The sequence below is a fragment of the Oryx dammah genome, unplaced genomic scaffold, assembly GCF_014754425.2.
Source record: "Oryx dammah isolate SB20612 unplaced genomic scaffold, SCBI_Odam_1.1 HiC_scaffold_18, whole genome shotgun sequence".
Taxonomy (NCBI): domain Eukaryota; kingdom Metazoa; phylum Chordata; class Mammalia; order Artiodactyla; family Bovidae; genus Oryx; species Oryx dammah.
This window is the reverse complement of record NW_024070202.1, coordinates 104,276,400-104,348,488: the sequence shown is the minus strand read 5'-3', so window position 1 is coordinate 104,348,488 and position 72,089 is coordinate 104,276,400. Positions and strand designations below refer to the sequence as shown.

Genomic DNA, 72,089 nt, shown 5'->3' with positions numbered 1-72,089 from the left:
TAGGATTTCAGAAACTGATCCTGCCATTTATCTGTCCCCAGTGCTCACAGTGACTTACCAGGAAGATACAGATGAAACTGAAAAGAAAGAAGACAAGAGGACCTGATTGTAGACACAGATGCGAATTCAAGCATAAGTGATCTTTGCTACATCCTCTACTCAAATCCTACCCTCAAGAAGGAAAAAATTAAAATCTTGTCTAACACGAAAAATAACAATTGTGGGTGACATGTGTCTATTCATTGACATGTGTTATCCAAAACTGTATTGTGTTGCTGTTACTCCTTAGCAAAGCTTTTGCTCAAGAAATCTCCCTTGTTAAATTATGAAGCCTCTGTTGCAATATTAAACTGCCCTGAGAGTCACACTGGTTCTTTTTTTCTATCACAATTTTCTGACTAATCCTTTATTTGGATTCCCACACACTGTTCCAGCAATTAGAATAAGCTTTTGATGGATACTTTTCTGGGAACCTAATTTGTATGAGTTATTTCCCAAGTACCATGCATCGGGTGGATGTATTTTACAAATGATTATCTTTCCTGCCCTCCAGGAACTTATGGTTTAATAAAACAAACAAATAAATACACAGTGATCAGAAACATCTTCCTGTGGGCACAGTCATGTCAGCAGGGCAAGAAACGGATTTCAGAAAGCATATGAATCCAAAGGACTTTGTCCTCAAATCAGATATAGATTTGATTTTTTTCCTTTTAAATTATGTGGTATTATTGTAAAATGTACAAACAGCATTTTCTAATGTAATGAACATTGACTTAATAAATGATTGAGTTATTTAGGACTCTAGGGTAAATCTCTAATTTTCACATAATATTGACATATTTTACATAGTCTTTTTCCTGATTTCCCTTTCCCCCTGCCCAAAACATATCTCCAGAATTTTAATCTAAGATGCTTCCCAAAAAACCAAAGGTCTAAGATAGGTTTTGAGACTGCTAATAAACACCGTGAGGTAAATATCTTTCTCTAAGATGTCTTAAATTTAAACGAAAAATATCAATTTATTTTTTTATTTTTTAACTTCCTGCTAAAATCTGCACATCTAGGAAGATCATTCTGCACGCTATTAGAATTGCTTGTGAATTCTCCTAACATAAGACGCACTTATTTCCACAGTGTGTCCATCACTGCTGAGAAAAAGCAGATCTGGCTATCAAAGATTATGTTTTGAGATTAAAAATGAAGATAGTGACCTTAAGTCTTTCAAGATTTGTAAGTATGGCATGCTATCTATCTCAGTAAAACCTAACAAGAATGTCAAATGGATAGAAATGGCCATGGTAAGCAGGTGCTTGCAGCTGACAGTGATTGCTGTATTTTGGGTGATGGGAAACAGTGTTTCCATTAGTTCAAGTGAAATACAATGCCCTGCCAACTCGAGGTATCAGTGTATTCAATCCCCCTGCTGTGCCCTGTCCATTTTCTGTTGCTTCAATTCAAAAATCTGTCCATACAAAGTCAAAATGTTGTACATTCTTCCCCTATTCCTTTCCCTGTCGCTGTGTTTCCAGCTTCACCGGAAGAACATGTCGCTATGGTAACCAATCCCTCTGGTGCACAGACCAAGTCAACCTTTCTAGTCCGATTGCCAAGCAGAGCAACACGGAGTCAAAGCTCTCAATGGAACTACCAGAAGTCATGAATTCCAGCCCCCTTTTTCTCAGTGGGGTTAACCAATATCAGGCAGAAGGATACCAGTCTCGTTCCACAAGCTGTTCAAGAAAGAAAATTCAAGAATGTCCTTCAGCAAGTCCTACCAGTGTTTATCAGTCGTTATTAACATGAATCCTTCCTCACATTTCAGCTAACTTCCTATCATTCCAATTTTAATGAAAGCAGAAAATGACACAGAAAGTAACATTTTCCTGAATCTGAGAATTTGAAAACTGTTACAAAGTCAACCATTGTCAAAATCTATTTTGCTTCCTCTTCTTTCCCAAACCCAAGATGCTCTCTTCTGCAAATCTCTAATATCCTATACAGTTTGACAAAGTTGTAGAGCTCCAAGTGGGTCACCGTACTTTACTAAGAGTCTAACCATGAAGCAGATGTGATGCTTGTAATAGTAACACATTCTTAACAAAATCATCTAAAATCCCTACAGAAGGTGCAGAACAAATACTAAGATGGATTCTCTTTCTGAACCTACCCACCTCAATCTGAGTGGCCACTCAAACTATACCCACTGTTTGTCTTTCTTAAACAACTGACTTTTTTTTTTCAAATTAATAGTTTTTTTTTCTGATCCACTTCAACATTTTAACAAATCAAAGAACATCAGTTTTCACATATAAGATTTTAAAATAGCAGCAACCCTGCACTGTAATTATTGACATTAGGAAAAACTACCTCATATGGTAGCCACAAAGACTTTTCAGACAACAACATTGTTTTCACCTTGGTATTACCATTTAACAGATGAAGAAAATGAAGGGGGTGGGAGGAACTCGTGAAATTGCACCACAACTTCCAGGGTGCAGCTATCATTAATGCATATTCCAGCATGCATATTCCCTTCTTCAAAGCAATATTAATATACATCCAAACAATATTTCAGTGGGCTAATGGAGCAGGATGCTACCCAAAGTATAAATCATGCAAGATCTACAAACTGCATCAGATGAGCAGACTTTAAAAAATTTTTGTGATCATATTAAAGTATCAAGTAAATTTTTATCATTAGCAAATGCAGTTCGTTTTCTGCATTCATATACTCTGGATATTTTTTCTACAAATCTTCTGAAAATAGTATTTTTTTTTCTCTTAAGTACTCACTCTGGTGTTACTGGTTGGGGGGGGGGGCGGAAACTACTTTCGTGTGCTTATTAGATCCTGCTAATATTCAGTGGTGTGCAGGAGACATTTTTGTCAACCATTCAAAAAGACAAATCAAGAACTGTGGTGTGCTCCTACAGGTCAACAGGCTTTGGGCTGAAATAGGGCCGGGGCTGTGATTTATTGATGTTTCTATGACTAGTGCCTGCATTATGCCGAGCAGAGTATAGCACTTCAACATTTCTGGCATGAATAAGGCCTATGTTTCCCCAGTTGCCTTTGATGAATCAGTTCAACACGTAAAACAAAGATTAAAACTAGGAGTCTGTCTACCCCGACATAACCCTCTTAAAGGGTTTCGTTCTTCTGTTAACCGCACAAGATTACAGATCCCCTTCCTTTTCAGAGACCACTTAAGTATCTTCCTGGGTAAAACCCCTGGACCATGAGATTCTGTCGGAATCCCATCAGGCAAACGCAAGACCAAAGGCTGAGTAGGGAGAGGTAAGCCTCATTACGAGCTGTTGGGAGGCAAGATGTGGCCACTTCAAGGCTCAGCCGAGCCTGGATAACCTGACCTCCTGATGCCAAGAGATCTGAGAGGCTGCGGCCGGGCGAAGGCAGGAGAGGGCAGCCGGGCCTAGAGGCGCGCGGCTCTCCGCAGCGCCGCGCCACGCCTCGCCGCTAAGCGCTTACCTTTCCGAATCAGGGCCGCGATCTCGGGGTCGAAGCCTTGTCGGTGGCACTTCCTCCAGAGGCCCATGTTGGTGGAGTTGTACTGCCGGCTGCACTCGTCGGCGGGGCTCATGGCGAAGAGTTGCCGGCGATTGCGGGCCCGGAGGAGCTTGCCCTCCCAGCGGTCCAGGCGCGAGCGGCTGGCCCGCAGTGGCAAGTTGTTGTTGTTGTTGTAAATGAAGCCGGGGTCGATCCGGCGAGTGTTGAAGGCCTTGCACCTGTCCCTGTGCTTCCTGGCGTCCGTCTCGTACCAGTGGTCTGAGCATATGGCCACGGCCAGCATGCCGAGGGCGCAGAGCGCTAGCGAGAGGCCCGTGTAGAGCAGTAACCTTCCGGCAGCCATGCCTCCGCTTCGCGGCTACACCTTGGGCATGATCCGCCGCAGCCTCCCCTTCCCTCAGCGCGCCCGGAACAAAGCTGCGGGCGGCCGAGCCGAGGAGGGGACGGCAAGGGGACTCCGCAGCGGCGCCCCTCGGCCCCTGCCTGCTGGTGAGCAGCCCAGGGACTGCAGGGGATGGGGGCGGGCAGCGTAAAAAGTTCTGATCGGGAGAGGCTCCGGCGATCCCCTGGGCGTCCTCCCGAGCAGGCGCAGCCTCTGGCGGCGCCGCGCCGGGCCAGGCCGCCTCCCGCCCCCTCCCTGCCGCGCAAGAAGCTGCTTCTCGGAACCCGCCGTGCCCGCAGCACTCAGCCGGGTTTCGGGCGACGCTGCCCTCGGGCCGGAAACTAAACACCAAGTGCCCTCTGCTGCGGTGGGACTCCTGGGCTTTCTTTGTGCAGAGTGGCGGGACCCACTCGCTTGGCTTTCTTGGGGGAGGGGTCTATCAGGAGGAGATGCTAGGCGACGGGATGAATTGAATCACCCTCGATGCGGCCGGCCCGCTCAAGAAACCTCCAGATGCCAGGGTAGGCTGCCCTGAGTCCCGCCTGGGTCTCCCTCTCAGCGACTCTACCCTTCCTGGTCTGCAAGAGAAGAAATCTCTGGGTCGGGTCTTTTACCCCAAAATTTTTTTTAAATTCTGTGTCCTCTGGTCACCAGCTGATCCTTTGCTCCGTCTGGCCAGCGCGGAGCGTTCAGAGGCAGGCTCCCAGTCGGTGCACGGTCTCGCCCGACCTTTCCCCGCGAGCTCCCGGGTCGTCTGCCTCTTGCTTCGCCATTCAGGCGGCCCCTTGGGCCGACGGTGCGGTCAACCAGACGGCGTTACCGGACGAGCCTTGGTCGGGGCTTTGCGGCGACTGGGCGGCAGCCCGCGGGCGCGAGATGCTGGCTGCGCCGAGGAGGGTGCACCCGGCAGGGCGCACAGAGCGGGGCGCGTGGGGCTCGACGCACGGCGCCTTCAACACCATGGACAGGTCGCGCGATCGCGGCGCCCGGCCCGCCCAGCAGCCAGCCCTCAGGGCGTCATGCCGCCCCCACCACTGCCGTCTTCTTCCCGAAGTGTCCACCCGGCCACCTTCAAACCCGCCTCTCCCGCGACGCCTCCGCCTCACTTCATCGGGCTCCCGTGTAGCCCCGGGAACGTGCTGCCCGGGTGCTGCAGGTACCCAGGAAAACAACGGCTCCGGCCCTTCGACGCAATCCGCCCCCTTCTCCCGCCACCTGAACCCCGGCACTCCAGCACTCCGTCTGCTCGGTCCAGCTGGGGTCAGCCGCTCTCAGACTGCACCATTTTCTTCGCAGCCCACCCAGGGGTTGAGATGCCGGCTCACTCGGCAGCACGCAGCGAGTTGCGTCCGGCCTCGGCGTTCCACGATCCGGCTCCAGGAGCGGTGGTCGCCGAGGTGAAAGGGGCGAGGGTGGGGGAGGGAGGCTGGGACTCTCAGCTCCCCGTCCCCGCCTCCTCCTCTAGCCGCGGCGGCTCCGGGACCTCGCGGTCTCGGCCGGTGCCAGGGAGCCAGAGCCCGGGCTGCGCCGGGGAGGCTCGGGAAATCGCATCGCCCGGCTGCGGGGCGCTGGAGGAAGCCGCGGCTTTGCTCTCTTGCTCGGGAGCCGGGCGCTGCAGCCTTGGCTGAAACCCACAGACGAGAACACGGAGCGCGCAGCCAAAAGCTAGTGATGTCATCCGTGCAACGTGAGCCTCATCTCTTATTTTTCTAGCATCCTTAAAGATAAAGTGCACCATTTCCCAGGCACAGGATGTCTAAGGCTTATTCTGTGACCAGGCAAGTCAATGGTGTCTGGCTAGGTATGTGCACAACCACATCCATATTTATGCACATATACATATATGTGATATGTAGCATGTTTACGGGCGTTAGTATAAATGTAAGGATGTTGCCTCCATCTCCGTTTATCTCTTTTCAGCAGTGCAAAATTCCCTTAAATAGACCAGAGTTCTTAAAAGAAAAGACTGCTTATTGCGGAGTGGGCCTTCAGAGGGACTGAGGAAGTTCCCCTGCGTCCCCGGATTCGGTCGCCTATGTCCTGGATTGTATTTGATCTTTGTTTTCCCCCAGAAAGCCACAGGCGCTGCCCTAACCGGCTACAGGCGTTTCCACCCGGGGCCGAGCGCGTCCGAGGGTTTGTCGGCACCAGCCCCGGTCCAGCCCCACGCCAGCGCCAGACACTCCAACATACACCGTCCTCCACCTCCCTCCTCAGCGGGAAAAGAAAATTGAGTGATGCTTTCTAGACGAGAGGGACAGAATTTTCCGGGAGGGTGGGGGAGGGCCTGAGGGTGCTTAATAGATTTTGGAAACGCTTGGGAGGCTCACGCTTTGAGGTGGGGAAGTGGGGTTAAATGACACCTCGGCTCGGGGTTTGTCCTTATCCGGGTGGTGGCTGGATTTAGGCTCTCCGAGGACTCTGGGAGGTGGCGGGGAAAGACCACAGACCTTAAGCGAACAGGCCCCAAGAGAGCTAGCTTCATCCTCCCAACACACACCGCCCGGCTCACGTGAGATGCCGCCGCAGGGCTGGGTGCCTCCCTCCCGGGTCGAAACCTTAGGTTCTCCGCTCTAAGGCTCACCCCTCATTTTCACTCTCATTCCAAAGCCGAAGGCCCGGACTGCCGACTGAAGGGCTGCCCTGGGGAAACAGAGAGGGTCTGGCACTCTGCTTTGCACAACTGGGCCTGCGAGCCAAAATGAGCGCACCTCCACCATATTCTTTTTGTCTTTTTTCCTAGCTTCCTGCATGCTGAGTATCTCGAACGAGGCGTTTCAGTGCCATCTAGTGGGGGAGGGGCGTGCCTCTCTTTTGGTCCCTGATGCTGCAATGGGACTCGCTGAAGCGCCCGCAGAGCCCGAGGATGTCCGCTCAGGTCCTTGGGTGTCCGGCTGTCTGCGCGCTGCAGCATGCCCCCGCCCCCAGCCCGCTCCGGCCACATCCCGGCTGCAGGCTCCCTGGGACGATGATGGGGAACTAGGCTGACTTTGGCCACAATGTCTTCTCACCTTTCTCTCCACTCTCCGCTTACCTGTTCTCCCTCTCTCAACCGTGAAAAAACGGAAACAAGTGTAGACACTTCCTACCCAGGCAGACAATGTCTTAAATTTCTGGACCTATTTTCTCCGGTAAAGCCCAGAGTACTTTTAGGTGAGCTGTATACCTGCCCTTGACAACAGGGAGGAGGCAGCAAGGTGAAATGACATCCACAAGGTCACTCAGGAAGTTGGGGCACGCCAGCAGCAGAGCCTCAGTCTCTATTGAGTCTGCTACCCACTCTCCTGCCTCCGAGGCCCAGCTGAAAGAGGAGCCCCTGGGGCCTCTGCAAGCCCAGGCAGCTGCTTTTTGTAGTAAATGCACCTGTTTCCTGTGTCCTATCCTTCCTCCCTCTGCCATTCTTCCACTCCTCTCTTAATCTTGCTTTTCAACTGTTTCTCCTGGCCTGTGCCTTAGGCCTGCCTCCAGTGACATGCCATGCCCCTCCCAGTGGTCCTCAATGGGACTGTGATGATGCGCTGTCGTCATCTTTTCTGACCACCTTTAACATTGTATTTTGAAACGTCTGTCCTTCATCACATCCCAGAAACCCTATGAAAGGTACTGATTTGAGGCCTCTTTTAAAGTGCAATGCCTTTGGACAGCTCTAAACCATTTGAGGATGATCCTGGTCTTTGCAGTTAAAAAAGACAGTGGTTCTTCCTCTAGACTATATGGCTGTATGATTTTCTTTTCCTAAGTAACTGATGTACATGTTTTCCCACTGTCTTCTTCAAGCTCCTTCTGCCCTATTATGTACAGCTTCACGGTCTCTATTATTTCCAACCTAATCCTTCTCATTTGCACCTACACTGGCCTAGGATCACAGAAGCTCAAAATTGGAAAGGCTTTGGGGCTTCCCTGATAGCTCAGTTGATAAAGAATCCACCGACAATGCTGGAGACACTGGTTCGATTCCTGGGTCGGGAAGATCCGCTGGAGAAGGGAGAGGCTACCCACTCCAGTATTCTTGGGCTTCCCTTGTGGCTCAGCTGGTAAAGAATCTGCCCGCAATGCAGAAGACTTGGGTTTGATCCCTGGGTTGGGAGGATCCCCTGGAGAAGGGAAAGGCTACCCACTCCAGTATTCTGGCCTGGAGAATTCCACAGACTGTATAGTCTTTGCGGTCGCAAAGAGTCAGACACGACTGAGCGATTTTTATTTCCACTGGGCTTCCCTGGCGGTTGAGACAGTAAAGAATCTGCCTGCAATGCAGGAGACCCAGATTCAATCCCTGGGTCAGGAAGATCTCCTGAAGAAGGGAATGAATGGCTACCCATTCCAGTGTTCTTATCTGGAAAATCCCATGCGTAGAGGAGCCTGGTGGGCTTCAGTCCATGGGGTCACAAAGAGTCAGACATGACTAAGCTTAGAGTTATCCACACAATAACACATGAATCTCTTCTAGAACATTTCCCAAAAAGTGACTGACCAGCTTCTGCTAGCATACTTGCAGTGATGGGGAAATCACTGGCTTGGAAAGCACTGTGTTCCACTGCTGGATGGTATGCGTGGTTAAACAGGTCTTCCTTATACTGAGTCTCATCCTAGGTCCCTGGAATCCTGCCCACTGGCCTTGGAGAAGTCCACAGATACCTGACCCCTCCTCCATAGAATGATTCTTCTCATATTTAACGTCAGCCATCACGTTCTCACTATATTCTCTTCCTTCCAGGCTAAACATTCTTTGTTCATTTCCTCCTTGTGCTTGCTCCTACTGGGTTTCTGATACCTCCTCATTGTTTGTGCTTCTTGCAACCAACAGTGATCCTTGATCTAACAGTCATGGCAACCAATGAAAAAGAAAACGTGATCAGCCAGTTTATTACATGACCCATGTAGAGTTCTAATGATCCTCACCTCCTCTTCTGGGAGTTCACATGCCATCCCCTTTGCAATGCTGTCCTAGGATCTTGCCCTGACATTAAGATCACTATGGATTTGCAGTCTGTGAAATCTATGTTTTTGAAATTTGGAATTCCATTTGCACACATGCACACAAGCACATACACATCTACTTTTCAGTTCAGTTCAGTGGCTCAGTCGTGTCTGACTCTTTGTGACCCCATGGACTGCAGCACGCCAGGCCTCCCTGTCCATCACCAACTCCTGGAGCTTACTCAAACTCATGTCCATTGAGCCAGTGATGCCATCCAACCATCTCATTCTCTGTCATCCCCTTCTTCTCTTGCCTTCAGTCTTTCCCAGCATCAGGGTCTTTTCAAATGAGTCAGCTCTTCGCATAAGGTGGCCAAAGTATTGGAGTTTCACCTTCAACATCAGTCCTTCCAATAAACATTCAGGACTAATTTCTTTCAGAATGGACTGGTTGGATCTCCTCTCAGTCCAAGGGACTCTCAAGAGTCTTCTCCATCACCACAGTTCAAAAGCATCAATTCTTCGGCACTCAGCTTTCCTTATAGTCCAACTCTCATATCCATACATGACCACTGGAAAAACCATAGCCTTCTAAGTTCACATTTTTCAGGCTTTCTCAAAGGTCAACATCAGAGATTCAGAGATATCATTAAAGTTAAAATATAAAGATATCATTAAAAGTTCTCTCAGTTTCCTTGGGTACACTTTACACAGAGCAGATAGATACTCTTCTATAATTTCTCACCCTCTGTGAACTATCTTCAGTTATCATATTTGTTCTACCCTACACTCCACCTTCAGTCTGAAAATCACTCTCTTTGACATTGTCAATTGAAAATAAAAGTTGATGAGGTGTGCTTTCTCTTAGCCTTCCATCAGTATTACATCAATGCCCAGAGAAAAGGCCCTCTACATATTCTTATATCCATTTTCCTAAATAACTTTGTGCAACTTGGACATCATCTGAAACCCAAAAGTTATCTTCTACTTTAGCCCTCCTGACAAAGTCCCCCAAGTCTGTGACATGCTAGTTCTTATGCTTGAATAGGTACACTCCTTTTCCTATAAAGACCTTCTTCCTAAATCACTCAGCAGAGTTACATTGGTGTACTGACCTACCTTTGGTCTTTTCTTCCTTATTAGGTTATTTTCTTAGTTTATCCCTGAGTATCTAAGTGCTCTCTTTGCTTTGATTTTTCTTCTTCCTCCACCACAGCAACATATTAGTCTTCTTAAATTCTTCAGTCCTTTACTCCAAACACTGCAGTGATTTCATCTCACCTCTGCAGTAAAGCTCAAACTCTGTACTCCACCCCACAAAGGCTTCAGCCTGTTTTCTAGAGTTGACCATCATATTCCCTTAGACACACTCTCTGTTCTAACTAGGCAGCTCTCTAAACATGTTTTGAAAAGCCCCACATTGGCATTCCTCTTGCCCACAAAATATTTAACTGGTCTGCTTTTTAAGGTTCTTACAGCTACAGGTGCCTCATATCAACAGGTCAAATAAATATCATTTGTTCATCTCACTAGAAGCTGAAAAGATGACCAATTAAACCTAATAAACATTCTCTATATTTAAAAGCTCTTCCTATACTAGAAATGGTTTTAAATGAATAAGATCATCTCCTGTGTAAAGAAATATTCATGATTGGTATCACAACAGGAAATCAGGCAGAGCTTATAAAAAGACAATTTACAGAAGAAGAAATTCAAGTGAAAAATTAACAAATGGGAAAAAAACTCAATGTCACTAGTAATCAGGGAATACGATTTTTTTAAAATACTGCTTTTTACCCATCAGATGGGGAAAAAAATTACATGGCTGTTAATGTCAAGTGTTGGCCAGGGCAAAGGAAACGTGCTCTCATGCACAGCTGGCAGCAACAAAAACTGACACTGCCACACTGGAGGGCAATTTGGAGTACCTGTTAAGATGAAAAATACAGGTTTGTTATGACCCAGAGGATGTGCTTCTAGGTACTTAGCCTGCAGAGCACTTGTACAACAGGCAAAGAGTATCTTTAATGTACTAGCCGTATTAGTTTCCTAGTGTTTCTATGAGAAGTATCACAAACTAGGTGTCTGAAAACATCAGAGATTCATTGTTACACAGTTCTAGAGGCTAGAAGTTCAAAACCAAGGTGTTAATGGGACCAGGATCCCTCTGAAACCTGTAGCGGAGAATCCTTCCTGGCTTCTTCTGACCTCAGTGTCTGCTGGAAATCCTTGACATTTCTCAGCTTATAGAAGCTTTCTCACTCCAATCTCTGCCTGTGTCAGCACATGACCATCGTCTCTCACATCATCCTTTCCTCTGTCTCCAAGTTTCTCTCTTCTTATAAGGACACTAGTCATATTGGATTAAAAGGGTTACCCTGCTCCAGCATAACCTCATCTTAACTAATTACATCTGCAATGACACTGTTTCTAAAAAAGGCCATATTTTGAGGGCATGAGGATAAGGATTCAACACTCATTCCAGGGGGACACTCTTCAACCCATAACCTTACCTTTCATGTAAAAAAAGAAAGTGACATTTAAGAAAATATCCATGTGGTTGCTTATCTGTGCAAAATGAAAGGATAATGGAAGAACCAAGAAGCCAAGCAGGCAACAGGAAGTTGATAGCAGAGTGCCACTACCACCCCTCAACAAAGAGGCTTACCCCTAACAAAGAGCTCAGGGCAAGCATACAAATGGAGGCCCACATACCATATGTCTAAATGCTGGGGCTTCCCAGGTGGCCTAGTGGTAAAGAACCCACCTGCCAATGCAGGAGACACAAGAAACATGGGTTTAATTCCTGGGCTGGGAAGATCTCCTGAAATGGGAAATGGCAACCCACTCCAGTATTCTTGCCTGGAAAATTCCATGGACAGTGGAGCCTGGCAGGTTACAATGACTGGTAACTAAATATGTTCTATCTTTCTACCTGACAAATCTCTTTATGACAATAAAATTTTCAAATATGCATAAAGTCATGATTTTTGTATGAAAAAAGTTTTTTGTACAGCAAAATATCAAATACAACCAAATTAATTACTATTGTACATGCATTGATGGGCCAACAATGTGTAGATAAGTAATAAAATAAAGATGTTAATAATTGATTTGTAATATGTATATCATAAGACTTATTCTTCTTGATTTTTGTTTCAGAAAAATCACTCTTGTTAGCATCAGGATTTTCACATGACATTATATGCTGTTGATGGTAATGCCAAGTGGTTTTGATCACTGGTTTTGATTCAGTGTATTTCCTAGTTTTTTTTTTAATAATTTTAATTTGGAGAAACTTTACTGAGGCACTAGCACATCTATTGAAAGTGTCAATAAAATTCTTAAATCAATGCTTACATTTGGAATTTTATACGGTATGGTCAAGAATTGTAACAATCACATATGACAAATTATTGTTAATGCAAAAAATGCTATATTATGTCTACCATATAAATCATTATCACATACAGCATGATTTTTACCAGCTCTTAGAGTAACTCCTAGATCCACACAATATTTATTAAGTTCTTCTTTCAAATGCCAGAATGAAGAAAACCAAAAATCACAGCAATTGCTTAGTTGATTCAAATCTCTCTACATGACCATAACTTGATCAGTAATGACTGGAAATAGCTACTACAAACATTACTTTGGGATTAATAGTATGTAAATTTTCTTTAAAGTCATAAAAACATTTGCATTTCCTTGTTCTAATTTCCTTTTATTAGAATATCACTTTTGGTTATAAATAGTTTATTTCCATTTTCTTTACAATTTTATAATATTTTTAATCCTTCTGAGAAATTTCCAAACTTAGATATGCTTTTGTTTATATTATAAATGGCAAGCAATAGTTCCTATCAAAAAACTGTGGATAGCACAAATCCAAAATTAATTTCATTATCCACCAAAGACTATACTTTGTTCTGTATTTAAATCTTCTATTATTTCATTTAGCTCTCCTAGTATATCTTATATCCTTTCTAAATTAAATTTAATGGCTTTAACAACATTTAATCGACATCTCCATTACGTGTCTTAAGTGGCTATAAAGTCAAATTTAAATGTATTTCATCTACAGATAGATCTAAGACATATCATAAATAATCTCTGAGTTTCCCTAAAGAACTTCATGACTATTGGCTCAGTTGAGGCCACATCACTAGAAACAAATTCAAATCATGTTCCACACAAGTTATCAAGAATGCTTCTGGATTTTAGGCCAAAATGCAGGTTGGATCTAGAGAAATCTACTTGTAGCTTAAGAGCAATATGACCAGCAGGTTAAGAATCTGTCTGCCCATGCAGCAGACATAGGTTCAATCCCTAGTCCTGGAAGAGCCCACATGCCCCAGAACAACTAAGCCCGTGAACAACTGCTGACCCCTCACGCTGCAACTACTGAAGCCCACACACACTCCCGAGAGCCCGTGACCTGCAGCAAGAGAGCCCACCATGAGCAGCCAGTGCGCTGCAACTAGAGAGTGCCCACTTCTTGCTGCAACTAGAGAAAGGCTGTGCACAGCAAGGAAGAGCCAGCATATTCAAGATAAATAAAAACAAATAAATTTTATTTAATTTTTTCTGTGTTATGTTTACATTTTTATTTATTTATTTTTATTTATTTATTTTTTATTTTACTTTACAATTCTGTATTGGTTTTGCCATACATTGATAAAACAGCAATATGAACTGCAAGAGCATAATATTGTAAAACGTTGTTTAGTTACTGCGTACTGCTGTTCAAAACACTGCCCTAATTCATATATAAGTCTGAACCACGAATTGGAACACAAAGGTAAGCAAGAAAATGGATGCTCATCACTGCTGGGAAATGATACTTCCTTATTCAAAAATCTACCTGGGAGGAAGACTTTGACAAGTTAATCATTTCATCTTTTCTTTTATCAAAGTGCCTCCACCCTCAGATCCTCTCAACAGCTCAAAGCAGTATCTATCACTAACAATATCTGTCACCACAACTTAACCCACACAACTGAACGGCACTCCGATAGATGCAGGTCTTTTGCACTGAGGACGCAGAGCAAAAGGTATAGGAAAGCATCTCTTTGGAGCCTGTTCTGTGTTAACCAGAAAAAATAGATGTTTAAGGTTGTAAGCCATCCTGTGCCAGTACTGATACTGGATCCCAACACATAGAAGCAACCATGAGGTCTTCAACCATTATTGAGTGTGTGTGTGATATGTGGGCCCTCTAAAACAAGGGGTTGAGGGACTTCCCTGGTGGTCCAGCGGTTAAGGATCAGCCTTCTAATGGAGCAGGTGCAGGCTCAATCCTTGGTCAGGGAACTAAGATCCCATATGCCAGGGGGGCAACTAAGCCCATGCACCACAGTTAGAGAAGCCCAAGTACCACAAAAAAATAAATAAATAAAACAAGGGATCTATGGGGCAGTGTCTCTCTTGCTGGGGACACAGGGCAGCCTAGCTGGAGGAACATGAAAGGAAAGATATTTCCTGAGCTTAAGGACCAGATTTTCCAACAGAAGCAGGACCGTGAAGACAGCTGTCCAGCAGAGCCAGAACCATGAAACTGAGGCAGCAGCGGCTGCAGTTATTACCTGCGGAAGAAAACAGGGGATAGACGCTCTGCCCTTCTCCCTACCTTCTGTTCATCAGTCCTTCCTAGGGCCTCCTGTTGGCTGAACCCAGATGGACACCAGTTGACACGGGAGCACTGGGACATGCAACCCACAAATGTCAGCCCCCTGCAACAGAACTGAGCAAGGAAAGTCAAGGAACAAATACGAGGGAAAACAGGCTATGATGGACTGGCACAAGGTGGATATTTCCATAAAATCAAGACCAAGAGAAATATGCACTCTCTACCATCACTATTTAATGGTGGGGGGGGGGCGGGGGTGTGGAACATCAAGAACAGGGCAGGCAACAGAAATAAGACTTACAACGATTGGAAAGAAGAGTGTAAAACTATTATATGTGGAGAGTATGACTGAAAGCTCAAAAGAAAAAACTTTAAAACGGTTAATACTAATTAGAGAGTTCAATAAGGTGGCCTAATATAAGAAAAATACATAGGAATCAATACACTATAAAAGCAATTGTTAGAACAAATACTGGACAACTATCCCATGCATAGTAACAACAACAAACAAACAAAAAACACCCTAGAAATTCCCTGGAAGTCCAGTAGTTAGGACTTTGAACTTCTACTGCAGGGGACATGGATTCAATCCCTTGTCAGGGAACTAAGATCCTACATGCCATGAGAAATAGCTGAAACAAAAAGAAAAAAAAATTTTTTTAAGATAACATTCTTAAGTATAACATTTACAAAGAAAGTGAAGGCTTTATATGAAGAAAACAATTTTATTGCTAGACATGAATGACCCAAAAAAAGATGTAGAAACCTACCATGTTCCTGAATGAAACAGCTCAATACTGTTAAAATGTCCATGCTATATGAAATCATTCATAGATTTAACACAATTCCAATCAAAATCTCAAGAGATTTTATTGGAACCTAGATATTTATTGGAAAATAATTCTAAAGTTCATCTGTAAAAATCTACTAGTGAGAACAGATATTTTTGTGTGATAATTTCTCTTTCAGAAGTAAGTATTTTAGAAAGTCACAATATTTTAAACAGTGTGATACCTACTTCTCAGACCCTGTACTTCCTCCCCAGAAGCCCTGGGATTTTCTTTTTTATAAAGAAAAAGAATAGGAAACCTGATCTAATCATTCACCAAAAATCATGGCACACTTGATTTGTGTGAGATTAGACCTCCTGGAGACAACAATTCCACAAGATCTGGAAATGGGACAAGTAGACACACTTCTCTCAGGCAGCTTTTGACCAATACAAGCACACGCTGATGTCACTGGTCAATGCAATATCCTGATAGTATCCAGGCACTTACCTCCTGACTAAGGAGTCATGACAGTGTCTTATTCTCCTCTCTGACCTGACATCTCAGAGTCCAGATTCTGCAAGTCCTTGATCATTTGCTACTTTATCAGCTTTGGACTGAATGTTTGTATCCCCAGAAAATTCATATGTCAAAGTCCTAACCCGCAATGTGGTAATATTCAGAGATGAGGCCTTGGGAGGTCATAAGGGTGTGGCCCCCATGTTGGGATTATACTCTAGATAGCTTGCTTCTTCTCTCTCTGGCCGTGTGAAGACACACAGAAGGCAGCCATCTGCAAGCCAGGAAGAGAGCCCTCACCTGAACCCAGCCCTGCTGGCACTCTGATCTTAGACCTCCAACCTCCAGAATGGTGAGACATTGAAGCTCCGTTGGTTAAGCCTCCCAAGCTAATGGCATTTTGTTTGGGCAGAGTTTCCATAGCAACTCAAAGGAACTCATAACCCTCAATGTGACTGTATCTTGAGATAAGTTCTTTAGGAAGTAACTAGGTTTAAATAAAGCCATAAGGATGGGGCCCTAACCCAAACGGACTGGAAAAAGGAGGAAGCCCTATCTCACTCTCTCTCTCTTCCTTTGATCACAGAGGAAAGGCCATTTGAGGACACAGAGAGAAGACAGTCACTCACAAGGCGGGCAGAGAGAACTCACCGGGAGCCTAACTGCCCAGCCCTTTGATCTGAGACTTCCTGGGCTCCAGAACTGTGAGGAAATAAATGTCTGTTGTTTAAATCAAGCAGTCTATAGTGCTTTGTTATGGCAACCCAAGTCTAACACAAAGAGAAACCACCTCATAAAAGAGAGGAATTTGTATCATCTCTGGAGGGTGCGAGACACCCAAACACAACCTGGCTTACTACAGCATGGCCAGGGCTTATCCAGGCAAACCCAGACTCCAGCTTGTTGGCAGGGGCTTGTCTTACCATGGAGAACCTGGGGTATAGGACTCTCCACCCCTCCACTGCCTTCTACAGATGCTGGGCTTGCTACCAAGTACTCCATTCAGGAAAAGGAATCACTGGCCAACTAATGCCTGTGCAAGACATGAAGGTAGGGACCTCCCTGGTGGTCTGATGGTTAAGACTCTCCCTGCCGATGCAGGGGACATGGGTTTGATCCCTGCTTCGGGAGGATTCCACATGCCACAGAGCAACTAAGTTTGTGCACCACAACAAGAGAAATCACCGCAGTGAGAAGCCTGCATGCCACAACTACAGAGTAGCCCCTGCTGGCCGCAGTGAAAACCCAGCACAGTAAAAAACAAATAAATATGTATATTTTTAAAAAATAAAAATTAAGAAAAGAAAAAAAGACTTGAAAGTACTGCCTAGGATATTGCATTACAGGGTGTTCACAATGGCTGCAGCCTGTAGTCGATCACAGATGTAGAAACCTGTTCTTTTATAAAAAGCCTTTTCACGTTTACCATTTCATTTGCACAAGCAGCTAAGCCCACAGGGAAGAGCCCCCTCCTAGAAGGTAATAAAAATCATCCTAGCAGAGAGAATCCTCTACCCAGAGTGTCTTCGGTCATTTAGCCCCACTGCAGTTGATCTCAGTAGTACCCCGTGCAGCAACCAGAGGACCTTGGAAGTGTAAAGTGCTCACAAAGAATCTACTTTAAGGGTACCACTGGATACACACTCAAAAATGAAAGTTCAAATATTTACCCTGAAGTATTATCTGCAACAAGATTAATTCCTCTTTGCAGGTAGGCTTCCCTAGGTTCCAAAATGAACAAATTCATTCAAAAAGTGCAAAATCAATCAAACAGTCATCGACATCCAAAATTAAGAGTATTCTCTTTAGAGATAACTCTGTTTCTCAGTGTTTTGAACGATATATTTTTGCTTTACATTTTTTGACAGTGAAGACTCTTTACAGGAGAATTAAAAAAAAAAAAAAAGAGTTGTGGTTTTTCCAGGGTTCTCTGCTCATTGTGAACCACACTCATCTCCTCCCTCAACTGGATCTTTAAGTTTCAGTCTGACAAGCACATGCCATCAAGAGGTGTGGTACAAGACTAGAAATGATTTTGCCAAGGTTAGAAAGCAGGTTGCTGAGGAACTTAAGGGACATGGCGCTCTTACCTGGGCCAAGTAAGAGCACCAAGAACCAGAATGACAGGGACATAAACAAGCAAGATGATAGGACTCGAAACATCCACTAAATGAGGGAGAACGAACAGCCAGAAAGAAATTAGCAACTGTGGTCCAAAAGCAAGACACTAGACCAGGACAAAGAGAGTCCTGCAAGGAAAGCCAGAACCTCTGTAATCAACTCAAATAACTGGAAGGGAAGGCAGGTCAGAGGACAGTTATGAGCATCAGGCTCCCCCATTTGTTGACTGCATACTTGGTGCCAGGCATTGCACAGAGGACTTTTCATCTAATCATCAAATTTTCATTGTCATTGTTGTTTAGTCGCTCAGTCGTATGCAATTCTTTGCGACCCCATGGTCTGCAGCACGTCAGGCTTCCCTGCCCATCACCAACTCCCAGAGTGTGCTCAAACTCAGGTCCATTGAGTCAGTGATGCCATCCAACCATCTTGTCCTCTGTTGTCCCCTTCTCCTTCTTCCTTCAATCTTTCCCCACATCAGGGTCTTTTCTAAGGAGTTGGCTCTTCACATCAGATGGCCAAAGTATTGAAGCTTCAGCTTCAACAGAAGTCCTTCCAATGAATATGCAGGATTGATTTCCTTTAGGATTGACTAGTTTGATCTCCTTGCAGTTCAAGGGACTCTCAAGAGTCTTCTCCAACACCACAGCTCAAAAGCATCAATTCTTCAGCATTCAGCTTTCTTTATGGTCCAACTCTCACATCCATACATGACTACTGGAAAAACCATAGCTTTGACTAGACGGACCTTTGTTGACAAAGTAATGTCTCTGCTTTTTAATAGGCTGTCTAGGTTGGTCTTGGCTTTTCTTCCAAGAAGCAAGTGTCTTTTAATTTCATGGCTGCAGTCACCATCTGCAGCAGTTTTGGAGCCCAAGAAAATAAAGTCTCTCACTGTTTCCATAGTTTCCCAATCTATTTGCCATGAAGTGATGGGACTGGATGCCATGATCTTTGTTTTTTTAATGTTGAGTTTTAAGCCAGCTTTTTTACTCTCCTCTTTCACTTTCATCAAGAGGCTTTTTAGCTCCTCTTCACTTTCTGCCATAAGGGTGGTGTCACCTGCATATCTGAGGTTATTGATATTTCTCCCAGCAATCTTGAATCCAACTTGTGCTTTATCCAGCCCAGTATTTCACATGATACACTCTTCTGCATGTATGTTAAATAAGCAGGGTGACTATGGAAAATTCTGAAAGAGATGGGAATATCAGACCACCTGACCTGCTTCTTGAGAAATCTGTATGCAGGTCAGGAAGCAACAGTTATAACTGGACATGGAACAACAAACTGGTTCCAAACAGGGAAAGGAGTGCGTCAAGGCTGTATATTGTCACCCTGCTTATTTAACTTATATGCAGAGTACATCATGAGAAACGCTGGGCAGGATGAAGAACAGGTTGGAATCAAGATTGCCAGAAGAAATATCAATAACCTCAGATATGCAGACGACACCACCCTTATGGCAGAAAGTGAAGAAGAACTGAAGAGCCTCTTGATGAAAGTGAAAGAGAAGAGTGAAAAAGTTAGCTTAAAGCTCAACATTCAGAAAACTAAGATCATGGCATTCAGTCCCGTCACTTCATGACAAATAGATGTGGAAACAGTGGAAACAGTGACAGACTTTATTTTGGGGGGCTCCAAAATCACTGCAGATGGTGATTGCAGCCATGAAATTAAAAGATGCTTACTCCTTGGAAGAAAAGTTATGACCAACCTAGACAGCATATTAAAAAGCAGAGACATTACTTTGCCAACAAAGGTCCATCTAGTCAAGGCTATGGTTTTTCCAGTAGTCATGTATGGATGTGAGAGTTGGACTATAAAGAAAGCTGAGCACCGAAGAATTGATGCTTTTGAACTGTGGTGTTGAAAAAGATTGTTGAGAGTCCCCTGGACTGCAAGGAGATCCAACCAGTCCATCCTAAAGGAAATCAGTCCTGAATATCCATTGGAAGGACTGATGTTGAAGCTGAAACTCCAATACTTTGGCCACCTGATGCAAAGAACTGACTCATTGGAAAAGAATCCTGATGCTGGGAAAGATTGAAGGCGGGAGTTCTCAGGGGATGACAGAGGATGAGATGGTTGGATGGCATCACCAACTCAATAGACATGAGTGTGAGTAAACTCCGGGAGTTGGTGATGGACGGGGAGGCATGGGGTGCTGCAGTCCATGAGGTTGCAAAGAGTCAGACACGACTGAGTGACTGAATTGAACTGAACTGATACACTCCTTTCCCAGTTTGGAACCAGTCCATTGTTCCATGTCTGGTTCTAACTGTTGCTCCTTGACCTGCATACAGGTTTCTCAGGAGGCAGGTAAAGTGGTCTGGTATTCCCATCTCTTGAAGAATTTTCCAGTTTGTTGTGATCCACACAGTCAAAGACTTTAGCATAGTCAATAAAGCAGAAGTAGATGTTTTTCTGGAAAGAAAGTGAAAGTGAAGTCACTCAGTCATGTCTGACTCTTTGCAATCCCATGGACTGTAGCCTACCAGGTCCCTCTGTCCATGGGATTCTCCAGGAAAGAATACTGGAGTGGGTTGCCATTTTCTTCTCCAGGGGATCTTCCCGACCCAGGAATCGAACCCAGGTCTCCCGCATTGCAGGCAGATGCTTTAACCTCTGAGCCACCAGAAGCCAAGTTCCAGATTTTCTGGAACTCTCTTGCTTTTTCAATGATCCAATGGATGTTGCAATTTGATCTCCGGTTCCTCTGCTTTCTCTAAATCTAGCTGGAACATCTGAAAGTTCTTAGTTAGCATACTGCTGAAGCCTGGCTTGGAGAATTCTGAGCATTGGTTGGCTCAAAATATAATCAACTTTACATAAAACATCTACTTTATATAATCTACTTTTATCAGGTTGAAGGGAGGGAGACACTAAGAGTAACTTGCCCAGCTTCATCCAGCTGGTGGATGATGGGGCAGGGAGTTAAATCTAGCTATTTGTTGTTGTTGTTGTTCAGTCACTAAGTTATTCTGACTTTTTGAAACCCCATGGACTGCAGCACGTCAGTCTCTCTTGCCCTTCACTATCTCCTGGAGTTCGCTCAAACTCATGTCCATTGAGTCGGTGATGCCATCCAATCATCGCATCATCTCTTGCCCCCTTCTCCTCCTGACCTCAATCTTTCCCAGCATCAGGGTTTTTTCTAAGGAGTCGACTCTTCACATCAGGTGGCCATCGTATTGGAGCTACAGCTGCAGCATCAGTCCTTTCAATGAGTATTCAGGGTTGGTTTCCTTTAGGACTGATTGATTTCATCTCTGAGGAGTCCAAGGGACTCTCAACAGTCTTCTCCAGCATCAAAATTTGAAAGTATCAATTATTCGGTGCTCAGCTTCGTTATGGTCCAACTCTCACAGCTATACATGACTACTGGAAAAACCATAGCTTTTGTCTCTGCTTTTTAATATGGTGTCTAGGTTTGTCTAAACTTTCTGTTTAGAAGGTTATTGGTTCAATAAATGTTATTGGTTTTTTGTTTAATAAATGCAGGCAAATCCAGATTCTCTCTTTTTGTATGAGCTTGTATATCAATAGTCACACTGAAGTGATTACTGATATAATCAAATTAGTATTTGCCATAGTTGTTACTCTTTTCTACTCATAATATTCCTTTATTCTCCTTTTAATATCTATAGGATCAGTAGTGATGGCCCCTCTTTCATTTCTAGTGTTAGTAATTTCTGTCTTCTCTTTTTCTTAGTTAGCCTAGCTGGACATTTATCAATTTCATTAATCTTTTCAAACAACCATCTTTTAATTTCATCATTCCTGTTTATAATTTTATTGACTTCTGCTTTAATTTTTATTATCTTTTCTTCTGCTTACTTTATTTTTCCTCCTTTGTCTAGTTTCCTAAGATGGGAGACTGAAGGCAAAAGGAGAAGGGGGTGACAGAGGACAAGGTGGTTAGATAGCGTCACTGACTCCATGGCACAAATTTGAGCAAACTCCAGGAGGGACTGGAAGACAGAGGAACCTGGTATGCTGCAGCCCATGGGGTTGCAACGAGACGGACATGACTTAGTGGCTGAACAACCACAACAAAGATGGAAACTTAAATGAGTAATTTTAGGTTATTTTTTTTTCTAATATATGCATTCAATGCTATAAATTTTCCTCTAAGCAGTGCTTTTACTGTATACAACAAATTTTGGAAAATTGTATTTTCACTTTCCTTTAGTTAAAAATACTTTAGAAATTAAGAGTTCTTTAACTTATATGTTACTGAGAATTGTGTTGTTTAACCTCCAAGCATTTCAGGATTTTTCAGCTATCTTTTGTTGATTTCCAGTTTACTCCCATTGTGAACTGATGGCATACATAGTGTGATGTCTATTTTTTTTAATCTGTTAAGGTGTGTTCTGCGACCCAGCATGCAATCTATCTTAGTGAATGCTCTGTGTGAAAGAAAGGAAACACTTTATTATTCTGTTGGGTGAATTCGTCTATGAAAGTCAATTATATCATATTGATTGATGGTGCTATTCACTTTGGCTATGTCCTTTCTAAATTTCTACCAATTACTGAGAGAAGGATGTTAATGTCTCCAACTATAATAGTGAGTTCTACTTCTCCTTTCAGCTTCTGAAAAAAGAACTTCTTTCAGAAGTTCTGAGAGAATTTCTAAAGTTCTGCTTCTCCCTTCAGCTTAATCAATTTTTGCCTCACGTATTTTGATACTTTGCTGTTGGGTACGTACACATTAAGAATTATTACAAATTCTTAGAGAATTGACCTCTTTATCATTATGTAATACCTCTCCTCTCTTTATCCTTGTTAATTTTCCTTGCTCTGAAATTAGTTATTAATTTTAATATAAATTAATAATTTATTGATACAAATTAATGTTAATAATATTCATATTTCCTTGCTCTGCTTTGTCTGAAATTAATATTACTACCTCAGCTTTCCTTTGATTGGTGTTACCATGGTATGTCTTTCTCCGTCTCTTTACTTTTAACCTATCTATCTTTACTTTTAGTCTCTCCAGCCTATGTTTAAAATGAGCTTCTTATAAACAAAATATAAGAGCTTGTTTTCTTTAATCCACTCAGACACACAATCTCTGTTTTTTTCGGTTGGTGTATTTAGATCACTGACATTTAAAGTGATTATTGATATAATCAAATTAGTATTTGCCATAGTTTTTAATTCATTGCCTTTCTTTTTTGTTTCTGTTTTTGGGTCTTATATTTTTTTAATCTTTTTTTTTAATTGAGCATGTTATATAATTTCATTTTTTCCACTCTTAGTATAACTAAGATATTAGTTATACTTTTTTATTTAATTTATTCTTTTAGCAGCTGTCCTAGACATGTACTCATCCAAGTCCCTTTTCAAATACAATTCTACAATCTCATGGGTAATGCAAGTACATTATAGCAGGTATTCCCAATCCCTTCCTCTCATCTCTTATAACATCTCTGTCGTTCATTTCACTGTGCATAACCTACAATCACCAAACACCTTGGTTCTATTATTAGTTTGAGCAAACTATTATCTGTTGGGTCAACTGAAATTTTTTAAAAAGGCTTATATTACCATTATTTATTCCTTCTCTAATGCTCTTCCTTTCTTTATGAAACCTAAAGTTTCAGAACTATATCATTTTTCCTTCTAAGAACGTCTTTGGATGGGTAAAGGGTGGGAGCAGGTTGCAGAGGGAGGGTTCCTGAAGAACTTCTTTTAAGACAAAAGGGGGTCAGGCTTCACTGGTGGCTCAGTGGTAAAGAATCCGCCTGGCAATGCAGGGGATGCAGGTTTGATGCCCAATGCAGGAAGATTCCACATGTCGCGGAGCAACTAAGCCTCACAATGATCAAGCCTGTGCTCTAGAGTTCAGGACCCACAACTACTGACCCCGGGTATCACAACTACCGAAGCCAGTGCACCCTAGAATCCATGATCTGCAACAAGAGAAGCCACCGCAATGAAAAGCCCAAACACCACAACTAGAGAGCACAGCTAGAGGAAACCACACAGCAATGAAGACTCAGCACAGCCAAAACTTAATAAAGAAATTTCAAAATTTGGGTCTACTAGCAATACATTCTCAACTCCCACTAATCAACCAATCTTTAACTGGACAAATTATTTAACTTGTTGCATTCTGCAACTTCTACAACTAAGAAATTATCATCAAGCAAGCATTTTTCCTGTTCTGAAATTCCAGAATTCTAAGCATAGTTTTATCGGTTCAACTCAGTCGCACAGTCCTTGAGACAAATAGGGTGAATATTAATGGGAAACACAGAAGAGATTTTGTTTAAAATGGAAAACACCTTTTAGGCAAATAATCATTCCTTCAAATAGTTATTTCATAAATATTAGTTCTCAAATACCAGCTTCTCTTAAGGTGGAACTCATTTAAATGCCTCTGCTTTTCCTGTATCAGTAAGTACAGAAAATCTCCAATGTAAAGGTCAGTAAACTGTGGATTTTACAGAAAGATTTAAAAAATTTTTAACTAAAAAATGAACTGGAACATTTCCAATATTTTCATTTTGCTTTCAGTTCAGTTCAGTCGCTCAGTCGTGTTCAACTCTTTGCGACCCCATGAATCGCAGCACACCAGGCCTCCCTGTCCATCACCATCTCCCGGAGTTCACTCAGACTCACATCCATCAAGTCCTTGATGCCATCCAGCCATCTCATCCTGGGTCGTCCCCTTCTCCTCCTGCCCCCAATCCCTCCCAGCATCAGAGTCTTTTCCAATGAGTCAGTGGCTAGCAAATATATTTGGACCCAGAATTTACTCTGGAGCATGGATGTTGGAAAAGTCTGACTTAATGAAATGGAAGGGAAAGAAAAAAATTGCAGTAGGACAAATTAACACAGTAAGGCAATATAGTTGATCCTTGAAATTGTGGATTTAGTATTGAAGGTTCAGTAGACTAACGATCCTAAAGTCTGCACCTGTAGTAATAGATAACTTTGCTAAAACGTTAATTTTTCAGAATCTTATGCCCCACATGGCTGTGCATGAGCCAAGCATCCAAATTCCACAGTAGCCTCTTCAGTCTTTGACCTGTCATTATACACACGTGCATTCTCGTATGTACTATGCTTCATTTAGGAAGGAATTATATGCTACAATTTGTTGCTGTTGTTTAGGCTCAAGTCGCCTCTGATTCTTTTCCTACCCCTGTAGCCTGCCAGGCTCCTCTGTCCACGGGATTTCCCAGGCAAGAATACTGGAGTGGGTTGCCATTTCCTTCTCCAATATGTTACACTGGTAATTAATAACTAGGGATCCATGAAGGTCTCTAGGAGATCTCAAAAAAAACATTTTACTCTATTTTAAAGAGAAAAAGAAACAGGTAATAGTAGATACAGATTTTTAAAATAATTTTTTAAAAGTGGTACAAGCTACTATGAATAATACAAAGCTCCACAGTCTCTTTTTGAAATGTGAGTTAAGACTCTTCCTGTGGCAAGTAACAGAAACTCAACTCAAACTGGTACCAGCAAAGAGTTTTTGGTTTGTTATTGAAAAGTCTCAGGATGGTTTTCAGGCTTGACATGAGCCTGGAACCCAAATGGTGTTATCAGGATGACAGTTTCCTTACCCATCGGCTCTGCTCTCACTGTTGGCTTCATTCTCATTCTCCACTTGGCAGCTCTCTGGGTTCCCATCCTCCTAGGTGTCTTCCAGCCGAGAAGACACCACCTTTTTTTAACCTCCTTCATGAGTCCTGGAATCACACTGATTGGATCAACTTGGGTCACTGTCCACTTCTGATTAGTCAGGCGTTGTTCATACGTGCCACCTCTGGGGCCAGAAGGGGGGCCTACCCAATCCACAATCCACAGGGTTGAGTCACAGAGAAAAGATTCACCAGAGGAAATTCAGGATGTTCTGACCAGGAGGAAGAGCAAATGTGTGATGGGTGACCAAACAGTCACCTGCTGCCTATGGGTGTTTAAGATAATACTGAAGTAACCTGTGGCTGCTATGGGGGAGAGCTGGGTCCTAACAACCATACTTTCAGTATCAGGCTCTCCTGTTTGGAAAGCAAGGGAAGGTCCGGGGCTTTGGTGAACACAAGGGTTCCAGGAACTGTGGCAAAGAGTAGCTGTTCCACGGCTTTCCCAGGAAAAACATCCTAACATCCCTTGAGTATCTGTTGGCTTCTCTGTGCTCAGAAATTTAACTATTAATGAAATTGTCAGAGAAATCCTTCTGACAGGGAAGCATTCTGTTTGAACTGGTGACCACATTTTTTCATTAAGCCAGCTTTTAGTGAATTCAACCCTTGAACACGAGTTCTTCATTCATACAAAGATTCTTTTCAGTAAATGCATACCACAGTACCACACCATACAAGGCTGACTGAATCCAAGAATAAGGATTTGGGGGTTTGGAGGGCCAACCATAAAGTTACACATGGATTATCCACTGTGAGGAGGGTCGTACTTCTAGCCTCCACATTATTCAAGGGTCAACTGCACTTTCAAATTTATTTGTTAACGTGTTTATTTTTGTATTACTAGCAAGACCCAGGACTGCCTACATTTATCACATGCTCATTTTTGTGTAAATACATCTTGGGATCAACAGACAAATAAGTTTTATTGGGGATAAACCTATTTTATGTTATTTGAATGTTTGGACTAGCATTAAGCTATGCAGAAGACTGACCTTGTGCTTTAAACTTGCTGGCCTTAAACTTACTTTAAACTTACTTATATCTCATGAGGGTGAGTGACTCAGAGTGTGAAGATCACTGGCCTAAGCCCATGACCTGCAGAGCACCATTTTGCCCATCTCACTGGGAAGGGAACTGCGCACCAGAACGACATGAAGGGCTGCAGAGACAGATTCAGAGTTAACCCAGCTCCACTCTGTGACCCAAGGCAAGTTGCATAGTCTCTCTGTGCCTCATTTCTCTTATCTGTAACATAAGGATAAAACAGCTCTTACCTCAAAGGATTGTGGTAGAATTAAATAATTCATGTTTAATATTTAAATCAGCAGTTAATACATAGTATTTCATAATTATTAATGAAAGAAAGTGAAAGTGAAGTTGCTCAGTTGTCTCCGACTCTTTGCGGCCCCATGGGCTGCAGCCTACCAGGCTCCTCTCTCCATGGGATTCTCCAGGCAAGAGTACTCGAGTGGGTTGCCACTTCCTTCTCCAGGGGATCTTCTTGACCCAGGGATCGAACCCAGGTCTCCCGCATTCCAGGTAGACGCTTTAACCTCTGAGTCACCAGGGAAGCCCATAATTATTAATATATACCTATATACATTGGTCTTCATGTTTCTCTTCTCTAAGTTTTTAAGCTCTGTTTATAATGACATAACTTGCCCACAGTTCATCCAAGTTCAATGTCAATCACTCACCATATATATTACAAAATGGAAACTATTGCACTTGGAATTGGAACTAAAAATTGACAAAAAGTATCTTTTATTTTATATACAAATATATAGCACTGACTATGTTGAGGCTGTTATTAAATACTTCACTATATCAAACAATTTAATCTTCATAATAATTTTATGAGGTAGGTTCTACTATTATCCTAACTTTATAGATGAGGAAACTGAGGTACAGAGAAGTTAAATAACTTGCCTAAAGCCACACAGCTAGTAAACTTTAGATTTAAGATTTGAATCCTGACAGTCTGATGCCAGAGTCCAGGTCCTTAACCTTTTTACCGTTTCCTTTTCATGTTTGCTATTCGGTTGATAGAGAAGGAAGTGTTGAAAGAGAGAAAAATAATTATTGACTTCTCACATTTATTAAGCACTTACTCTGCTGGAGCTTTCATACCTACTTATTTCAATACTTTAATCACCATTAGTACTTTTAAAGAATAACTGTAAAGAGACTTTTAGAGAGTGCTTAAATACCAGAATTTATTTCATGTAATCCTCTAATAGCCCTATGAAATAGATGTTGTTAGTACTGCCATTTTACAGATGAAGAAAGTAACGCTGTAAAAGGTTAAGTAACTTGCCCAAAGTCATGTGGGTAATAAGTGGTAAAGCTGAGCTTGAAAACTAGATTTTCTGGCTCTAAAACACTTGTGTCTAACCACAATGCAAACACTCTCCTATCTCTGTAACCCTATGGGGTAGGTATTATGATGCTATCATTATGACACAAATGCTTATTGAGGATCTACTCACAAGATACCAACCACTGGCATTATTATCTATAAGCTGAAGATGAGAAAATGAAGCCACAGAGACTAATGGATATGAGGCTGCCCCAGTGAGACATCAGTCCAGTCACTGGGCAAGCTAACTGCAGGCAAGTTTGTGAAGTGAATGACTATTTCCTTTGGGGTTTCCAAACTCTCTTTCAAACTCTTTTCTCAAATCCAGTAATTCTGATTCCCCATGTTGGAAAATAATATATTCTCTCCAACTTATTGAGACTCAATTAAGAACTCAGAGTGGGTTAGAGAGGATATAATGAAATATAAACGTGGAGTTCTAAGAATGCTACTGTTGTCAGTAGACAGTTCAAAGGCAGGATGTTTCAGTTAAACGAGAATTTCTAACATTCTGATGTGTGGCTAAGGACAAGAACTCCCGCCACCCAGGGCAGAATGGCGGAGAAACTAGAAACTTTGAGAAAAATTTTGGATTCAGAAATTAAGAAATATGGAAAACATTCTCAGAGCAGACAACTCAGAGGGTCTGATATAATGAGAACAAATGTTAGAGTCTAATTTATGGAATTTCTGTTGACCAAGTCCAAAGATACATACTAAGGTTCAGGTAACTCCGAGAAAGGCAGGGTCAATCTTAAATTGAGGAAAGATTAATAGCAAGCATCATGTGGTTCACATATTATTGTTGTTGTTCAGTCACTCAGTTGTGTCCAACTCTTTGTGGACCCCATGGACTGCAGCACACTAGGCTTCCCTGTCCTTTACTATCTCCCGGAGTTTGCTCAAACTTATATTCATCAAGTCGGTGATGCCATCCAGCCATCCCATCTTCTGTTGTCCCCTTCTCGTCCTGTCTTCAATCTTTCCCAGTATCAGGATCTTTTCCAATGAATTAGCTCTTCACATCAGGTGGCCAAAGTATTGGAGCTTCAGCATCAGTCCTTCCAATGAATATTCAGGACTGAATTTCTTTAGGATTGACTGGTTTGATCACCTTGCTGTCCAAGGGACTCTCAAAAGTCTTTCCCAACACCACAGTTTGAAAGCATCAGTTCTTTGGTGCTCAACCTTCTTTACGGTCCAACTCTTACATCCATACACGACTACTGGAAAAACCATCACTTTGATTATACAGATCTTTGTTGGCAAAGTAATGTCTCTGCTTTATAATATACTGTCTCGATTTGTCACAACTTTTCTTCCAAAGAGCAAGTGTTTTCTAATTTCATGGCTGCATTCACTATCTGCAGTAATTTTGGATCCCAAGAAAGTAAAATCTGTCACTGTTTCCCCACCTATTTAACATGAAGTAATGGGACCGGATGCCATGATCTTTATTTTTGGAATGTTGAGGTTTAAACCAGCTTTTTCACTCTCTTCTTTCACTTTTATCAAGAGGCTCTTTAGTTCCTCTTTGCTTTCTGCCATAATTAATTTTCATAATGGCCTTGCCAAGTACCCACTGCCAACCTGTTTTATTGATGATGAAAACAGCTAAAAGAGTATCTAGATCTCTTCAGTGGGGTACACAGGATTCAGACCTAGTTCTGATTCCAAAACCTTTTTTTTAAAACCATGCTGCCCTTTGGAGCAGATAAAGGGCACACCTCTTCCAGGATCACAAAATCTACCCCTGGGGTGGGATACAAAGGTGAACTACCAAAAGCCAGAGAAGGAGTGGATCAGTGCAGCAGAAACCGGGCCAAGCTAATACAAGAGTGTGTGCCTATACTTTACGCAAGCATCATGCCGCTTACACAAAATCCCTTCCAAATTGCCTGTGGGCTATACCAGGTTGCGTTGATTTCCTAAACAAGTGGCCTAAATGATAAGATTCCTGGTCATTAATGGAAACGTGTTTTCCAATGACCTCTAAGATGACATCTTTGGACCCTTCTCTCATACTGTCAGGTGTTGACTTTTTGCTCTATCAGAGTTGTAACAGTTCCAGGATTTGAGTTTAGGTTTCAGAGTAAGAAGGCCATGTGGCCCCAGATTTGCATATTCGTGAGTCCTCAGGCCAAATTACCATGATAATGTTACTGCTTATTAGTACCTCATTACAAGGTCCTCAACAGGCTGATTTTATTAAGCAAAAAAGATTCCCAATCTTTTAGACATGCATGCTGAAATATAAGCATATGAAATCATATGCCATCCATGATTTACTTCAAAATAATATTAGAGGAGGGGGAGGTGGGTACACAGGGATTCATTATATCACTCTCTCTGCATGTGTATATGTTTGAAATTTTCTCTTAAAAATTTCTAATATATTCTTGCCGTAAGTTGTTGTTTACAATATTCCATCAGTCTGATAAGCACTTCTGTTCCTCTTTCTGAAAATGCAAGTCTCAGCTTCTCTGTGATTCTTTCTCTAGCCACTCTGGCCCATGGGGTTCTCACCCTCCTCAGAAGTCATCATTTCTTTAACTGCACGTAGTAAGAAGGAAGACAGTTTAAAATCAATATGCTAAACTTCCACATTATAAGTAAATAAAAAAAACAGACCAACAAATTCGACCCAAATAGAATAGAAAGAAGATAATAAAAACAGAAGGAAACAGTAAAATAGAAAACAAACATACGCAGAGAAGATTATCTAAGCTAAAGGTTGGTTCTTTGAAAATTAATAACCCATAGCCTACTTGACAACACACATTAAAAGTTAGGCTATATGGACCACTTTCTAGAACACATACAACTTATAAAAGTCGACATAAAGAAAAAGAGTCCTGTTTCAGATGGGCAGTGAGTAGAATTTCAAAAAATAACACAGTAATGATTATCGAAAAAAAACGGTAATTCAAAATTTTTGCACAAAGAGAACACAAGCCTAGATGACTCTACCAGCAAATTCTACTAAACATCTGTGGAAACAATAATGTCAATATCAAAACTATACCAGGGAATAGAAAAAGAGGATAGATTTATGAACTAGCATAACCTTGAAACCAAAACCAAATACATTTAAAAAAAAATAAAATTATAGGTTAATAATATGTATCAGTATACATGTAAAATCCCTAAACAGTATATTTGCAAATGAATATAAAAATATATAGAAATAACAGTAAATATATCACAGTCAAGTTCAGTTTATTCCAGGAATAAAAATCAAATCAATCACTACAATTTACTGCATTATAGAAAAAAGAATTTTTTAAAAAAATATGATCACATCAATATAGAAAAGTATTTGATAGATTTCAACATAGATTCATAATTTAGAAAAGACTCTTAGCAAAGCAGAAATAAAAGCAAAAAGCCATCATCTGATAAATAATGTCTACAGTAAACTGCAGCAGGTATTATATTTAATGGGAAAAAATGCAAACTTCATCTTTAAAATCAGGTACAAAATGATATTTCCATTAACATCACTTCTATTTAACATTTTATTGGCATCCCTAGACTCTAAAGAAAGACTAGAAAAAAATAATAGTACAAGGATAGGAAAAAAAGAAATTAAAGATATGTGGGCTGTTAAGGGGGATTCCCAGTTGGCGCTAGAGGTAAAGAATCTGCCTGCCAATGCAGGAGATGTAAGTAATGGGAGTCCGGAACCCAGATCCCTGGGTCAGGAAGATCCCCTGGAGGAGGGCATGGCAACCCACTCCAGTATTCTTGCCCAGAAAATCCCATGGAAAGAGAAGCCTGGCAGGCTACAGTCCATTAGGTTGCAAAGAGTCAGACACGACTGAAGCAACTTAGCATCATTCGGCATGGACTGTTAAGGAAACTAACAAGGGATGGTAAACTACCCCAATCACCAGAACAGCAAGCTATTACTGCCCATAGGCCTGCAGAGCCCAGAGGAGGAAAGCAGTTAACAAGCTTAGCATGACCTGTGGCTGCAGGGGAGGGCTGCCCAAGGGCTCTGGGGAAAAGAGCCACCCAGGCCGGAGGGACTCAAGGGAATAAATACCCTACCACCCTCTAATCTCTTGCTGGTGCCTCCTAATGCCTGGGTCTGAAGAAATACAGTCTTAGGAGGTCAGCTCCTAAAGCACAGAGCAGGGTACAGAAGAGTGGAGAGTACATACGGAGGTGCAAGCGGGAATGTCCAGCACATGGTCTTTGAGGCAGCAGTGGGACACTCAGGCAAAAATTCCCCCCTCCCCATCCTTAAAGATGTGAGTCTGGAACTCAAAGAGAGGTCCAGCAGGACACACTTCCTGCTCTCGGAAAAGTTAAACTGCAGCTAGAGAAGGGGAGGCCGAAAGACTTCAATACACAATTGGTTAAATGATGTGGGTCAGGTTATAAGTACCATATAACTGTAGAGGAGAGGGATATCAGTAAGAACCAAAACAGTCAGGGTGCATACACACACAACTACGTGTGAAACAGATCGCTATTAAGGACCTACTGTATCGTACAGGTAACCCTTCTCAAACTCTGTAATCACTTATATGGGAAAGAGTCTAAAAAAGAGTGGATACATGTATAATTGATTCGCTTTGCTGAATACCTGAAACTAACCCAGCATTTAAAATCAACTATACTCCAATAAAAATTTTTAAAAAAGAAAAAGCAGGATGGATTCAAGGCAGACATGGAAGTAACCTGAGCCTTCAGGATAGACAGCTTGGTTGAATAGCAGGCAGAGGGCAGGACATTCCAGGAAACAGGAACAGCAATATAATTATTATTATAATTCATTTACTATTAGCATTTGAAAGTGAAAGTGAAAGTAAAGCTCAGTCGTGTCCAGTTCTATACTGTCCATGGAATTTTCTAGGCCAGAATACTGGAGTGGGTAGCCTTTCCCTTCTCCAGGGGATCTTCCCAACCCAGGGATTGAACCCACATCTCCTGCATTGCAGGCAGATTCTTTACCAACTGAGCTATTGTTTACAAAAATGAGCTAATTATGTATCAGGCACTGCTCTAAGTGCTTTATAATATTAAATACTCAGAACAATGCTATGAAACAGGCACCAGCATCAGTCTAATTTGACAGAGGAAGAAATTAAGGCACAGAGAGGTTAAAAATTTCCCAAGGTTTAGGCACAGAGAGGTTAAGTAACTTGCCTGAGGCTGCACAGCTAGTAAGTGGCTGAGCCACAAGCTGAATCCAGGAAGTCTAGCTTCACAGCCTATGCTCTTAACCACTCTGCTACCTCACTCCATGAGAACCACAGTAACAGGCTTGGGAGTGAGATTATTTCGGAAGAGTAAAGCAAGTCTGCTAAAGCTAAGTTATGTGGCGTCTGCCCTGTTTTAGACGGACGGGATTGAAAACCCACTTCAGTGATGATTGAAAAACCACTTTAAGGATGATGATGGTGGTGGAGGTGGTGATGGTGGTGATGATGATGTGATGATGGTACTTACACGCTGCTGCTGCTGCTAAAATGACGACGATGATGGTGGTTTCTAGAATTCCTGTGAGCAGACAGAAATCAAGATTCACTGTGAAGGGATGAGTTAATTACGCCATTAGTAAAGTTCTAAGAAAAAAATAGGGAAAAGTACTGAACCAGCGAATAGTGGGAAGAATCAACGATGGGCTGATTATACACTGTTTTATTAAGAGAAACTGGCTAGGGATCCAGAAAGAGAAGCAATTCAACTAATAACATTAGAAATAGCTAGAGAAAAAGAAATAGCTAGAGAAGAACCCTTTCTCAGTCAGACTGGTTTCAAGAATATCTTCTTCATTTGCACACACACATTCCTTCACATTTCTCAGTTTGGACGATCATAAATAAGACTGGTTATAAACATTTGAGTATAAATCTTTGTGTAAACATATTTTTTAATTTCTCTTCGGTAGAAAGCTGGGGGAATTCTGGTAAGGATATATTTAACACTATAATAAGATGCCATATTATATTCCAAAGTAGCTATACCATTTTCCAATTCCACTATCCATATCAACATTCTTATTCTCTGTTTTTAATTTTAGCCTTTCTAGTCAATATGTTGCCTTTAATCCACATTCCCCTGATGTTAAACATCTTTTCACGTGCTCATTTTTCATCTGTATATCTTCTTTGGTGAAGAGTTGTTCACCTCTTTTGCTCATGTTTTTAATTGGGTTGTTTATCGTCTTACATTTTAGTTGCAGGAGTTCTTCCTATTTTCTGACTGGACACAAGTCTTTTATCAGGTATAATTTTGGCAAATAGTTTCTCCCAGTTGTGGCTTATCTCTTCATATTCTTAAAAGTATATTTCAAAACTCAGAAGTTTTACATTTCTGATGAAGCATAATTTATCAACTTTTTATTTTATGGCTGGCATTGTTCATGTCCGAGCCAGGACGACGTTGCCTAGTCTAACGTCACAGTAGTCTTTTTGTATGTTTTCTCAAAGAAAGTTTATAGTTTTGGTTCTTATATTTAGATCTATGACACATTTAGAGTTGATTTTTGTACAAAGAAATACCAGGTCTCTGGATTATACAAACAGACTATTTACTACTCAGAGAGCATCTTGGCACCAGTTGTGATACCTAGTTCCCCACAGAACAACAACAACGAGGGCCTGACACTACTCTGAACATGCAGGGGTGCTAACACCAAAGGTGAAGACCCCAAAACTGTGAGACTCAGGGTTCACAAAGGGACTGACGGCAATCTCTTCTCCAGAGGATGGGAGAGACTTTCACTCGGGAATTTAAACAAATCATCTCTGGGTAAGAGGTGATGAGTTTCCTTTTGTTTTTCCTCTTGTATCTCCCAGATTTCACCCAAGGGTGACCCAAGGGAGGAACTTGGGTCTGGTAGCAAATAAACTCCAAGAGAAACACTGCCTTACTATCTTGAGGACCAGGAAGAGGAGAGCCTGAGAACCAGCTTTACCACAAGATTAGCCCCAGTCCTGGGGCTGTAGGACAGTGGCAGTGGAGTAAGCATCCGAAACCTCAATAACTTACCATTCTAAACAGAGGGCCTGCGGAAAGGGACTGCAGAGGAACCTCTACCATTTTTTTCTCTCTTTGTTTTTTCTCCCTATTCGGCCCCATGGGTGGCCCCATCATGCAACGCAGGTGACTAAACTCCTAGCAGAAACCTGTCTTTACAGCCAGAGGATGAAGAAAAGAGGACCTTGGGACTCAGAGAGTGTGAGGGAAATCTTAGAGAGCAGAAAGATAGACAAAGGGATCCCTAATTCTCTACATGCATAGACTCACCCATGACTAGGCTTACTCCCTAATCTGCACATGCTTCAGTTCAGTTCAGTTGCTCAATCATGTCCAACTCTGCAACCCGATGAATTGCAGCACGCCAGGCCTCCCTGTCCATCACCAACTCCCGGAGTTCACTCAGACTCACGTCCATTGAGTCAGTGACGCCATCCAGCCATCTCATCCTCTGTTGTCCCCTTCTCCTCCTGCCCCCAATCCCTTCCAGCATCAGAGTCTTTTCCAATGAGTCAACTCTTCGCATGAGGTGGCCAAAGTACTGGAGTTTCAGCTTTAGCATCATTCCTTCCAAAGAAATCCCAGGGTTGATCTCCTTCAGAATGGACTGGTTGGATCTCCTTGCAGTCCAAGGGACCCTCAAGAGTCTTCTCCAACACCACAGTTCAAAAGCATCAATTCTTCAGTGCTCAGCCTTCTTCACAGTCCAACTCTCACATCCATACATGACTACTGGAAAAACCATAGCCTTGACTAGACAGACCTTAGTCGGCAAAGTAACGTCTCTGCTTTTGAATATACTATCTAGGTTGGTCATAACTTTTCTTCCAAGGAGTAAGCGTCTTTTAATTTCATGGCTGCAGTCACCATCTGCAGTGATTTTGGAACCCCAAAAAATAAAGTCTGACACTGTTTCCACTGTTTCCCCATCTATTTCCCATGAAGTGATGGGACCAGATGCCATGATCTTAGTTTTCTGAATGTTGAGCTTTAAGCCAACTTTTTCACTCTCCTCTTTCATTTTCATCAAGAGGCTTTTGAGTTCCTCTTCACTTTCTGCCGTAAGGGTGGTGTCATCTGCATATCTGAGGTTATTGATATTTCTCCTGGCAATCTTGATTCCAGCCTGTGTTTCTTCCAGTCCAGTGTTTCTCATGATGTACTCTGCATATAAGTTAAATAAGCACATGCTTAGAACTGACCCAAAGCAGCATTGTAAGGGCTTTGAAAATTGAACTGACATAGAAGGCAACACACAACTTACAATCCAAATATAACCAAGCTGATTGTGAACCAAAACAAATGAAAATCAACATCCTCCAGAGAATTTTAACAGGACTGAGAGACTCACTACCAAATACTCAAAATACAAGACATAACCCAAAGTTACTCAGCATACAAAGAACCAGGGAATTATGATCCATTTGTAAGGAAAAGAAAATTAGGATATGCCAACCCCAAGACAACCTAGATATTGGAAATATCAAAGACTTTTAGTCATCATATCCATGCTTCATGAAGATAAACCTTACTTAAGGGAATAGAAACAGAATTTTTTTTTTGCAAAGTAATAGATTCAACAGCAAAGACTCAAATAGAAATTTCAGGACTGAAAATAAACATTTTATATGAAATAAAAATGTCAATGCATGGCTTGACAAAAGAACAGAGATAATGAGAATGGAAAGGGCCAGTGAAACTAAAGATTAGATTGAAAATAGATTATAGCAGTTATTCAACCTGAAAGCGGGCGAAATAAACAGAGCATTATCAAATAATCTAACACTTCAGTCACTGGAGTCCTAGAAGGACAGAAGTAAATTAATACAAAAAGAATTTTTGAAAAACTAATGGCCAAAAGTTCCCTAATATAGTGAAGTCGTAAGTGTACAGATGTCAATTTTTAAGATTTAAGAAAAAAAATTTGGTCTTCAGAAGTTTGATTTACGAATCTGGCACGATTTTTATTCTTGTCCCCAAAATATAAACTTCCGAACATCAAAGATTTTTTTCCTTAAATCTTAAAAACTGACACGTTACCTATAGGGGAACAACTATTTGAACAAAACTGCTGATTTCTCCTCAGCAGCCACGAAGACTAGAAGACAGCAGAACATTTTTGAGAGCTGAAAGAAAACAACTCTCAACCCAGAATATTCTATATTCAGTGAAGATACCTTTAAGGAATGACAACCAAATAAAGACATTCTCACTGGAACCAAAAGTGAAAGAATTTGTCACAAGCAGATCTGCTCTTTAAAAATTGACAAAAGAAGTTTTTCGGGCTGAAAGGAAATTATACCAGAGGGTCACTCGGACCGTCAGGTAAGAAGGGAGAACAACAAAGATGGTAAATATCTAGGTAAATATAATAGACTCTTTTTCTTCTTTATTTAAAATAATGTATAACTGCTGAGAACAAAAATTACTAATATTCTCCAAATTTCAATAAATGTACATGTAATACTTCAGACGACGACAACATAAAAAGTGTAGGATAAATGGATAAATATGCTTTTAGGCTTGACATAAAGGGCTGGGAAGCCCAGAAAATAGAGGGCCTTGGATGCAGAGATCCTTTGGTAATAGGTTTTCACATGATACCAACATGCTACTAAATCCTTTCACAAACTGTTGATGTTTTTAAATGCACTGATGTAGGGGAAAGTGCACTTAAATTATTCTGATAAAGAGATAATATTTTCCTATATTTCTAAGCTTTGTTTTTCCCTAGTCATCATCTTCTTTGTCTGAAATGATATACAACAGCCAAACAAGAATTGGGTGATAGAAACAGCAAAGAAGGATGAAAATCACTAGTAGTAGTTAGTGCCACCAGAAGAGAGCTGCTTTTTCCTGTATATCGATATCCAGGAATATATATAAATATCCAAAATATATATAAATAGCCTATATAAATACCTGCATACTTATAAAATGAGACAATTACCCAGATAAGTGACAGGTATTACTCTTTTTCTGCAATGAGTTCTCACAAAAAGAGATATCACAAAGAAATTGTAATTAATATAGGAAACTGTAATTAATAAAAGAAACTGTAATTGATAAAAGAAACTGTAATGAATCCTAGACTACTACCTTAATTCTCCAGTTAGCACTTTTGGAAACAGCCTTAGAAACTGTTAGCATAAAAAATAAAATACAAATGATCTTCAAACTTTTGCTTATGACCCACCTAAGAGAAACCATGTTCTCCCTTGCACATACGTTTTAAGTTGACATCTAAAATTTTTCATCATAAATTTAAAGAATGGTAAAGTGTATTGCCACCATGAAAATTTTAAAATAAAAGCATTACATCATCTTTTCAATGTCCAATGGAATAGTCATTTCATATCCATCATCATTTTGTTTATAAAATACACAAATATGACCTTCTTTGATAGTGGAAAAGTTTATACCATTTCTTTTTCTCCTTGAAGTTACATTCTACTTATCTCATGAAATGTCACCTTATCCTAATATATTTTTATACTTAAAAGACATTTCTTGATCATTTATTCTATTTCTTGGCAATAAAATATTTGTAAATCAAATTTTAATTTTTTTAAACTTCTGTGACTGAAATTCTCTGTTAAAAATAGTTTTCTCTTTGGGTTGATTTAGGGTTACAATGTTTTGATATACAAGCAATCAAAACAAATTAAACATATCATAAATTTTGGAGAGTGCTTATGTTGTTCAGTCACTGAGTCATGTCCGACTCTTTGCAACCCCATGGACTACAGCACACCAGGCTTCCCTGTCCTTCACCCTCCCCCAGAGTTTGCTCAAACCCATGTCCATCGAGTTAGTGATGCCATCCAACCATCTCATTCTCTGTCGTCCCCTTCTCCTGCCCTCCATCTTTCCCAGCATCAGGGTCTTTTCCAATGAGCTGGCTCTTTGCATCAGGTGGCCAAAGTATTGAAGCTTCAGCTTCAGCATCAGTCCTTCCAATGAATATTCAGGGCTGATTTCCTTTAGGATTAACCGGTTTGATCTCCTTGCTGTCCGAGGTGGATGCTTATAAACAACAAAAAATTTAACACATCTCTTGACAGAAGTTTTCCCCATTGATTTAATGTATTCATGTACAACTATTACTTATTCTTGAATGAGACAGCATCAATTCTACTTTTACTGGTATTGACGTAAGTACTGAGAAACTTTGTTCACAGGAACAAATAGATGGGAATGGAAAAAGCTAGGTCATAGCAATATCACCCAAGTCCTTAAATTCATCCCGTTAGATGCAAAAGATTACATAGAAATCTATCATAAAAATTATTTGTGATGATCTTTCAACTGACAACTTCAATAGTTGCTCAAATTTTTCTGAAAACAAAGAATTGTTTTCAGTCTGAATTTTAGAAGAATACATTGACCTGGAGCCGTTACTGTCTGCTGCTAAGATTCCTACTACAGATGCTAATATAAGGAAAAACATAAAATTTCTGCAACTCAACATAACTAGTAAACAATGGAGAGGCTGTTACCCTCTTAAACAGAATCTAAAATTCGAGGTAAAAGAAAAAGAATTTATTATCCAGACATCATTGCTATTCACTTTCACAATGTCTCGGAAATAAATCAAAAAAGCAATACTAAGATTTACCAAATCCATATTTCTTTTGTTCTCATTTAGAAGTATCTTGCCTTACCTGAAATAACCTTTAAAGGATTAGCAAAATGGAAACGTTATTAATTTAATGCAAAATATTTTTTATAAAACACTTTCATTACATCATGTACTTTATATATTTTTGCTGAACCCTGGAGGGGTTGCAGATATAATTTATTCAATTTGGAGAAAATGTGCTATTGACCACAAAATCTAATTAGCAAAGTCAATCTTCATTTTCAAACCAATCATCTAAATGAAATTCACTTTGAGAAAAAGTATGACAATTTTCAATTCCAATAAATGTGTTAGTATGTGTATTTGATGCAATTTTCTAAACACTAGGAAATAGATTATAAAATATATCGCATAAGTTCAATTATTAAAACCAATCAAGACTAAAATGATGTATTAATAAGAACCAATAGAGTTAGTTTATACATTTTATAATGTCATAAAACCAGGAATAAAAATGTATGTGCATTTTGTCATCACTTAAATCACAGTTCAGTTCAGTCGCTCAGTCATGTCCAACTCTTTGCGACCCCATGAATCGCAGCACGCCAGGCCTCCCTGTCCATCACCAACTCCTAGAGTTTACCCAAACTCATGTCCATTGATTCACTGATGCCATCCAACCATCTCATCCTCTGTTGTCCCCTTCTCCTCCTGCCCTCAATCTTTCCCAGCATCAGGGTCTTTTCAAATGAGTCAGCTCTTCGCATCAGGTGGCCAAAGTATTGGAGTTTCAGCTTCAGCATCAGTCCTTCCAGTGAACACCCAGGACTGATCTCCTTTAGGATGGACTGGTTGGATCTCCTTGCTATCCAAGGGAATCTCAAGAGCCTTCTCTAACACCACAGTCCAAAAGCATCAATTCTTCGGCGTTCAGCTTTCGTTATAGTCCAACTCTCATATCCATACATGACTACTGGAAAAACCACAGCCTTGACTAGACAGAACTTTGTTGACAAAGTAATGTCTCTGCTTTTTAACATGCTAATTCACAGTAGTAAAACAAAAAAAATATTATTTATAAATTATAATGTTTTTTTAAATCACAGTATCCCTTTAATAAGTATGTCCATGTGAAATTTGGTTTTCAACTTTCAGGAATAACTAAGTAAAAATCACATAAAAGTTCTGTAATACTCTAAGCAGCTTTTTTAAATAATAATAAAAATTTCCCCTTATATTTAATGAAGAATAAAAGTACATGCTGTTAAAAACAAATCAGTCTAGCAACTAGCACATAATTTTATTGTTAATAAGAGGCAGAAATTATTAAGCAGGGATGTATTTATGTACTTCATGACAGAATTTGATAAAATAAGTGTATCAGACAGGATGGGCTATGTTATGCTGCCGTAACAAAAAACAAAATTGTACGACTTCAAACAACAAAGGCTTCTTTCTAACCTAAGTTAGGTGCACACTGTGGCTGGCAGAACAGCATCTGTTCCTCATAATCACAACTCTCAAGGCTGACAAAGCAATGATCTTCAGTACCAGAGGGAAAGGAGAGCTCCAGAGAGTTTCATATGGATAAAGGCAACACTTCACTTCTGTTTATAACCCACACGGCCTTACCCAACTCCAAGAACTGGCATAAAATGAACTACAATCTTATGCTTGGAAAGAGAGGAGACAGGAACTATTTGTCAATCTGTGATTTTCACAATATGTTTTAAATTTCATTGAACAACACATGCCAAATCTAAAATAAAATTAAGGCACTGATGGGTGTACACAAAATGATTTTAGGTGGTACCAAAAGTGGTCATCAAAAAAATAAGCAAATAAAATTATGCATGATGTTTTTGCATATTATTCTATGTAATGTGAAAAAATATCAATAATTTTTTTCTCTCTTAAAATAATTCATTTTTTATTTAAAAGAGGGCTTCCCTGATAGCTCAGTTGGTAAAAAAAAAAAAAAAAAAAAAATCTGTCTGCAATGCAGGAGACCTGGGTCTGGAAGATCAGCTGGAGAAGGGATAGGCTACCCACTCCAGTATCCTTGGGCTTCCCTTGTGGCTCAGCTGGTAAAAAGTCCACCTGCAATGCAGGGGACCTGGTTCAATTCTTGGGTAAAGAATCAGTGTCACTAACCTTCACTCCTTCAGTTGTTCAAAGTCGCTTTCCTTTCCAAATAACAATACATCCTACAGATAAGCATTGAGACTAGCTGAAAAAAATTTTTTTTGCTTATGTTTATATACGTGGGGTTCAATATTTTCAAAAAAAATGAGGGTTCAATATTTTCTTCAATGCCAGTTTTGTTCTGCTCTCGCCAGACTCTCCTTCAATAACAATATACTTCTTAACCACGGAAGATAAAAGAGATGTGATGATTAAAGGAAAATTACTATCACTCCCAGCATTCACACTCACACAGTCTATCTGATTTCAGAAAGTCACAACGAATATCCAATTACCATATCTAAGAGTTTACTTCACCCTTATCTGGAATATATGTAAGATGGGAAAAGACAGAAGCCTAAGAAAGATTTATGTTGTCTTGACTGATCATTAAAGAAAGCTTCTCCCAATGGGAACCCTTCTATACTGTTGGTAGGAATGGTATAGCCACTATGGAGAACAGTATGGAAGTCCCTTAAAAAAATTAAAAATAGAGCTGCCATATGACCCTGCAATCCCACTCCTGGCAATATATCCAGAGAAAAACATAATCTAAAAGAATACATGTACCCCAATGCTCATTGCAGCACTGTCTGCAATAGCCAAGACATAGAAGCAACCTAAATGCCCATCAACAGGGGAACAGAAAAAGATGTTGCACATATATACAATGGAATATTACTCAGCCATTAAAAAGAATGAAATAATGTCATTTGCCGCAACAAGGATGGCCCTAGAGAGTGTCATACTGAGTGAAGAAAGTCAGACAAAGAAGGAGAAATATCGCATGATATCCCCTATATGTGGAACCTAAAAAGAAATTATACAAAGGAACTTAACTTACAAAATAGAAAGAGACTCATAGACTTAGAAAATGAACTTACGGGTTGCCGGGGGAAAGGGATAGTTAGGGAGTTTGGGAAGGTGATGTACACACTGTTATGTTCAAAATGGACAACCAGCAAGGACTTAAGGTATAGCACATGGACTCAATGTTATATGGCAGCATGGATGGGAAGGGGAGCTGGGGGGAGAATGGATACATGTATATGGATGGCTGAGTTCCTTCACTGTTCAGCTGAAACTTCCACAAAACACTGTTAATAAGTTATACCTCAATACAAAACTAAAAGCTTTTAATAAATACGGATAATGATCGGGGGGGGGGGAAGCTTCTCCCAAAACATCTTGAATATCTTTGCTTGTCATACTGGAGGGTGCCAGGGGCCAGCATGAGGAATCCCACCCATGACAAGGTCATGCGGAAGGAAGCCTGACAAAACACACGGAGGTAATCAGGCTTCAGAGGTTCCCCCTGGAAATTCCTGAGCATCCACCCACCAAGACCAGAGTCTGCCTGCTTTACTGTGTTATGCTTTCCACCTACTCTTCTGTCATTAACAGGGGGCTGTCCCCCCACCACCTTTTTCTGGAAAAAATTAGAGCTTTTAGATAATGAATCTCCTGGGCCTAATACGAGTGTTTCAATCCAAAAACCCCTCTGATGGCTTTCTAGCCTGCCTGCAGGACTCGTACAGCTGCGCATGTGATTGTTTGAGGCCTCCTGACCACAGGAGGCACAGGAAGTTTAAAACATCCTAGGAATGTAGGGGCTTCCAAGGAGTCAAAATCATTAGAATAGGACTGATTAAAGGTTTCATTTGTTGAGCCAATACTTGCTGCCAAATTTTCATATCTTTTATTTGTTGATACATCCACTGGAGAAGGGAATGGCAAGCCACTTCAGTATTCTTGCCCTGAGAACCCCATGAACAGCATGAAAACAATATGATAGGATACCAAAAGAGGAACTCCCCAGGTCAGTAGGTGCCCAATATGCTACTGGAGATCAGAGGAGAAATAACTACAGAAAAAACGAAGGGATGGAGCCAAAGCAAAAACAATACTCAGTTGTGGATGTGACTGGTGATAGAAGCAAGATCCGATGCTGTAAAGAGCAATATTGCATAGGAACGGTCCATGAATCAAGGCAAACTGGAAGTGGTCAAACAAGAGATGGCAAGGGTGAACATCGACATTTTAGGAATCAGCTAACTAAAATGGACTGGAATGGGTGAATTTAACTCAGATGACCATTATATCTACTACTGTGGGCAGGAATCCCTCAGAAGAAATGGAGTAGCCATCATGGTCAACAAAAGAGTCCGAAATGCAGTACTTGGATGCAATCTCAAAAATGACAGAATGATCTCTGTTCGTCTCCAAGGCAAACCATTCAATATCACAGTTATCCAAGTCTATGCCCCAACCAGTAATGATGAAGAAGCTGAAGTTGAACAGTTTTATGAAGACCTAGAAGACCTTTTAGAACTAACACCCAAAAAAGATGTCCTTTTCATTATAGGGGACTGGAATGCAAAAGTAGGAAGTCAAGAAACACCTGGAGTAACAGGCAAATTTGGCCTTGGAATGAGGAATGAAGCAGGGCAAAGACTAATAGAGTTTTGCCAAGAAAATGCACTGGTCATAGCAAACACCCTCTTCCAAAAACACAGGAGAAGACTCTGCACATGGACATCACCAGATGGTCAACACTGAAATCAGATCGATTATATTCTATGCAGCCAAAGATGGAGAAGCTATATACAGTCAACATAAAACAAGACCAGGAGCTGACTGTGGCTCAGATCATGAAATCCTTATTGCCAAATTCAGACTCAAATTGAAGAAAGTAGGGAAAATCGCTAGACCATTCAGGTATGACCTAAATCAAATCCCTTATGATTATACAGTGGAAGTGAGAAATAGATTTAAGGGACTAGATCTAATAGATAGAGTGCCTGATGAACTATGGACAGAGGTTTGTGACATTGTGCAGGAGACAGGGATCAAGACCATCCCCATGGAAAAGAAATGCAAAAAAGCAAAATGGTTGTCTGGAGAGGCCTTACAAATAGCTGTTGAGAGAAGAGAGGCGAAAAGCAAAGGAGAAAAGGAAAGATATAGGCATCTAAATGCAGAGTTCCAAAGAATAGCAAGAAGAGATAAGAAAGCCTTCTTCAGTGATCAATGCAAAGAAATAGAGGAAAACAACAGAATGGGAAAGACTAGAGATCTCTTCAAGAAAATTAGAGATACCAAGGGAACATTTCATGCAAAGATGGGCTCGATAAAGGACAGAAATGGTATGGACCTAACAGAAGCAGAATATATTAAGAACAGGTGGCAAGAATACACAGAAGAACTGTACAAAAAAGATCTTCACGACCCAGATAGTCATGATGATGTGATCACTAATCTAGAACCAGACATCTTGGAATGTGAAGTCAAGTGGGCCTTAGAAAGCATCACTTGAACAAAGCTAGTGGAGATGATGGAATTCCAGTTGAGCTGTTTCAAATCCTGAAAGATGATGCTGTGAAAGTGCTGCACTCAATATGCCAGCAAATTTGGAAAACTCAGCAGTGGTCACAGGACTGGAAAAGGTCAGTTTTCATTCCAATCCCAAAGAAAGGCAATGCCAAAGAATGCTCAAACTACCGCACAATTGCACTCATCTCACATGCTAGTAAAGTAATGCTCAAAATTCTCCAAGCCAGGCTTCAGCATACATGAACCGTGAACTCCCTGATGATCAAGCTGGTTTTAGAAAAGGCAGAGGAACCAGAGATCAAATTGCCAACATCTGCTGGATCATCAAAAAAGCAAGAGAGTTCCAGAAAAACATCTCTTTCTGCTTTATTGACTATGCCAAAGCCTTTGATTGTGTGGATCACAATAAACTGTGGAAAATTCTGAAAGAGATGGGAATACCAGACCACATGACCTGCCTCTTGAGAAATCTGTATGCAGGTCAGGAAGCAACAGTTAGAACTGGACGTGGAACAACAGACTGGTTCCAAATAGGAAAAGGAGTACGTCAAGGCTGTATATTGTCACTCTGCTTATTTAACTTCTATGCAGAATACATCATGAGAAACGCTGGGCTGCAAGAAGCACAAGCTGGAATCAAGATTGCTGGGAGAAATATCAATAACCTCAGATATGCAGATGACACCACCCTTATGGCAGAAAGTGAAGAGGAACTCAAAAGCCTCTTGATGAAAGTGAAAGAGGAGAGCGAAAAGTTGGCCTAAAGCTCAACATTCAGAAAACGAAGATCATGGCATCCAGTCCCATCATTTCATGGGAAATAGACAGGGAAACAGTGGAAACGGTGTCAGACTTTATTTTTTTGGGCTCCAGAATCACTGCAGATGGTGACTGCAGTCATAAAATTAAAAGACACTTACTCCTTGGAAGAAAAGTTATGACCAACCTAGACAGCATATTCAAAAGCAGAAACGTTACTTTGCTGACTAAGGTCTGTCTAGTCAAGGCTATGGTTTTTCCTGTGGTCATGTATGGATGTGAGAGTTGGACTGTGAAGAAGGCTGAGCGCCGAAGAATTGATGCTTTTGAACTGTGGTGCTGGAGAAGACTCTTGAGAGTCCCTTGGACTGCAAGCAGATCCAACCAGTCCATTCTGAAGGAGATCAACCCTGGGATTTCTTTGGAAGGAATGATGCTAAAGCTGAAACTCCAGTACTTTGGCCACCTCATGCGAAGAGTTGACTCATTGGAAAAGACTCTGATGCTGGGAGGGATTGGGGGCAGGAGGAGAAGGGGACGACAGAGGATGAGATGGCTGGATGGCATCACGGACTCGATGGACGTGAGTCTGAGTGAACTCTGGGAGATGGTGATGAACAGGGAGGCCTGGCATGCTGCGATTCATGGGGTCGCAAAGAGTCAGACACGACTGAGCAACTGAACTGAACTGATACATGCTATATTCATTACACCCTGTGACAACTTCTTAAGCCAGACCCAAGTTAACAAGGCTACTTGTTATCATAGGTTGATAACATGTCAAAACTTAACTTGATAGAAATAAACTCTAAAGCACATATTGATAAGATGTCAAAGCCTAAGTTAATAATAGAAAGTTCTGTAGAAGGGAAGAGGGTGTCTAGGTATATAGCAAGCTGTTGATTTGCATTTTTCCAGGGTACATTTTTAGAATATTTATGACAGCCCCTGAATAAGGCTCAGAAAATAAGTGGTGTTTTCAGTTGAACTATCAAACATAGAACAAATGCTTCAATTCAATGCCTATGTGGCTTGCTTGAGAGCAGATCTCTTAAGGAGTGAAATACTGCCAAGAGGGTCTAGATAACCACTGAGGAGTCAGAGAGATATCCTGTCTACTCTCTGAAGAAGCTTCCAACACAGTGGGTGGAAAGAGAGAGTGCTCCAAACAGCGCCCCTAACCCAGCAAAGGGGTATCAATCAATAACAGCCTCCCGGAGGGAGGGGAATGGCACTCCTGGTGAGTCAGAAGATTCCTCAGCCCCTAAAGTCAGGCAATGCGCTTGGAGCACGTCAAGGCCTAAGCTAGATGAAAAGAGAGAGAAAACACACAGAAAGAAAGCGGAAGGAGGAAAAGAAAAAACAAACGCATTTCATTCTCCCCAACAAGGAACACGTATAAACACTACTTCAGAGGTTGGGAGGTCCGCGCTAGAGCCATTTCCAACAAAATACAATTAGCGAACCCTGCAGGACAGTCCATGAAAACCAGGCCTCTCGCACCTGAACCTGCATCCCCGTCAGTCCTCCGCGCACCTGGAGGCGCTGTTCTCACTGCGCAGGCGTCAGGTACGATATTAAGAGTTCCGCGTCTTTCCCTAAGACTCCTCTCTAGCCACCACGCTTCCGTTTCTCTACTGCTCTCCGCTGAAGTCTCCGGCGGGCACTTGGGTGCGGGCTGGGGGCTGGCCTTCCGGGGAAAGGGATTACAGGAGAGAAGGTCACAAGTAGGTAAGGCCCTACGTGACTTTTAGGGGGGCTCTGTAGTGAATTGTGGGCGATGGCCTTAGAGACCGAAAGGGGGTCTCCAACCTTGTAGAGTCGTCAAGAATAGGACGAGTCAATTTCATTAACCAGCTCGGAGATTTCACAGGTATCACCCAAACAACTTGGCCTTCTCCTGCTTAACGTGGTGAATTTACCAAACGAAGGGCCCTAGCGTAGTTTCCTCTCCGGCCCAATTACTCTGATCAGGCAGCATTCAAGTCTCGGTTTCTATGCTCATCAGTCGGCCTTAGGTGTGTGGAAGTCGGGGGTAATGCAGATAAGTTGTATCAGCTTAAATATATTAGAGAAAAGCCCAGCTTGACATTGTTGCTTCCATCACAGGAGAGAGGTGTGATCCAGGCAGTTGGAGGGGGTTGGGTATGTTCTTGTTGAAATGAGTAAAGCTTGACCTTCATTCAGAGCCGTTCGTGTCTCTGAGACCCAGGAAAATAATTAGCACCAAGCTTTAAAAATAGTAAAGCATTGTGTCTAGTTGGCTTTGTGTGTGTGTGAAACACGCGTGCCCAGTGTGCGACTTCCTTGCCTGATGACTTCTGCCTGTCACCCTGGCAAGGCAGTGAGATAGTATAACTGTCCTGTAGTAGATGAGAAAAGGAAGGCAAAGAATACATACTGCTACAAACACGATATGACCATTAAAGTAGAAAGGCAAAATTCCAGCCAGCTTTTGTACTCCAAAGCTGGCACTGTCCACTAACCAGTGGTTTTTGAGAAGCCTGCCTCCGCAGCAGAATTTACACACACACACCTTTTAGCATATGCTTCTAAATACAGCTCCCCGAGATTCACCACACTGAGGGATAACCAGATTAAGAACTCTTGACCATCATCCACACTTTTCAAAGAAAAAAGGCAAACATAATCCAAAGTCAGTTACTGTACAAACCTGACCTTTTTACTGCATCAGACCTATCAGAAAGATACAGAAACTTGCCCTTATATGCTAAAGCAAAAATATGGACATTTTCTCCCATCTTGCTCCAGCCAGCACATTTCAATAATTCGTTTTTACTTAGCATTTTCAGTCCAGGTAATTTTTCTTCATGATACCGTTTTATTTAGTTCACATTTAAAGAAAATTTGATATTTTAAGTGGCCTTGTGTGGATAAAAATCTAATTTACTTGCCTTTTACCTTAATGTCTTTCACACAGTAATCATGTTTTTTTTGTTTGTTTTTAAGATAAAGTTGAAAGTTTCCGTAAAGGGACATACGAGGATCCTGAAAAGTCCTAGGTAAGGCTTTCCCAATCTTTAAAAAAAAAAAAAATCAAAGCTAGTAAAGAGTGGCAGTTTGCCAGTCTCAGGACCAGTGTTTAGGGACAGCATAACTTTTGAGCTGTTTTAATCTGTGTGAAAGAAAGGATTACCTAGCACCTCTGCCATTCTTCGAAGAGACATAGCAGCAGCAGCAGCAGCATGCCATCCTTCATCAGGAGCATATAGGTCTGTGCTCTGTCAGAGGCTACAAAGCAGTAACTGGTAATTGTTACAGCCATTTTGTTTGCTTCTATTTAGCAAGTGCTTCTTTGTTTCTAGTAAATGTTTCAGGTTTGGAGAGGCTTATTCTCTTTCTCCATCAGAAAAGTTCTAAGTTTGTGATATGACCATTTCCATAGATTCTTCTTTTTTTTTTTTTTTTTAACAAATTTTTCTATTTATTTACTTATGTATTGCTGCACTGGTTCTTCATCGCTGCATGTGGACTTTTCTCTAGTAGCAGTGCTCGGGCTTCTCACTGCAGCGGCTTCTCCTGATGCAGAGCATAGGCTCTAGTGCACGGGATCACCAGTTGCAGCACACGGGCTTAGTTGCCCCATGGCACATGGAATCTTCCCAGACCAGAGATCAAACCCATGTCCCCTGCATTGGCATGCAGATTCTTAACCACTGGACTACTAGGGAAGCCCTCCGTTGGATTCTAATGAGACCTTGTTATCCATGAGCCATGTCCCAGCACTTTGCTGCCTTCCAAGGCTGGCATGGAGATGACTTAGCATCCTGTGTTGCTTTCAGTGACCACAATCCTGGTGAGTCCCTTCCTCCTTACTGCCAAGCTGTGGGCCCCTCCCCTGTGTTTCCCTGGGTGTCAGTGTTTGTAAGTGAGGATACCATTCCAGGGAGGCACAGGTTCAGCTGCATGGGGTATGCATCTCCTTTTGTGCATGGTTAAATGAGGACAAGGAACAAACAAATGTGTCTGTATATAGAATGTATGAATACCAAGCACGTTTAGGTTTTTGCTTTTTTTATTTTGCCATTTATTCAGTGTCACTGTCTTATTTCTCACACAGTCCTGCAAGCTTTGTTTTCCGAAAGGGAAACTCATATTTAGAGATAATAGGTAATTGTTCACCCAATTTTGGTTGAACTCCGGGAGTTGGTGATGGACAGGGAGGCCTGGCATGCTGCAGTTCATGGGATCGCAAAGAGTCAGACACGACTAAGTGACTGAACTGAACCGAAGGGTGGAGGGAAGAGAAAGATAATGCATGCAAAGAAACTTTTTGTAGTTTCTGAACGCAACTTCTGGTAATGTGCAAAACCTGATGCGTTATTATATTCTCTTTATATGTTAAACTGTTAGTGACTTTTTCTCATTGATGAAATTATAAACCTAGCCCTAACAACCCCAATCCATCCCCATCCACAGTGGAGCAAGAGTTGGGAAAGAAGGGAATCCTGAAACAGAGTGCTGAAAGGAGTAAGGCTTGCACACATCCCAGCTTGGAGGGGAGATGGGCTGGGAGACCGTGGACCTGACCGTTCTCCCATTGCTGGCCTTCAGGTGGCACTGTTGGCCCAAGATTGCTTGGTTGGTTTTCAGAAGGTAACTGGTTAGAGATTGACCTGAAATTGGTTGCAGGTCATCCTTTAGGCTCTTTCAGTGGATCTTGGAATGGACATGAAAAGTTCTTTAAATACTGGGTATTTAAATTGCCAGAGGAATTTTGAAATTTACTTGTCAGCATTCCTGTTTAGGAGAGTTTTTTTTAATATATTTCTTCCATTGGTTTTTCAAGATAAGTTGATGCCTTTTTTTCTATTCAGAGGTCAGCTCCTTTTCATCCTAGATGAACTGTCCCCCAAGATACTGTCTTGGTCAACAAAACTCTCATGTCACTACAAAAGTTTATGTAAATTAGTATATTCTGCTGACAGTTACCCTTACATTCGAACTAAAATGGAATGAGAGTTAGTCCACCAGCATCATTCTTTTTTCTAATATAAGAAACTCTCTACTGCTTTTGTAATTGAATTATAGCTGATGTACAATATTATATGTTACATATATACCCTATGCTGCTGCTGCTAAGTCGCTTCAGTCGTGTCCGACTCTGTGCAACCCCATAGACGGCAGCCACCAGGCTCCCCCATCCCTGGGATTCTCCAGGCAAGAACACTGGAGTGGGTTGCCATTTCCTTCTCCAGTGCATGAAAGTGAAAGTGAAGTCGCTCAGTCGTGTCCGACTCTTAGCTACCCCATGGACTGCAGCCTACCAGGCTCCTCCGTCCATGGGATTTTCCAGGCAAGAGTACTGGCTGGAGTGGGGTGCCATCGCCTTCTCCATATAGTGATGCACAATTTTTAAAGGTAATATTCCATTTATAGTTAAAAAATATTGGTATAGTACTTATGAACAGTCTTGATTTTTAATGTATCACTTATATAATCTTCACTATATATTACCTGTAATTTCTGCATGTTGCAGATATCATTCTTACACTATTTCACCATTTTATGCCTCCAAAGAAAAAGTTTCTGTTTTCAGCTAATACGAATTTATCAAGTTTTCATTAAAACAATATATAAGATGGAAGATAAGACACGTCACATCACAACTCATAAATGCCTTTTATTCAGGAATAAAATGAATCTTTTGAGCTGTCGAGTCAATTCCTATAAGACTATTATCTCTGTTTTCCCCAACTGGGTCTCCGTCTCTAGGCAGAATCCAATCCAGCAACCTAGAGGCTAAATGACCTCATAACTCATTAGCCATTCTCAGAGCCATCTGGAGCCCTTGAGGAGAACAGTGTTCAAAGGGCTGATAATAAAGACAACAGCATAATTATTTCTCCACCATGATTAAACCTTTAGATGGCAAGCAGTCAGCATGTTTATTCTGCAGAGTGCTGAGGTCGGTGTTTTCTGAAGGTATAATAACAGATGCTGTGGCTGGATAACTTGTTTCCCTGTCCTCATCTAGCCTACAAATAGGTAAGCTGACTATCAGTAAATAACCTATTAAATCACAAAATCGTTCATTGTAAAAAGGGCATTACAGCACAGGAATAATCATGTGAACGCCAAGCGTAAAAGATGCAAGCAGAAAGCGCGCAAAGGAGCTGCGCATCCACTCGGACTGTGGAGATCTCTCACCCCCAAGGCATGTCCTGCCAATGTGAACTAAGTCATGGGTGGCTCTCTGTGTTTTCACTTTGTAAAGCATTCCTTAGATAATCTGGGAATTTCTTAACATGAACCATTTGTGTTCTCATTTTTCTATAGGGCCTCTTATTCCTTGCTGCTCAAGAAATGTCTTCACTTTCAGAATATGCCTTGCGCATGAGTCGTCTGAGTGCCCGGCTATTCGGTGAGGTTGCCAGGCCTACTGATTCCAAATCCATGAAAGTGGTGAAGCTGTTCAGTGAGCAGCCTTTGGCCAAGAGGAAGGAGACTTATGACTGGTATCCAAATCACAACACTTACTTTGCACTCATGGGGATACTACGTTTTCTTGGCCTCTACAGGTAATGACAAAAAAAAAAACCCACAAAGAGTAACCTATAGGAGGTTTGTTTAATAGATCAGAAAGGGAAAAAATTAGCCTTTCTACTTTCATAGTTTTTTTATTCTTATAATAGTGCCCAGGTAGTTCAAAAGGTACAGCTGTTGGAGGGGAAAGCTTTCCAAATGTCCATAATGAGTATACTAAGAAAAAAAAGGAAACACGTACTTCCTAGAAGACATACCTTAATTATGTCTAAGATGTGACTGACATTGACTAGACACTGAGCTATAGAGAGACCTTGAATTAGTCGTTAATCTAAGCACTCAATGGATGCAGAGGAAACAGGTCCACACACTGAGCAGATCCCGTTGGTCAGATGAAAAGGGCGCAGCCGACCTGCTTCCTAATTGGTGAGGGGGAGCCTCGTTTCTTTCCTGATGGCAGTTTTGTTGGATTTCTTATTTCCTTTCACCCTCTTTGGGCATTTTTAATTGGTACCCTTTTTGGTATACTAAAGCTGAAGTTTACCTTTACGGGTAATAGGTAATTGATATTATAATAGGATAATATGTAATAGTAAGAGTAGTGGGCTCTTTCCACCATGCATTTGTATGTTTGTGCATGTGTAGGAAGTGGGCGCTTAAGATGATATGCTGCTCTGAAAAGAAGAAAGATCAAATTCCCCTGTGATCGTTTTTCTTTTAAAAAATGTCTTAATTACCAAACGAATACATGCTCATTATACAAGAATTTAAACGGTACATAATTGTATCAAGTCAAATGCCTACTTTTTTTTAAATTTAATATGTTTTAATTGTCTTAAGGCGATGTTACAAAAATTAATTTGGGACTGTTCACTCTAATATAATAAGATTAGCAGTTCATTCCAAATTACTAGAGATTGGTACATTCATTTACCCAACAGATTTTTTTTTTTTAAGTACCTTCCATATGCAGGTATTTAAGATGGGCACAAGGGAAAAGTTCTATGAACAAAATAGATTTTCTTAGTTAATATATCACTAGAGATGATAATCCATGATGTATTTTGAATTTCTGGAATTGCTTTTGGGATTATCTCCCTAAAGTCTTGGCTCAAAAAATAAAAATTAATTTTATTCTTACCCCAAATAAAATATTGAAAGGCACGTGTCCTGAGTGGAAAACCATAACCCATATCAAAATTACCTTCAGTTATTTTACTTTTTTGCTGCTGCTCCCCATTTGTTTGAAAAATAAAGCCTCAACTACCTTTGGGGACAGAGGAAAAACACTTAGCTTTAGTTATCCATGGAGAACCACAATTATTTTCATGTATGTAGTCACTAGTTACAGTAAATGGTGCCTCTAACGCAAGGCCTCCTGGGGAGTCAGGCAGGATGAAAGCAGACAGACTTCAATAAAAAAAAAAATCTTACAAAGACCTACAAAATGGAGAGGGAGTCAGGGTCTCAAAAACAGTGACTCATTCCATCAAGCAGGTGCTTGGGCGATTCATCCACAAAGACCCCTGCCTGTGGAATTTTCTTTCTGGCTGGGGGGTTGTCAGAAATGATTGACGGGAGGGAATAAGAGAGGGAAAAACATACTAAATAAGTAAATCATGTGGTATGTTACAAAGTTGTATGTGATGCAGGGGGAAAAAATAGTAGAGCCAGCTGAGCAGGATCAAGAGTGCTGACTGGGCCCTCAGTGGGAAGGGCGAGGACAGGTCACAGTATCAAACAGAACAGTCAGGGTAGCCTCACTGAGAAGACGAGGTTTCCACAGAGACTTGAGGGTGGAGAGTGAGCCAGGGGGGACCCAAGGAAGAACTTAAAGGCAGAGGCCAAAGCAGAGCAAAGACCTTGAGGAATACGCCTCATCTGTTCCAGGAACCTCACAGGCTGACGGGAAAACCGTGGAACAGGAGGCAGGTTGTGAAGGGGGCTGAGAAAGCAGAGAGCGATTTGCCAGGCTGTCAGAAGAATTACTCTGGCTGCTTTTTTGAGAGTGACTTACTTGGGGGCAGTCATAGCTAATCCTGAGGAGGACATGGCAGCCCACTCCAGCATTCTTGCCTGGAGAATCCCATGGACAGAGGAGCCTGGCGGGCTACAGTCCATCAGATCGCAAAGTGTTGAACACAACTGAGCGACTAAGCGAAGCACAGCGCATAGCTAATCCTAGAGAGGTCTGTGGTAGCTATCATGTTCATGGAATGAAACATCCAACCCTATAAAACCTATCTATTTTTTAAAGCAACCTGGGGGAACTCCTTGGTGGTCCAGCAGTTAAGACTGAGCTTTCTCTTCCAAGGGCCCAGGTTCAGTCTCTGACTGGGGAACTAAGATGCCACAAGTCACACGGCACAGCCAAAAGTTAAAGGATAAAAAAAATGAAAAAGCAGCTGTGCTGTGTGTCCTTAGTCGCTCAGTCATGTTGGACTCTGACCTGTGGACTGCAGCCCACCAGGCTCCTCTGTCCATGGGGATTCTCCAGGCAAGAATACTGGATTGGGTTGCCATGCCCTCCTCCAGGGGATCTTCCTGACCCAGGGAATCAAACCAGGGTCTCCTGCATTGGAGCTACCAGGGAAACCCTAAAAAAAAAAACAGCATCAGGAGTTGAAAATTGGGCCCAGGAAACCACTCTCTTACATTTAATTAGTTTACCACTATCCACACTCGTCCAGGTGAGGAGACCAGCGGTGCAGAGAGGGAAGGATCCTCACCCAAGGTCACACAGCTACTAGGTGGTGCAGCTGTGGCTTGAACCCAGGGTCACATGGGTTCCAGAGCTTACGTATTGAAACACGATACTCTTTTAGGCCCTCCTTATCCACAGGTTAGCTATCTGTAGATTCAGCCAACCAGAGATTGAAAATATTAAAAAAAAAAAAAAAAATTCCAGAAAGTCCCAAGAAACAAACCTTGAATTTGCCGTGCACTGGCAACTCTCTATATGTAACATTTCCATTTATTTTATTAAGTATTATAAGTAGATGATTTAAAGTACACAGGAGGATGTGTATAGATTATATGCTATGCCATAGAAGGGACTTGAGCACCAGTGGATTTTAGTATCTATTGGTGGGGGGGTGTCCTAGGCCAGTTCCCCAAGGATACTGAGGAATGACCATGTTTGATTATAAAATGCAGACATTTTTATAGAGTACAGTCAGTCTTCAGCTTACACCCTGTTCATATGTACAAGCAGCCCTGGCCGCCTTGATTCCTCAAGGACCTGTCTGTAGAGTTTCTCTCTGCTGACCCAGCTTCCTTCTGCTGGAGACTCCCCAGCAGCCTTCTGTGTGACTCACCCACTGTCACCCAGGCAGCTTCCTCCACACCTGTCCCCTTAGGTGCTGATCCCTGGGCTTCCCAGGGTCTCATGTAGCTACTGAAGCTTATACCCACTTTCTGCCCCCATCAGTGTGTAGTCTTGGTGTTACAGGGAAACCTGGGGCAATTATTAGTGTTGAATCCTAGTTAATATCGGTTTACATGGATGGGCTTGGCAATTAACTGCTGTTCTTGACCTCGCTTCTGTGAGGGGAAACTGACTTAGAAATGAACGCTGGGAACGCAGCCTGTCTGTACATTAGGGGCTCCATGTCCTTTCTGTTCACTAAGCTGTAGAAGTCAAGAGTTTGATAACCAGAACCACATGAGGGAACACTCTAAACAGGTGAACTTTTCCAGTCTGGTAAAAATACTGGCTAATTATTTTTTTCTTTCACCTTTCAGAGACGAACATCAGGACTTCAAGGATGAGCAGCTGCGTCTAAAGAAGCTTCGTGGAAAGCAGAAGCCAAGGAAAGGAGAAGGGAAAAGAGCAGCGAAAAAGAAATAGTGCTGGTCCATCAGGGGAGGACTTCTCTCTCAGCAGCTCAAAGTAGGAGGAAGTGTATTTACGGTCTGTCCACATCCTGGAGGAGTGTCAGCTTCCCAGGTTGAAGACTGTTTGGAGAAACACCATCATCTCCGCGTTGAAATCTAACCCAGTTGAATTGTGACTGGTTTCATTGTAATTCTGCAAAATTATCTGCCTTGGTTCTATAATCTGAGGTTTACCTTATTCCCCAAAGAAATGGAATGCATGACTATTTATTGTTGAATGACTGGTTTGGGAGGGGATGGGGTGTTGGGGGAGTGGAGGGGAGACTCATTAAATGAACGTCCTCATAACTCTCTTCTTGCCTCCCCACCTAAACCACCCCTAAACTCTTTGATCTCTCTGGCTGTTCAACCACTGTCTCCACCACCAAGCTCACAAACTTTATGTTCCTCTCCGCCTACTCCTTTGAGAATATCTGTAAGGTATTGTGGGATAAAAGGCTGTGCCTGGTAGGAGAGTACTGAATACCTGCTTTATACAAGCTGCCAGAGCCCTGGTAATACAGTGCTTTGCAGGAAACAGTCCCTACCTCATGGAACTTTCAGTCCTATGCGAGAGACTGATATTACACAGTTACACAAATACAATTGTATTATATGCTACAAAGGAAAAATCCAGACTTCTGTGAGAATGTGGATGGATCGATGGATTGATCCAGAGGGATACCAAGAGGCCAAAACTTTGTTAGGTAGTTTAAAGAAGGCCTCCCTAAAGAGCTCTGAAGAATAAATTAGGGTGGGGCAGAATAAAAATGGTGAAAGCGTTAGAGGCATAGAGAACATCCATTGGTAAAGCCCAAAGATAAAAGGAAATGGTCCAGTTTGAGGAACTGAAAAAACACTAACTAGTATGACTTTAGGTATAATGAAACAAAAGCCAGACGATGAAGGGTTTTGCAAGTTCTTTGAAAAAGCTTGGATTTAGCCAGATTAACTTGTACATAGTTAACTTAATCAGATTAATTTATTATTGTATTCTAGCACTGAGTTTCCAGTGAGATGCAAGAGCTTCTCTGATTTCTTTTTCCCCCTCTAGCACTGTCTTGGAGAAGGAAATGGCAACCCACTCCAGTGTTCTTGCCTGGAGAATCCCAGGGACGGGGGAGCCTGGTGGTCTACCGTCTATGGGATTGCACAGAGTCGGACACAACTGAAGTGACTTAGCAGTAGCAGCACTGTCTAGGAAATTTTTTTAATACTTTATTTTTACTGTGGCAAAATCATAAAAGTTACCATCCTGACTGTTTAAGTGTACAGTACAGAAGCGCTAACTATATGCAAATTATTGTGGAAAATAAAGCACCTTTAACCCCTGTTCCCTACTGGCAAGGCACCAACAGCCACTGCTCTAGCTGTAATTTTCTTTCCCTGCAACACTGGCAGTATTGGCAGTAACTGCCCTGTGAATAATTCCTGAACTAGTAGGAATCTTGCTCCATATGTTTAGATAAATGGTATTTTTAGAGATACTTATCCAGATGGTATGGCTAGGGCCTATATTACAGTTGATAAAAATAAGAAATACCTAAAAATGGATAATTCCATCTGATAGACATGAATTTCAACAGAAAGCTGAGAATCCATTCAGTTAGAACTTTTCCTGAGCACCTGACCCACGCTGATTGTAGAGAACAGACGAATAGCCTTGGTCACTAGGATCTGGGAATGAACAGGCGTGTGTCGTAAAGTATTGGCCAGATCCTGGGGACTCGCTCAGGAAAGTGCAGATAGACTGTCACTCTTGGCCAGTGCAGAGGAGCCTGCTGAGTAGATGGGCTCCAGGATGCTGGGCTGAGAAACAGGCTTGCAGCCTGAACCCAGTGTAGCTAAACAGATGTTCTGAATCACGCCATTGCCACCTTTTCAGGGAAAGACTGTAAGAGGAACTTAGGAGCATTAGCTTGATACTTTAAAGAGAGTGACTGCAGTGCCGCTCTGAGGAGGCCCTTTGACAGGCCCTCTCATCCCGGAACTTCCGGGTCTCGTGCGTGCAGATGGTGTCACCTGGAACCTGAGAGGCTACAGGAGGGTGTCGGAGGCCTGGTGAGAGACAATGGCCAAGAACAAACTAAGAGGGCAGAAGTCCAGGAGTGTATTCCACATAGCCAGTCAAAAAAGCTTTAAGGTTAAAAATAAAGCAAAACCAGTTACCACTAATCTTAAGAAGATAAACATTATGAATGATGAAAAAGTTAACAGTGAATAAAGCTTTTATAGATATACAGAAAGAACTGGCAAACTTCTCAAAAGGCCTTTCCCTTGAACCTCTGCAGAAACAACTGAGATCTCAGCAGTGTCATGAAAACGTACCGGTTAATGATGAAGCTACAAGACTAACGGGTCAGTTGTAATACACCAATGATGCATCAAATTCCCCCAAAAGACCAATAATTTTAATCTTTTATACAAAAAATAGAGTGACTGCATTAGATGTCAACAGCTCCCCTGAGTCAGAAAACAAGCCAAGGATCGGTGTGTTGGTGCGCTGATGGTCCCTGAGCTTCCAAAGAGCCACTGTTTGACAGGAAAGCTGTAGACAACTCAGCAGATTAGCATGGCACTGCTCCATGATGAAAATGAGAAACTAAGGGTAAAATGCATTTGTACATGAGCTGCACCCTAAAACCAACTGATAAGGAAACGCTGTGCAGCTCAAAACAATCTGTACTGAACGGTGGACCAGACAGAAAGTAAAAGATGAGAGGGAAGAATCTATTCTTGTCAATTCTTAAGTCCAGGGAATTGACACATTTCAGGACACCAGCAACCAGCAGTTAAGAAATAACTGCAACTAGAAAAAATACCTTTTTGGGTTTTGGCTAGCCAGGTGGTTTAATTTCTCTGGTCACAACCAAAACTATTTGTTTGGATTTCACCCTTGAATGGCTTAGTAAAAAGAGACTGGGTTTCTCAAACCCATGATTCAAAACTCATGGGTTTGTGACATAGTTCTACTCACCAGCTAGGAGACATTAAGTCCCTTACAACCTCCGAGACTTTCTGCCTCTGTAAAATCATGATAGTACTTCATGGGATTAATGAAAACATTTGTGAAAAGGACTAGGTGTACTATAAAAGATTAATCAAATACTTTTACAGACAGCTATTTGTATGACTAATAAGAATTGCTTCTGTCTTACTAGCAGATTTTTCCAAGATAATGTTGATAAATACCTGCTAAAAATATGAGTTCTCTACATTTATAAGCAGCATGGTAGGTTCAGGAAGAAGGTGTGAGATGCATTTTACTGTTTGTAATCATGGGTTCCAGTAACTTATTAAAAAAAAACATACACATACATCATAATGCTTTTATTATGAAGCCCCTCCCACAAGAAAGTCAGAATTTAAAATTCCACCCTCGAATGGATACATGTGTCTGTATGGCTGAGTCCCTTTTCTGTCCCCTTGAAACTATCACAACATTGTTTATCGGCTATACTCCAATATAAAATTAAAAGTTTAAAAAAATAAAATTCCACCCTTTTCACCTTTCCCCTCTTTCCTCACACACTTCTCCCAAAGCTTTTAAGTCTCAAAGTTTAGAGAAGGAGAGACAGGAACAAACTTCAAGAGCAAAAGGCAAAGGGAAATGTCTTTCAACCTGCCAATCCTGACTTCATGGTCCTTCTTAAGGACTCAATAAGTTCAAAAGGAAGCATTTCTTAAAAAAAAAATTATATACATTTAAATATATTAAAATATACACATTTATATAAAATATATATTTTATATATATTTAAAATTACATATAAGATAAAATCACCAAAACAAACAGCAATACATTCAAGAAGACTTAGATAAAACAAGGAAATGAACAGTAAAGGCCTGGATGTGGAGATAACCAGAAAACCAATAAAAAATGTATGCTGAACTTGAAACATTTTGAGAGACCAATGTGGTTTGAATCATCAGGAACTTTACAAGCAGTGACAACCATGATTGCAAGTAATGTCAGTGTTTCAGAGCACTTACCAGATGCCAGGGCTTGTGCTTTGTAAGCCTAATCTTATTTAATTCCCATATCATAAGTATCCCCCCTTTTACAGATGCAGAAACTGAGGCGTAGGTCTTTTGCCAAAAATCACACAGCTCCAAATGTCTTAAGACTGAGGGTTAAGTCCAAGCCACCTGACTCCAAAGCCTGTACCTTTTGTGACATGATGGCGTAGCACAGATCTGCTAAGTCTGAGGATTACCACAACAATAACTACCATTTGTCCAGTGTTTTAGCATTTGCTAAGCACTGTGCTTGGGCTTGCCAGGTGTCTCAGTGGTAAAGAATCCACCTGCCAAAGCGGGAGTTACGGGTTCAGTTCCTGGGCAGATCCCCTGGAGAAGGAAATGGCAACTCACTCCAGCATTCTTGCCTGGAAAATCATATGGGCAGAGAAGTCTGGTGGGCTACAGTCCATGGGGTTGCAGAGTCGGATACAACTGAGCACAGCAGCACAGCACGGAAAGTACTATGCTTCACTCCATAAGCTTTATCACTTAATTCTTAGAACCGCCCTATGAAGTATCGCTTTGCCCATTTTATACGTGAACCACTGTTGTAGTCCTCAGCTCCAGCTATGTGTTAGAGTCACCAGCAGGAGGTTAGAAGAACCCTGTACCTGGTTCCACTCCAGGCCAATTCAATCAGCATGGAGGGTGGGAAGGGAGCAATGACTTCATCACAGTATTTTTGAGAAGCTCCTTAAATGGCTCTATGGCTCAGAGGTTAAAGCGCCTGCAACCAATGCAGGAGACCCATGTTCGATCCCTGGGTTGGGAAGATCCCCTGGAGAAGGAAATGGTAACCCACGCCAGTATTCTTGCCTGGAAAATCCCATGGACAGAGAAGCCTGGTAGGCTATAGTCCATGGGGTCGCAAAGAGTCGGACACGACTGAGCAACTTCACTTTCACTGTGCAGCCAAGGTTAAGAATCATTGCTTTAAAGCAGTATTCCTCAGGGACTTCCCTGGTGGTCCAGTGGCTAATGCTCTGAGCTCCTAATGCATGGGGCCTGGGTTCAATCCCTGGTCAGGGAACTGGATCCCATATGCCACAGCTAAGACTCCGTGCCCCAACTAAAGATCCTGCATGCCCCAATGAAGATGGAAGATCTTTTCTACCACAGTTAAGACCAGGCGTAGCCAAATTAAAAAAATTAATTGATTTTTAAAAAGTACTGTTCCTCAGACGTTAGTATGCAGCAGTTATCATCGAGAGAGCTTGTCAAACACGGCTGGGCCCCACCCCAGGAGCCCAAGAATTTGCATTTGTAACACTTCCTGAGTGTTGCTGATGCTGCTAGCATGGTGCCACACTTTGAGAACTATTAAAGTCACTTGGCCAAAGCCCACCAGCTGGCAAACTAATGTGGCTCTACCTCAAATGAGATTCCTTAGCCACCTTGAAGCCTTCTCGTAACCCAGAAGGAGAAAATCTTTAGAGCTTGACAGCAGTAGAACCAGGTAAGGGGAAAGTCTTAGTGTGAGAAAGTTCACAAAACTACTGAATGTTGTAAAAGAAAAACTGAATAAGTGGAGCAGAATCCCATATACCTAAATAGGAAGATTAAGTGTTATTAAGATGTTAATAGTTTACATTAATTTATATAATTTATTTTATGATTTCTATCAAAATTTCAATATACATTTCTGGCGTTTGATAAAAGAATTTAAAATTTCATTTGGAATGAAAAATAGAGAACACAAAAGAAATTCTGAAAAGGAAGAATAATGTGAAGACCTACCTCAGACCAAATATATAGTTTAAATTGTTTTTAAAGATACTGGTATTCATACAAGAATAAATCATGAAGGGCAAAAAGAGATAATCTAGAAATAGTTTGTATAATAGTGAACATATAATAAAGGATGCTTCACAAATTTGTTAATAAATGGTATTGGGACAATTAGTTAGCAATTGGGTAGAGGAAGAACAACTTAACACCTCATACCATACAGCAAACAAATATTGCATGGGTCAGTAATTAAGTACAGGGGGAAAAATTTAATGGAAAGTGTAGGGGAATAGAACGGAATAATTACCTAAACTTGGACAGATGTTTACTTCTGTAACTTCAAAGTAATAAAAGAAGCCCAAGTGAAAAGGCCAGCAGATTAAAAATAGGTTCCTAAGAAAAATTGTAAATGATACCAAAAAAATATTTATGGCAACCAAGGCAAATAAATTGGATATTTTTTAAGTTATATAAAGAATGTATACAGTTTTATGAGAAAAACAGGCAAGTAACAAAAGAAAAACGGCAAATGACACAAAAAGAGCAACTAGAATTAGTAAGCAAATACCTAAGGGTACACACTCTGCTCTCAGGGCCTTTATACTTTGCCTCCAAACACACTCTCCCCACATGTCCCACCTAGCTCTTAAACTCTCTTTTTCAGGTCTTTTTTCAAAGGTTACCCCACAAAGCTTTCTCTGATTACTCACTTGAAAATCACAAATATTTATTCGCTAGTGAACCTCACTTCCTTTTCTGCTCCATTTTTCTACCAGGCACAGGAATAGTTTATGTATTGTCTCTTCCTCCTGCAAAAACCCAGCTCTATGTGGACAAGAATTTTACTCACACTCATTACCATATCCCCAGTGCCTAGAACAGTACCTGGTTTTTAGTCAGAATCTCTATATTTTGGCTGAATGAATGAAAGACCCAAACTTACTTATAATTGGAAAATTAATAAAGCAATTTTTTCTCACTATATTAGAAAAAAAGAGAAGGAAAGAAGAAAGGAAGGGAGGGAGGAAGTAAGAGAAAAATAATGAATGATAATTCATTTGGACTGACAACAAGATTTAGTAAAACTGGAAGATTGCTGTTGGTAGTATATTTAGTTTAACCTTATTGAAAAAGAATCTATTGACAAGTATACCGGGCCATTAATGACACCCATATCCTTTGACCTAAAAATACAACTTAGCATCTAGATTTTTATTTTTAAATACCATTTTATAACACAAGAAATCCCAGCTCCTTGGAGAAAGTGGATTCCAAGGCTGCAGTTGGTAAAACACCAGAAAGTAAAATAATGCCCTTTCAAAAAAGAGGGAACTTGCTCAAAAGGCATGGAATTTAACCTAAAAGAGTTCCCAGTGGCCAAGGCTAGAACAATTTGAGCATCAGAACAAATAAGAACAGTGATGGTTTAAAACCCAAAGATTAAAATAAATATCCTTGAGTTCATACTGATACAAATAAACTGGGGAGAAGCGACAACTGTTACTTATAGAAGAATCAGTTCAGTTGCTCAGCTGTGTCTGACTCTATGCAACCCCATGGACTACAGCATGCGAGGCTTCCCTGTCCATCACCAATTTCTGGAGCTTAATCAAACTCATGTCCATTGAGTTGGTGACGCCATCCAACTATCTCATTCTCTGTCTTCTCCTTCTCCCACCTTCAATCTTTCCCAGCATCAGGGTCTTTTCCAATGAGTCAGTTCTTTGCATCAAGTGGCCAGAATATTGGAGCTCCAGCTTCAGCATCAGTCCTTCCAATGAATATTCAGGACTGATTTCCCTTAGGATGGACTGGTTGGATCTCCTTGTAGTCCAAGGGACTCTCAAGAGTCTTCTCCAACACCACAATTCAAAAGCATTAATTTTTTGGCGCTCACCTTTCTTTATAGTCCAACTCTCACATCCAAACCACAGCTTTGACTAGATGGACCTTTGTTGGCAAAGTAATGTCTCTGCTTTTAACATACTGTCTAGGTTGGTCATAGCGTTTCTTCCAATAAGCAAGTGTCTTTTAATTTCACGGCTGCAGTCACCATCTGCAGTGATTTTGGAGTCCAAAAAAATAAAGTCTCTCACTGTTTCCATTGTTTCCCTATCTATTTGCCACGAAGTGATGGGACCAGGTGCCATCGTCTTAGTTTTCTGAATGTTGAGCTTTAAGCCAACTTTTTCACTCTCCTCTTTCACTTTCATCAAGAGGCTTTTTAGTTCTTCTTCACTTTCTGCCATAAGGGTGGTGTCATCTGCATATCTGAGGTTATTAATATTTCTCCCAGCAATCCTGATTCCAGCTTGTGTTTCATCCAGCCCAGCGTTTCTCATGATGTACTCTGCATATAAGTTAAATAAGCACAGTCACAATATACAGCCTTGACATACTTCTGTTCCTATTTGGAACCAGTCTGTTGTTCCATGTCCAGTTCTAACTGCTGCTTCCTGACCTGCATACAGATTTCTCAAGATGCAGGTCAGGTGGTCTGGTATTCCCATCTCTCAGAATTTTCCACAGTTTATTGTGATCCACATAGTCAAAGGCTTTGGCATAGTCAATAAAGCAGAAGTAGATGTTTTTCTGGAACACTCTTGCTTTTTCAATGATCTAGTGGATGTTGGCAATTTGATCTCTGGTTCCTCTACCTTTTCTAAATCCAACTTGAACATCTGGAAGTTCATGGTTGACGTATTGTTGAAGCCTGGCTTTGAGAATTTTGAGCATTACTTTCTAGTGTGTGAGGTGAGTGCAATTGTGTGGTAGTTTGAGCATTCTTTGGCATTACCCTTCTTTGGGATTGGAATGAAAACTGACCTTTTCCAGTCTTGTGGCCACTGCTGAGTTTTCCAAATTCGCTGGCATATTGAGTACAGCACTTTCACACCATCGTCTTTTAGGATTTGAAACAGCTCAACTGGAATTCCATCATCTCCACTAGCTTTGTTCGTAGTGACGCTTACTAAGGCCCACTTGACTTCGCATTCCAGGATATCTGGCTCTAGGTGAGTGATCACATTATCATGGTTATCTGGGTCATGAGGATCTTTTGTGTACAGTTCTTCTGTGTATTCTTGCCACCTCTTCTTAACATCTTCTGCTTCTGTTAGGTCCATATCATTTCTGTCCTTTACTGTGCCCATCTTTGCATAAAATGTTCCCTTGGTATCTCTAATTTTCTTGAAGAATCTCTAGTCTTTCCCATTCTATTGTTTACCTCTATTTCTTTGCATTGAAGAATAGCAATTTAAAAATGTAAAGAATGAGGAAGAGAGAAAATCACCATCAGAACACCACATAATCATTGCTGCAGGCAAGATCCACTGATGGGAGGCTAAAATTAGTGGGCAAAAGTATGTAGATATTTGTATGCTTTCAAAGTATCTCCCCTAAGTAACTGTTATTTACAAAGAGAAAAGTAGTAGCTTTAAGGTAAAGAAACCTAACAAACACCATCTTAAGCAGGAGATCCAGGTTAACATCAATAATAAGACACACCGACACTGGGTCCTTTTCATAGGATTCACTGAGAGGGCCATACCACACTGTGAAATTCTGCCCCATAATGTAGAACTGGGGGTTCTGTCAGGTACCCTGGCAAGGTACAGATGGGCTTGGGGGTGCAGGGCTATGGCAACACGAGATCAACACATATGGCCCCTTACATGTTCCCCCAGAAGGCAGAGCAGGAGGACACAGGTTAGGCAGCTAGGGAATACAAGTGAGCCTGGAGTGAGTAGAGAGAGTGAAGAGCCAAGGTAAAACCAGGCTCAGAATGTGGAATCCTGAGGACCAGAGGGGCTAAGAAAGAAGCAAAAGGCAACCAGGCAAAGCTGGATCAGGAGGAAAGAATCTAGCCCAGAGGTCAGAGGCTGGTAGCTTACAGCCCATATTTGGCCCATGAATATGAGTTGTCTGGCCCCTGTGATATTTTTTAAACTGTGAGTTAGATATCAATGTTTTATAATTAAGAGATTGCACATAAAACCCAGATATCAGCTTCTCTTTAAAAGAAATCAAAAGTCGTGGGAACACTGGGTTTACCTGGGCTGCCCTTTCAGAAAAGAGAAGCCAGAGGTAGCCTCCGTTTACCACTGGGCTGTTGCCCTGCCTGCTTCTCTGGTTTCTTGTCACCTGCCTGGCTTTCCTGTAGGCTTTTCAGTCTTAAAAATATGTCTCAGGATCTCACTGAAGCAGCGAAGTCCCTGTGACAACACAGGTTGGGAGTGACTGCAGAATCAGTCACTGCCTGTCCCTGGCCTGGGTTTGAGTCAGCCTCCTTGGTGTTGAAGGAGCGGTGCTGGTGAAGGGCGCCGTCTGCAAGCCCCCAGCGTGGAGCACCTAAGTAAGCCCCATGGGCAGGTCTAACCACCCCTGCCGTCAGCAACTGAGAGACAGGAAAGCATTCTACTGAGGAAGAGACGAGCAGGCTTGACGGTTTCTGCTCTTTCTATCACACTTGATTCTGCTCGAAGCAGTAAGACACCTGGTTCTCTCTGTTTCCTGGGATTTTGTGGCAGCCAAGGGAAGGAATGGAATAGGACCCAGTAGGCTTTGCAGGGACAAGACAGACATGTTTGTGTGGTTTGAAGGCAGAGGTGGGCGGAAGCAGGGACCATGCATTTCAGGAGGGGCCACTGTTAGGGAACAAAAGTTTTCTGGTTTTATTCTTCTGCTGTGAGTATGCACTTTACCTGCGTGCTAAGTCTCTTCCGCCACGTCTGAGTCTTTAAGATCCCCATGTACCGTAGCCCACCAGCCTCCTCTGTCCATGGGATTCTCCAGGCAAGAATACTGGAGTGGGTTGCCATTCCCTCCTCCAGGGGATCTTCCTGACCCAGGAATCGTACCCGCATCTTTTACGTCTCCTGCATTAGCAGGTCAGAGAAGGCAATGGCACCCCACTCCAGTACTCTTGCCTGGAAAATACCATGGATGGAGGAGCCTGGTGGGCTGCAGTCCAGGGGGTCGCTAAGAGTCAGACACGACTGAGCGACTTCACTTTCCCTTTTCACTTTCATGCATTGGAGAAGGAAATGGCAACCCACTCCAGTGTTCTTGCCTGGAGAATCCCAGGGACGGGGGAGCCTGGTGGGCTGCCATCTATGGGGTCGCACAGAGTCGGACACGACTGAAGCGACTTAGCAGCAGCAGCAGCAGCATTGGCAGGTGGGTTCTTCAGCAAGAGCACCATCTGGGAAGCCCTGGGAAGCATTTCACCTACTCTGACAGCAAATAGAGGTAGGAAGCACTGGTTGCAGAGCAGGAACTTGGAACTCTGATGGGAAATGACTTCTGATACCTTTCAGTCAGTGCAGTACTCACCCGGAATGAAGCCAGATGGGTGACCAGCCCGACTGGGGTACCTGGTCTGACAAGTGATAGAGTAAAGTCACTCTGCACCTCCAGGCACAACTTGACAGGCAGCAGGGCAGAGCGAGAGGAGAGCCAGGGCCTTGGGCAGGGTGCAAACAATCCTACACCCCGAGGCAGAAGGCCAGCAGCCATGTGACCCCAAGAGACAGGCGCTTGCACCTGAGAGGGGTACCCCCGGGGGAGATGAGGGGCTATGCGGCTGTGAAGGCAGGGGGCCCTTGGGGCTCTCACTTACCCTGCTTACTCTGTTCACAAGAAGTTAAATTCACAGTGGAGAGGCTGGGTGGAGCTGAAAAAGAAAGGTGAGGTGGCAAAGCCATGACCACATGAAGATCAAAAAGTAGATATAACATGTCGGGGTTGAAATAAAGAGAAAGTAAAGATAAAACTCATACAAATTAGAGTTTTATGCAACCTTCGAGAAATACATTGGGCTGTAAAAATTGGGGGTCATCTATTCTGTTTTTCCTTTCTTTGGACCTCTTCGTTTAGCCTTTACTCTGAGCGCTTGGTGGGAAACCAGCGGGAGGAAACACAGGACTTTCTTCCCCAGTCGCATGGGACCTGCACTTGTCAGTCAGCATGACTCCGGGAAGGAGGGACACTCAGCGGCTGGGTTCAGCCTCCTGGAGCTTCTCTGAGTCAGCTGACTGCAAGGCGGCCCAGGCATAGGCATTCCCAACAAGTGCTTCCAGATGATCAGTATGCGCTTGAAAGAATGAGAATTGATGTTTCAGGAATCCGGTGGAACCAAAATCGAAAGTGATAAACCCTGGTTCCAAGATGTTTACTTAGTGAGCCCGCTAGATGCTGCCCTCCAGATAAATGATCGTGTGCTTGGAAATGTTATCAAAGATGTCTTGAGTCAACTTTGGATTGTGGGGTCCTCATCACCAATCTCCTTCAGCCTCTGATTTTATAATTCCCTCCAACAGGCTCACATGTCCATCTGATTTTATTCTTAGTGAGACCGTGTTGTTAATCATTGCTTATCATTCTGGTACAATCTCGTACGATCTCGTCTCTGCAGTGGTCTCTGTGGGGATGTTCAGGGAGAGGCTGAGGAAGTAAGGACAGTCCAATCCCTGGGCACTAAATTCCAGCCTTAGGGTCTGCTCCGAACTATCTGGGTAGGTTGTGCAGTTCATCACAGAAATCGTGATGAGGATGATCTTCTTGTGAAAAATAATCACTTGATCTTTCCTCCTCCTTCATTAGTCTTATGAAGCCTCCCTACTGCATTTCACAACCAGCATTAATAGCAGGGAAGATGAAAGTGAAGAACAGCTCAGTGATCTTATTTGGCGATCACAGTCTGTCTGTAGCGCATCAGGTGGGCCCCCCCGGGATTCTGTTTACCACATTGCCAAACCACTCACCAGAGCCAGCTCCCCAGGGAGGGTGTGGCCACAGGGTGAGGTATGGAAAACAGGAATAAAAGAAAAACAGTCCAGATCATCTGCTCAACTAAGACCACTCCAAGTCATGGCTTATTGTCAAATGTTCTGCAAAACACAAGCATCACTTCTATGATCAAAAAAAAAAAAAAAAACACAAACCACAGTGGCTCTTTAGGAACCATTGTCACGAATTCAAAACAGAGCATCCCAACTGATGCATCTATTTTCTCACTGAAGCACCCAAGAAAACATCATCAAATAACTCACATGGAAGTAAGCCAGAGAGAGAAAACAAATATTGTATATGTGGAATCTGAAAAAAAAAATTGGTATAGATGATCTTATTTACAAAAGCAGAAATAGAGACACAGACATGGAGAACAAATGTTTGGATACCAAGGGGTGAGGGGGATGTGGGATGAATTGGGAGATTGGGATTAACATATACACACTACTGAAACTATGTATAAAATAGATAATTAATGAGATTCTGTTGTATAGCACATGCATCCCAGGTGGCTCAGTGGTAAAGAAGCCACCTGCCAAGCAGGAGATGTGGGTTAAGTCCCCGGGTCGGGAAGATCCCCTGGAGAAGGAAATGGCAACCCACTCCTTTATTCTTGCCTAGGAAATCCCATGGACTTAGGAGTCAGGTGGGCTGCAGTCCATGTAGGGTAGCAAAGAGTTGGACACAACTGAGCAACTAAACAACTCTATATGCTTGTATAGTACAGGAGACTCTACACAATGCTCTGTGGTGACCTAAATGGTGAGGAAATCCAAAAAAGAGGGGGCCTATGTATGCCTATAGCTGATTCACTTTGCTGTACAGTGGAAATTAACACAACATTGTCAAGCAACTAAAAAGTCAAAGTATTAGTTGTTCAGTCGTGTCTGACTCTTTGCAACCCTGTGAACTGTAGCCCGCCAGGCTCCTCTGTCCATGGGGTTCTCCAGGCAAGAATGCTGGAGTGGGTTGCCAAGCCCTCCCCCAGGGGATCTTCCCGACCCAGGGATCAAACCTGTGTCTCTATGTCTCCTGCCTTGGCAGGTGGATTCTTCACCACTGGGAAGCCTCCTAGGAAGCCCTCCCTTATGCTGTACCCTGAGCGGAAACTAATTACTCTCTCTTCTGTGCTCCCTGATACTTGACAGCTCCACCCAGTGCATAGCTCTGCATACCACGTTATAATTATGTGCACCCGTGTCTATGCCCCCACAAGAGGGCAAGTTACCCAGGGGAAAAGGGCACGCCTTACTCATCTATGTTCCCCAGCACCCAGCCCAGGACTTGGAACAGAAACTCAATGAATGTTCTATGAAAACTACTTTTCGTGATTTTTCCTCTCATTGTTCTCCAGTCACGTCATGGTAAACCTCGTGCTGCCTGAAGGTTTTCATATGGTAACCTTCTATCCTTTAAAAACCCTTTTTACATCCTTAAATTTGCCAATTTACAGTCATGATTCAAAAACATTTCCATTGGCTTACAAACAATCTCTGAGCCTACGTTTCACTGGGATAACTATTTCTGCCGCTTCTCCCTAGAATACAGACCTTTCCCACAACATAACATATCCATTGCTAATGAAAAGCCAACTTACAGAGCAAATATTTGGGGGCAGTAGTGGTAGGTAGTATAATAAAAGGAATTATTGTATTTATTTATTTTTATTAAGCCTGTCTTGATGCCAGTATTTCCTTACAGGTACCTAACTGATATTACTGAATTGGTTGTGAGTGAAAGGCAAAAAATAATAATAATAATAACACACAACAGTAAAGAGAAGAAAGTAAAGTAGAAGATAAGTAGTGATCCGAGTCACAATAATTAATAGCTGTGTTCTTAAGACAAACACACTAGAAAACACACAGGTAACTATGGGGCACTTACAGAGTTGGCACAACCCCTCAGGTTAACAATGAACTCTTGAGAAACTGTTTACAGTCATGTACCAGCCTGCATGAGGTAACCCACAGCCAGAGATGTTTACGGGTAATATACAAGAGTATAAGAGGCATTTACACTGCTCGTGCTGGTCATCGATGCAAAGCCATAAGCAGAAGGTGGTCCGTAAGACTCACCCAAATGGCCCCCAAACTGGTCTCAGTCGATGTTCACATATATTCTGAATGCCCTGACAGTGGTAATCAAGAGATACTGTGTAGGGAACCTCTGGCTTTCTAAAGAGGCCTTTGCAATATTTATCAAGAGGTTAAATATGAATATCCTTTGACTCAGGGTTTCCATGTGACTGTAGCACAAGAATAAAGATACAAATGCACAAAAATGTTCACTCTGGTTTTTGTAGAAAAGTACTTGTTTATCAACAGCAAAGTTGTTAACTAAGCTGTACTACACATCCGTACCCTGGGTATTAAACAACTAGTTCTTAAAAAGAGATATACGTATATTTTCTGACATGGGAAAATGTCAATGATACGTTTTAAAAACTCAAGTAGCAGAATATTCTATTATACTATGAACCTACTGAAAAATTATGTGTAAGAACACAGACACAGACACATACACATCTATTTATATATGCATAGCAGATGTTTGTAAGCCTATCCACCAAACTGCTTACTGTGATTATATCTGAGGGAAAGGATTTTAAAAAAAAAAGAGTAAGAAATCACTTTCCCTTTTATAGCATATACATTTCTTACTGTTGTTGTTTGGTCACTAAGTTGTGTCCGACTCTTTGTGACCCCATGGACCAGGCTGTTCTGTCCTTGGGATTCTCCAGGCAAGAATACTGGAGTGGGTTGCCATGCCCTCCTCCAGGGGATCTTCCTGATCCAGGGATCGAACCTGTGTTTCCTGCATTAGAAGGCAGATTCTTTACCGCAGACCCACCAGGAAAACACATACATTTGGTTTTGTTTTTTTTTTTAACTTTTGATTTTGGCAAAATTTCAGTTTTACACTACATTGCAAAAATAGTGCAAAGAATTACTTTATAACCTCCACACAGATTCCCCAAATGTCACATTTGTTTTCTCTCTCCCTCTCACTTCCTCTCTTTCTCTCTCTCCTTCTCTTTCTGTGTGTATATGTGAATTTTTAAAACTGAGAGAAAGTTGCAGACATGATTCCCCTGTACCTCTAAATACAGCTATTTACTAAAGCAAAGCACTCTATTACATAATCACAATACAATTACCAAAATCAGGAAAATCAAGAAATTAACTTCGATAAAAAGCTAATCTATAAACCATATTTCAACTATTATCCCAATAATGACTTTTGTAGGAAAAGGAAATCTCAGATAATGGATTGCATTCAGCTCTCATGTTTCTTTAGTCTCCTTTTATCAGAACAGCGCCTTAGTCTTTCTTTTGTTTTGCTTTTTTTTAATTTAAATTTATTTATTTTAATAGGAGGCTAATTACTTTACAATACTGTATTGGTTTTGCCATACAT

The 72,089-nt window shown here is 41.7% G+C and overlaps 1 protein-coding gene and 1 pseudogene across 3 annotated transcripts; both read left to right on the top strand.

Moving 5' to 3' along the window:
• The first annotated feature begins 47,367 nt into the window (after window positions 1–47,367).
• On the top strand, window positions 47,368–56,433 carry MRPS33 (mitochondrial ribosomal protein S33). Of its 3 annotated transcripts, none has more exons than XM_040260008.1 (4): window positions 47,384–47,474; window positions 48,714–48,766; window positions 52,044–52,285; window positions 55,995–56,433. In XM_040260008.1, exons 3-4 carry the CDS (start codon window positions 52,071–52,073, stop codon window positions 56,098–56,100), a joined length of 321 nt encoding a protein of 106 aa, XP_040115942.1. In that variant the 5' UTR covers window positions 47,384–47,474; window positions 48,714–48,766; window positions 52,044–52,070; the 3' UTR covers window positions 56,101–56,433. The 3 variants fall into 3 exon arrangements, with proteins under 3 accessions (XP_040115944.1, XP_040115942.1, XP_040115943.1); XM_040260009.1 differs by having other exon boundaries at window positions 47,458–47,616; XM_040260010.1 differs by lacking the exon at window positions 48,714–48,766 and having other exon boundaries at window positions 47,368–47,474.
• Window positions 56,434–57,318: 885 nt separating this feature from the next.
• LOC120877660 lies at window positions 57,319–58,557 on the top strand (annotated as a pseudogene).
• Window positions 58,558–72,089: the final 13,532 nt, after the last annotated feature.

Excerpts from the sequence above, each read along its gene's own strand:
- MRPS33 (XM_040260010.1), top strand. The coding sequence starts at position 52,071 with ATGTCTTCACTTTCAGAATATGCCTTGCGCATGAGTCGTCTGAGTGCC. Across the intron at positions 52,286-55,994 it reads CGTTTTCTTGGCCTCTACAG|AGACGAACATCAGGACTTCA; the intron begins GTAATGACAAAA and ends TTCACCTTTCAG.